Genomic DNA, 72,089 nt, shown 5'->3' on the forward strand with positions numbered 1-72,089 from the left:
GTATATTGCAACAATCATCCAATATAAGTAACTATTCCGTACTTGACACAATTAATCTTCAACGGTCATAATTTTCTACACTTACTTCACGAACTCATTTTAAGATGGGCCAATTGTAAGCCCTTGAAAGTAGTTTTAACGTGAAGGTACTTACTAGTGTTTTGTTAATCAGTTTATCTTTACTATTGTTGTGCATGCTACTTATGTTGACAGATACAAGTAGTATGTAGCACCAATTGGACGTGGTATTTTTGAGAGCAGAAGGTCGAAAAGATTAAAATGAGGAGAAGAAAGAGGAAAACTAAAAGCCATCACACTAACAACAGGAATAAAGGAACGATGAAGTTTGTAAAAGACAACTGATGGAAGATGTACAAATCATGTATTCGATGTAGGATTTTCAACTTTTACTAAACTATTGTGTGATTGTGCATTAAATAATAAACTGGTTTCCCCCCACACACACACACCTGAATTCTTCCTTTATTACACTATTAGTATTTATTTGTGATTACACAAACTGGATATTTAATTCAAACTATTGCGCAATCAGTTTTTAAAATCAGTTTATATTATTCTAATGTTTTTATTTTCAAATTTATAGTGTTATCATTGTCACTTTTTCCAAGTTCGTGATTGTTTATTTTAACGTACGGATGTTAATCAATGAAATCGTGAATTTTTAAATAGCAGCTTGTGCAGGAGTCCAGGAAGCACGTTTTGTCCTATTTTTTGGACACATCGATATGATCTATGTAAATTCTAGTGTTGATGTTTACAGTGAAATCGGAACCGAGCAGTTTTCACTTTAAACGCCAACACATCCACTAAGACAGTAAATTCAGATAAACTAGGGTGGGTACAATGAGTGTGCTACAATTTGTAAAGGTATGTATTCTCTCATTATTGATATTAAAAACTGCAATTAGCTAGTATCTGTTGGCTTATGTGAACCCTCTGAAGTTTACATTGAATTCATTTTTTAATAGAAAGATTTTTTTGTCATATTTAGACTACAGTTATCAGTAGATTCTAGGATGCACATTTTGTATTTACACTCTAACCTGTACACTTTTCAGAATGTATTTACTGAGATCATTACATCTTTCCTATTTACCTACATGTGAACAGTTCTGAATGGAAAATGTCATTTCAATGAACTGATTGCTCAGCTGTGTAATAATAGCGCATTTGTTAGCAATACGTTTTGAGGTGGATTTCTAGAAATTTCCAACGATAAGTTGTCGATCTAATAAAATTCAAACGTGTTAGGAATAAGACAACTATAATTGTCGTCCTCCAGTTGTCGTTTGGTACCTGTCTGCTGGAGTTGATTTTTCGTAAGATGCAAGTTTAAGTTAAGTACAGATATTCTAACTAACTTATATTGTGTATTCTATGCAATCCCTCTTCATATACATAGTTATTAGTGATCCAATACTTGTAGTCATAAGTATTGATTCAAATAAGAACAACACCATTAGCAGTGTAAGATAAGTATGAAAAGTGATATAAATAAGTGCTTCCCTCAGTTTATTTTTATTTCAAAAGTATTTTGTATCGAGTACTAACTTATTTCAAATGAACTGTTGAGATGTCTTAGTCTAAAATCAAAAATTGAGCTAATGTTTCTTGATTGTCAGTTATTTTATATCACTATGAGGATTCGTGGAGATTGCAGTATTTTGACAGTTAAATTCACGAGTCAATCTAAGATAGACTACCATTGGAAGTCTGTAAGTACTAGACGACCTGCTGAGTAGTCTAGAGGTTAAGAGTTTGCATGCAAGACCGAAGATCCTGCGTCCAAGCCCTACATGAGGGTTCGTGGATGCCCATTGCTGGGGAGTCCCATACTAGGACGAGACGGCTGTTCAGTGCTTCCAGGTTTTCAGTGGTAGTCTAGCGTATATTGACCCACGAATTCAACTGTTAAAATAATTTTATAGTTAATATCTGTTTACTTATATGAAAATTATCCTTGACTATTACAAATTCACCGTAGAATTGTTCAGTTGAAACAAATAGGTAACTAATACATGTAATGTGCTCTAGAAATTTCTGTCTAGTTAGCTAATGATGCTAATTAATGTAAACAGTCTCCATATACATATAAAATTTAGTGGTATTTTTTATCATAATAGAATTGGAATTTAAAAATTCAACTATATGAAATACTTGTCCTATTCTAAGTTACAACAGAACTTAACACACTTTCAATATATAGAAATATTGATATAGTTTTATATTGTCATCTTAGAAACTTTTTACATAGTCCTATTCAACCCAGAATACATTACAACACAATAAGTCAATGTTCAGCGTTTCGACAGTTCAAATGAATCCACTTCAAATCATTTTTTAATCATAACAAAACACATAGTGTAGTAGTGTATATGTGTAAGATATTCGAGATAGGACGAATAATGAAAATTCTGTCACAGTCTAAAATTCAATAATATCTTTATGAAAATATTTTTCATTTAAGATAAACAAAAATAATATACAGTGACACAGAAAAGATTTTGTTACCTTGATCAAAGGTGAATAATTACACTGTCTGAACCATTGTAAATAATTAATATGTTGAATACTATCTCTGAGTTAATCTCTTGTTTAAACACGTTGAAGCGCAGATAAAGCGAAAATCCAAATGATGAACTCATGTTAGATAGACCACTTTTGAAAACTAGTAAAAAAATGAATAGTTGCTGCGGTCTACTATGGGACTCCCTAACAATATGAATGGATGATTGAACCTAGAATATTCTGTCTAGCGCGCAAACGTTTTGATCTCTAGACCGATGGACCAACAACACATCGTGAAGTTCGTGATTTACATTATGATAGTTCTGCAATCTTCACAGAACCCCCTATTATGATAAAATTGTTAATAGTTGAATGCACGAGTCGATGTGAGCTAGACCATCATTGAAAGCTTGGAGGTAGTATGGGACTCCTCAACAATCAGCATCCACGATCCTGAACGCGGTCTACATTAGACATTAATACTGTCGAATGCCGGCTTAGTGGTCTAGAGCGTTTACGCGTGAGACAGAAGATCCTGGGTTCGAGTCCCACGTACGGGATCGTGAGTGAATGAATACTGTTAAGGAGTCCTATACTAGGATGAAACCACAATTGATTGATCACTGGGTGGTGATCAATTTCATGCTTGTCTAGTCCTTATTAGTGCACATCGAATGCTATCGATCATGTTGCAATGTGGCCACCAGTCTAGGTGACTCGACACTGCGGGCACTATGTATTGAGATTAGATGGTGGTTGGAGGTAGTCAACAGGAAACCCTGGACCCGGGTTTCGTGCTACTTGGCACTCGTCAGCAAGGTGTACCTATAATCTTGAGGGAACTGGTGCTCCTTGGCGGATTCGATCTCGTGTCACCCAGGACCAGACAAGCATGACATTGATCACCATCCAGTGATCAATCAATTGTGATTACATCTCAGTCCTACAGGAGGTTAGTCACGGCTCGGATAGCTCAGTGGTAACGTCTCTGACTGTGAAGCTGGGTGACACGAGATCGAATCCGCCAGGGAGCACCAGTTCCCTCAAGATTACAGGTACACGTTGCTGACGAGTGCCAAGTAGCACGAAACCCGGGTCCAGGGTTTCCTGTTGACTACCTCCAACCACCATCTAATCTCAATACATAGTGCCCGCAGTGTCGAGTCACCTAGACTGGTGGCCACATTGCAACATGATCGATAGCATTCGATCTGCACTAATAGGGACTAGACAAGCATGAGATTGATCACCACCCAGTGATCAATCAATTGTGATTACATCTCAGTCCTACAGGAGGTTAGTCGCGGCTCGGATAGCTCAGTGATAACGTCTCTGACTGTGAAGCTGGGTGACACGAGATCGAATCCGCCAGGGAGCATCAGTTCCCTCAAGATTACAGGTACACCTTGCTGACGAGTGCCAAGAATCACGAAACCCGGGTCCAGGGTTTCCTGTTGACTACCTCCAACTACCATCTAAAAATAGAATGAAACGGCCGTCCAGTACCTCCAGGCTTTCAATAATGATCTAGCTTACATCGACTCATGAATTCATCTATTAAAATTACTTCAATCTCCACAAACCCCCCATTCTGATGATAAATATGCAAATGTTGTATAATTACTAATTTCAACTCACTAGACAGCATTCTAAATACTAACTCAAATAAACTTTTATTTCATTTACTATAACTGGTGTATACAAATAGAACATAATCTCTAACCCCTTGTACATATATTGTACAGTAGATACATACTAATTAATTTCATATCCGATTTCAATTTCTTACATATGCTGGAATACTAAAGAAAACTTCACCATTTCATGTATATGACCCTAATCGGTAGTTATTTTAAATTGACCAATCAAAATGTTTGGAAATTTTGATTGGTTCAAATTGGACAAATAATATTTTCAAATAAAATATTCTATCGTTTAAATCATATTCATCAATATCCATTGTTGACCTGGTCAACATTTTCAATAGACAACAAACGGAAAAGAATGCAAGAATAAGAAAATATTGAACTTCTGGATTAATAATTTGCTTAAAATAAGATACAATAGTTTTATCTAAACTTATATACTGGATTATTGAACATTCATTAAACAAGTACTACTTTTCAAAATTCTAAAACATAATTATGGAGATGAATGAATATTTACAAATTTCTCGATATCATTTTAATCTTATATCATAAGAATGAATAGATTCTTATATAATATAAGATATTCATTTGAATTAACATTGTTATTAACAAAAGTGTTACTATTACTCATTGTAACTGTACACTGTCAATTACCAAGTGATATTACAACTTCATGGATGGAAGAACGATTATTTGCTCGAGCACGTTGTAAAGCTAAATGTTTAAGATTATTTAATAATCCAGGAGAACAAAAGGCATTTAGTGTAAGTTAATATTTCACTGTTTGTTTTTTAAAATTCAATGAGTTGATATTTGATTTGTAATGATATATATCTGACTGGATAATAATGTGAGAAGTATCACATTTGGTATACAATGATATGATCTAATTGATATTCATAAATATATATTTTTTTGTTATATCCCAATGAGTAGAAAAATTGTATTTCTGATGTTTCGTGAGTTAATGTAAGCCACTTCTTCAGAAAAAAAGATAACTGGTTATTTATTTAACTTGAAAAAGTAGCTCATATTATTAACACTTTACCCAATGTTTAATTTGTATGAAACTATGAAGTCTAAACTTAGTATTGATACTTAAGGATATTAATTTCATCCGTATAAAATTCTGGTAGTAGTTTGATACATATCAAAGCTTTATAAGTTGACATTCAGAATTTACATAATTATAGCTAATATTCATATAATCATCAGTCCTCAAAGCATTGCAAACTGATAAACTGTTGATTGTACCTTATTATACATTTATGTATTATCTATTTCATATTAATACAATGAATCTTCCCAATTACCTTTGTGTTGAGTCGAAGTGTTTCAAGCATTCATAAACAAAATCATTTTGCTTACTTTGAATTGTGTAACGGTGCATTTCTTGAAGCATAATTAAATTCAATTTCAATGGTTGACATCATGAGTTGATTGAAACTAGACCAGCATAGAAAACCTAGGAGTACTGGACGGTCGTTTCATCCTAGTATGAGACTCCTCAGCAGTGCTCATCCAAGACCCTACCTCATGAGATTCGAACCCAGGACCTATCAGTCTCGCTCGCGAGCACTTAACCACTAGTCACTGAGCCAGTCAGCATCCAACGGTGTTAATGTCTAACTTCAACTAATCCACCAAATTGAGCGAAACATCCACCATTGTCATCAGTGAGTTCTTATCTCACAACAGACCTGGTTGAACTCTACTGGTCAACTATTGAAATCACTACAATCTTCATAAAATCCCTTCTAATCCTAAATTCAATTTCATAGTAATGAATTTTCTTTTAAACCATGTCATGTAATTAAGCTGTACAACTGTATTTATAGTCAAGATTGTGTATGATAGTCTAAACTTGAATACAAAGATTAACGTATGAATTATTTTATGCTCAAAGATGTTCACTTTTCTTTGATAACTTATCTATTTTGATCATTGACTACTATATGTGAAAATGACTATAAATGCAGCTGTACAGCTTTTGTAAATTCAGTCTTTGAAAATGGTCTTACACTGAAATGCCTTTATTAAGGCATTTAATGGTCTTTCGATATCTTAAAAATAAATTTTAAATATGTAATGAAAATACATTAATTAATTGATTCAATTTCCGAAATGATCAATGACATATTTGAACCTCCACTCCTGTGCTTATCTACTTTTGTTTAAATAATTGTTTGGTAATATCACTAAACTTCATACACCGTTTAATTGAAGGTTAAATTTACTGGCTACTACTTGACAGATAGGATCCAATATTATGTATTTCGTCTCAATAGTTTAAATTATGGACTACTCTTAGCTAGACAGCCATTGGAAACCAAGAAGCATTGGGTAAATATTTCATATTGGAGTGAAACTCTTCAACAGTGCGCAAGCTCGATAATCACACATAGAAGCTTTAGGAACTGCGGTTAGTACTTAACCTTTCGGTCACTGAGTTAGCGTGCAATGACCTATTTGTTTGACCTCTACCAACCCAAAATATTGTACAACCATCTTTGGATGCTATTGGAAGGTGACTGTCTCATACTGGACACAGTTGAACTACATATCTTACAGCTTCTCAACAATATCCATACATCGTATGAAGTTTGACTATGGATAGTAGAAGTAAAATTAATACTCAGCGATGATGATAAGCTTTAGTTATGAACGACGAGATCTCGTGTACTGCTAAAGGTATGAGGGAAATCGTCGCTTCTCAATCCCACACACTATAGAAGGATAATTCTTGGAGACCTCTAAAGAAAACTGGATTGTTGGGAATCTCAGACACCTGAAAGCATGACCGCACAGGCTAGTGGCAAATTTTTTCAGCCCATCATAAACAACTATGTGTGTGGAAATTTTCTGTGGCAGCTCCGTACCTTGAAAGGCACTACAATCGAGTAGGAAACCGGAGGGGTAAGATAAAATGTGAATTGCCTGGTACTCACCTTTCCTAACCTCTTTCTTCTCTTGTGAGAAGTCAATGTTGCTTTAGATTTTGATTATCTGAGGGGAGACCTTTTATCCTATTCACGCACAGTCAGTAGTAATTACTACTCTTTGAAGCCTTACGTTGTTACTTTCTATCTTACCGTTCTCCATATGACTTGCTTAACGTGGTAGGGTATAAGTTTTCCTGTCCACGTAGCTAGACTGGGTCATTACGATATGCAATCTTGGCGACCACTAAAGGAATAACAGTCAAGGATAGTAGAATATGCACGTATACTGACAACCATCACGTGGTCACTAGTGACTAGCTTCGAGAGGTTCAATCCATGTCGCGTGTAAGACAGTTATTCATTTAAAACGATGGAAGATTGTTGCCCAACAAGGTGGATTAATTAAAGTTAGACATTAACACCGTCGGATGCCGAGTCAGTGATCTAGAATTTAAGTGTCCTCATGTGAGACCGAAAGTCTTGTGTTGGGTCGTTGATACGCACTGCCGAGGAGTCCCATACTAGAACGAAATGACCGCCCAATGAATGTAGGTTTCCAATGGTGGTCTGAAATCGACCGATTCATGATCACAATAATAAAATATAGACGACTAATGAAATCGTACTTATCCCTACAATTCCTTGTTATACTGTATTTTAAATGGCGTTAGACAACTGGAAATTTATCATTAGACTTCAATATGCTCATGAAATGTTGAAATTCCTCTTATTAATGATAACTCAAGCGAACTTAAACTTGGTCCGTCAAGAAGTTGTTTGCGACCAGCATAACTCAATGATAACATCTTATACTGAAGTGGGTGATCTCATAGGCATTACTAATACCATCAAGATTCCAGGTACGTCTTTCTGAAAGGTGTTAACTAGAAAGAAACCTAGATGATGTAGGTTTTTCTACTGTCCACTTCCAATGATTCAACATCTCAAATAAATTTATCCTTGGTCTCATTGAAAATCATAGTCTACTGAATGAACACAAATCAGAAACAACTTAAATGTATATCAGTATATTTACATGTTGATTGGTTTATATCAGAAATCGTTGGCAAAAAGATCACTTTTTTTTCAGGATGACATTGTGCTTGTCACATATCTTGTTTACTCGAAACTCAATTACTTTTATTACAATCAGTATCTACTAATAAAATGAGTTAATTGTATATAATCTTTTGAATTCTTATCTGAACTGATTAGTAGGTGTTTGTTTCAGTTTTAAGACTAACTTTAACTGAGATGCTATTTTAACAATGTATTGTGGAGATTTATCAATTTGAATTTTCCAATTTCATCCATGGTAGTATTGAATACATTCTCAGTACTTCCCAACTGTCAATGGTTGTCTAACTGTACGCAATTTGTGATGGGAAACTTCATATTCAACAACCATCACATGTTATCATGTGCTTATTAGTAACTAAATTCAGGCATTAATGCACATAATTCTAATACTCCATGAGATAAACATTACTAAAGAAAATTGATGATGGTTATTTAATATCGTTAATTGACTGTCTTTAGACATAAACTAGTGGATCCCAAAACACTAGTATGAAGGTTATGTACTAGTAACAATCTCTGAATATCTTTGACTTTATCCTCGGTGGTGTATTTGAGCGCTGTATAAGATCCGTGTATGATACTGCTCGGATGTCCAAACAGAAACAGGTGGTTTTCTTAGGGGACCACACCCGGAGACCTTGACCTAAAAGTCTAATCCACAAGGCAGTGGATCATTGGTCTACTTTTCAAACTTTTGTCGATTCAAGATAATTACACCATTGATGAACATTGTGAAAATTGACACGTTCGACTTCGTTAATTATTTTAACTTAATATCATAATTACTTACTTATCACCCCCTCTAGATTTGACAAGATTAACTTCATAATTGGAGAGAAGAAATCTAAGTAATTATAATCTGTGACCTGTGTGAATTTTCCTTTCTACAGTTTAATTTATTAACTCTAAATGTTAATCCTTCCCCCCTCTTCATCCATTTTGCTGCGTTGAAATCGGATTAGGGTGACGTAACAAACAGACAGGAAATCGGAGTAAAACCATTGGTGTTACGTAATCATGCTGTGTTGATAATTATCATTGGACAATTGGTTCAATTACTGTAGGAATTACGAAAAAAATAATATTTCAAAACCATAGTTTTTGGAGTTTTTTTTTGGAAAATGTAGATTGTGGTTAAAGGTCATGAACTTATTGTTTTTTTTTCAAACCTTTTTCAGAGTAACGATAAATAAATAATCTTCAAACGCTATGATCTGTAGCTTCGCTTCACTGTCTAAATTTAATCGGACAACCACTGAAAACCAGAAAGTTTTAGTCTGGTACTAAACCAGCACCTGAAAGTCTCTCGGCCTGTATTTAACTATTAGAACTACTGTTTTGATAAGGAATAGTGTATAGGTTGAAACAGTTTTCCTCTACTCTCAGGTTTTAGACAAATATCACGTATAAATTATGATAATTCATACATCCTACACAGTCAGTGATCTTGAGTGTTTTTAAAGGTATGAAGGTAGTCGGGAATATTACCTACAAATTACAATAATTCACACATTATTTAAACCATATGATATCTGCGCGAAATCACCCGACCAACTTAAATTCTATATTTTAAAGAAGTATAAATTATAAAATTGTGTTTGGATATCTATTTTAATCTAATTTATAATATGAGTACCCTAATACTTATCCATTGGTTATCTTTCCCAAAACAATCGTTCTGGGTTCGTGTCCTGTGGGTAGGATTGTGGATGCGCACTGTTGAGGAGTTCCATAATGGGACAAAACGGCCGTCCAGTACTTTCAGGTGTCAATGGTTGTTTAGCTTAGATCGACTCATGAATTCAATTATTATAATTAATTATAATGTTCAACTATGTTACAAACACACAGTTAAGAATCGATCACTTTGATCAAAAATTCCGATGGACATTTATTTAATTTAAAGATAGTATTCAACTCATAATGATCACAGGTAAAGCACCCTAATAACCATAACGATCGGGACAGTTGTTGTGTTATAATATAGAACATTTCAACAGTGTGTAACCATAATCCGTTTCTGGGATCATTCGAATGTGTTATTGTTCATACTCAACATGTGAAGACCGAAATTCATTAAATAATTGTTTTCACTTATTTTTTCTTGACATAATCAGCCATCTTAGTATCATCCAAATTATAATTTTGCCCCATTTTCTTTTTTATTCCCTGTACACGTTCGACATTTTAGCTTATTTGTCATAAATATCTATCAATATAAACTATCTTCTAGAAGAAAATTCTTCGCTTCTTTCCCAATGTACATGCATGGATTTCCTTCTTTAAGGTATATATATATATCCAGTCAGTCGGCAACAAAGTAGAACTTCGTACGCACGTAAATCAATTCGAGTTGCCATACCATTTTAGCACAGAGATGCAGTTGTCCATTCAAATCACACAGTGGTAGAGGTAGTAAGAGTATAAGTAGTAATCCGAAAGATTAGTGTTTGAAGATATCATTCATGGAGTATAATCCAGTGAAATAAATTTGGAAAGAGAAAAAACAAAGGGACACGAACAATTCAGAAGATTAGAATTTGGGAGAACACAAAGAGTGGATGCACCTTCACCATTAGCAAACGATTTTGAACTATGTCATTCAAGGTCTCTAACCATCGGTTGTTATCGTCTCGTGGATCCCAACCAGATAGTTTACACCTATGGGCATGTCTCAGTCCACTTGTCAGTGACTTCATGGATTTGTGTCATGTTTTAATCTGTCCGCGCCTAGGTTTCTTTTAACCTACTCCTACACCATAAAACATCTTACGTATATATATATTCAATAGTGATTTTCATTAAATAAAGAACATATGCTGCAAAGCACTCAGTTTAATTATTATCATAATTATAAAATCTCAATTGCTTGACTAAAATATTTAGTAGATTTAAGTGTTTCCAAGTGTTACATTGAGATGTACAAACAAATTGACCTAATCAACATAAAAAAATAGAAATAAAATGTTGCATAATATTACGGTTGAATTTAATTTTTGATTTGTCATAAGAAAAAATTGCTATCAAAAAGTGGGTTTGTGGAGATTCTAGTAATTTTATAGTTGGATTCATGAGTCATTTGAAGTTAGACCACCATGGAAAACCTGGAAGCACTGGATAATCGTTTCGTTCTATTATGGGACTCCTCAGCAATCCGCACTCACGATCCTGCCTCGCGGGATTCGGATCCAGGACTTATCAGTCTCGCACACTGGGCGAGTTTTTTGGTAGTAAGAATAAATTATTACATTTTAAGGTAAGAAAACTTATCACAATATTGGTAATTGCTGAGTTAATCGTTTTAATAAACTGAAAAATAACATTTCATACTGTAAGTCTTTTATTTCATCTTGTATACTAATAGATAGATGTAACTGGTCGAGTAAAAACCAGCTTACATAACCAACTTTGATACATACTCTAGTTTTATAAGTCTTAATGGCGCTACCTGGATATTCGAACTAAACGAGGAGTAAATGGTGAGGGATTTGAACCTATGACTTACCTGTAAAGAGTTAAGTACTTTCAGTATTAAAGCAGCGCTCCAGGAAACCTGCATCGGAGATGTGCATTACGAGTGTAAATTATTAAAAAGTGTGAAACATTTGTTTTGCATTTCACAGTTCCAGTAGTAACGCAGTTAACATCAGGTCATTCTCTCCACGGGTCCTTTTTATACTGATAATGTATTAAACTGTCATTCGTTTATTGTCGTGAATACCAATAAAAACTGATCAGTGAACTTGATTTGTGAGTGAATTATATGTAAGTGTTCAATGCGTGATCCAAAGTTTAGTTATCTATAAAATTAATTAATGAAAGGTGTGATGACCAATGTCATGTTTGTTCAATCCATTAATACTGATCAAATTCTGTAGATCAAGTTTTAATATGGCCACTAATATAAATGACTCATTAGCATGTCCACTATGTTGGGACGTTACGTGGTTTAATGTGGTTAGCAGGGAACTCTCGACCTAGTTTTCGCGTCATTTGGTATCCATCAGCAAGTGAAACCTGTAATCTTAAAGGAACTCACACTCTTTATGGATAAGTTGGAACCTGATCAACAGAATTCGATTAGGATTAAAGAATTGCATAAACACGTCATTAGTTATTATTCGGTGATCAATCATTTATAAAGACCTCTGTCCTACAAGTGACCAGTCATAATCAGAATATTTCAGTGGTGACTTTTAAGGTTGTAAAGCTCACTTAAGTTCGAATTCCACAAGAAAGATTAGTTCTCTCCAGATCGTATTACATTTTGCTAATGAGTATTTACTGAAACGAAACCTAGATAGAGCATCATTCTTTTCAACCATTTTCAACTTCTCAATAGTTTTGTCATGCTTTCAACCATTGAATTATAAGTTTGTAAATTCTTAAAATTTTTCTGTTCATCCATCCATTGAAAGTTGATTTCTAATTTTTTTAAAGTTATCATTTGTTGTTCCTGTGGTGACATTGAAAGGATCTGTAATTTGAGAAAATACACATTCAAGCTGTAAGTATAATTTGTTTGAATAAGAGCAATCGGGCAATATTTCATTTAATATTCAGAGTTGAGGGAGTGTTACGTAAGACGGTGTTTCTATGGCATGTTTTCTAAAAAAAAAATTAATCATTTAAAAATAGTTTAACAACTAGGCCTTTGGGTTGGTGCAATATAATTCATGAAAATTTGTGGTTCAATGATAATTAAATGAAAAGTGACTTAGTTATGTGAATGGCTTAAATATGACACAGCATGTGGTAGTCAAATTAAGTTGTTAAATTGATAGATAAAGGTATAATTTTTTGAAATGTTTCTTAATCTCTTAGCTTATGTCCATCGCATTCCTGTTAATTTCTTTCAATAATGTATATAAAAGATCTTGGAGGAAATGATGCTTCTGATGGGATTTAAAAGAGCTATTCACTGTCACTTACATCAGTGACTATAGTATTTAACTATGGATGGCACTGACATATCACTGTCCACATCAGACCAGTATCATATAGATACTTCTGACGTGCGTGAATATTCATTCAAACTTGAGCTTCATAAATTCATATAAACCCTTGGTTTTCAACACTTTATATCTAGTTTGTCGAACGTGAATTGTGTTTGAATCGAATCGTAGAGACTAACAGTAGTGTGTAGCGTAGTACATCAATCTGTACATAAATAACGAGCAATATATTTAATTTTATACTTCAACTTAATATGTATATTAAGTGGGTAAGGGATCAGAAGCGGTTACATCGAATGATGATTCACTTCATTATATGCCTTATATTTTAACCATCTGAAAATGAACCGAAATCACTGTTCATGATTATTATAGTATCTGTTTATAACAGATTGACGCGATTATACTTAGTCGACGGGCAAACCTCATGTAACATTTTTGAAGACAATTAATTATGAGACCAGATATTGATAGTAATTTTATTGTTCAGTCAGTCAGTCAGTCAGTCAGTCAGTAACAACGTAGAACTTCGTACGTACATACATCAATTCGAGTTGCCATACCACATTTGAGCAGAGATGCAGTTGTCGATTCAAATCCCGTAGTGGTAGAGGTAGTAAGAGTATAAGCAGTAATCGGAAAGGTTAGAGTTTGAAGATAGTATTCAAGGAGTATAATCCACACACATCCAAATTTACTTATCCACCGTAGTTTTTATTTTACACTGAAGAATACATCATTCTGAAGAAATTGTATTTAAGCGATTCATTTGACAAATATCTTGGACAAGATTACAGTTTACTCAAAATTATACTTTATGTAAATATCCCATTTGGGTAGATACCTTGTCCGAGTGTTACGTAATTCACTCCTATTTCTTTTTTACAACAAATTCATCTGTTAATTTTAGATAAAACATTTACAATAGTGCAATTCACAATCAAGTATCCTTAGCTTACTGTTTCTATGATCGACATTTTAACTATTTAAAAGTTTACTCTCACCAATGTTTTTACATGAGAATCTTTAGTAGGTAAACGTTTACTCATATAAATCACAAAAACGTATTCATATCATACTGATTGACAGACCACCCTGAAATTTGTCTACTACCCAAAAGAAAATTTGAACAGTATCACACTTGCCTAAATTCACCCAAATATATCGTCAACTTCGTTTGATTTCTAACAACCGTGAATATCAATGTTAATCATTTCTTGATTTAACAGATTACAAACATGATGATTTACTATTTATATACAGACTTACACATATAACACATACACTCAGATATAAATATACACATTGATGATGCGATATACTTATAGATTTCTATCACTATGCCGTAAACACTTAAATCCAAGGGAAGAAAGAACTTACCGGTATATATGTCAATCATTTGAAGTAGAAGTATTACTACTGGTAGTAACAGAAAGAACATAGTTACTTTTTTATTGACATATAACACATAGTCTAATATTAGTTAACTTGATTGTAGAAGCATCGAATCTGTTGAAAATAAATAATCTTTGATAAACTCCTATCAAAATGAACTCTTCAAGATAAAAAAAGAACTACGTATAGAGTGTGGGAATTTTCGATGACATTGTAGTGAACTAAGAAATCAGGTGGGAAAAGCCAATTTATTGTTTAGTGCATAATTACAGAGCATTTACATACAATATGAACACCATTTGAACACCATCTATCAGTTGGCTCTTACAAAACCTCATTGTTCCTTCATTCCTCTTGCGATTTTGCTAGTTTTCAATTTTCTTCTTTCTTCTATTCATTTCAATCTTACCAATACTCTGCTCTCAGACATTACACTTCCGATTGGTGCTACATAATATTTAGATCTGTCAACATAAGTAATTAACATAGACCACAATCTCATTTGATTGACTAAATAAAAATGGATATATTAGGGATTAATCTTTTATGGTAGTTGTTCACATTCAGACACGGTAACCACCAAGTCATCACTTCAGTTCTGTTAATTAATAAGATCTACTGTATGTTTGATGAAAACGTGAGTAAGCAAATGAAATCAGTAGCTTCGGTAATATTTGTTGATTACATATTTGATGCCAGTTATTAATTTCGAATGTGTTGTTGACCAAAAGAAGCCTGTCTATCAATACGTAAGTTAGCACTGAACTAAAAGAATGAGATCAATGAATCAAGCAATTTTTTGTTTCTATGATATATATATATATATATATATATATATATATATCAATAACTATACACTTCTCATTTGCCATTCCTATGTAACTACCCATAATGTTATGGAGTAAATCATAATACAAAATCAGGAATGATATTACATACATAGCCGTGTTTCTCAACTATGTTGTGAAATAAATTTAGCTAGTAGATTTCAAAATAATTTACTTACCATATAAATATTTATATCATCTTTAAGTTCCACTTTCTGTGAGTGGCTTACCGATGAAGAACTGAGTCAACAAAGATTCATGCCTATTATCACTTTTAATCAATGTATCATAAATTCGTGTCTAAGATTGAGAATAAACATTCACAACAGAACTGACTATGTATTGTTAGACAACTGAAAGACAGTCGACTAAGAGTTTTGAACCTAGATTTCATTCTATTCATTGATAATCATATGGTCAACACTATTTAACCATAATTTTATCAATGTTAACCACATAACATTTCAGCCCTTATTACTATATGATCAATTAGTATGAACAACTGGACATCTTTCACAAACACATTAATGAATTATTACTATGACTGATTTAGTGGAAAGTTTATCGACCGAGCCGATGAGCGATATTTCATGGTGTAGGAGTAGGTTGGAAGAAAGCTAGGCGCGGACAGATTAAAACATGACACAAATCCATGAAGTCACTGACAAGTGGACTGAGACATGCCCATAGGTGTAAACTATCTGGTTGGGATCCACGAGACGATAACAACCGATGGTTAGAGACCTTGAATGACATAGTTCAAAATCGTTTGCTAATGGTGAAGGTGCATCCACTCTTTGTGTTCTCCCAAATTCTAATCTTCTGAATTGTTCGTGTCCCTTTGTTTTTTCTCTTTCCAAATTTATTTCACTGGATTATACTCCATGAATGATATCTTCAAACACTAATCTTTCGGATTACTACTTATACTCTTACTACCTCTACCACTGTGTGATTTGAATGGACAACTGCATCTCTGTGCTAAAATGGTATGGCAACTCGAATTGATTTACGTGCGTACGAAGTTCTACTTTGTTGCTGACTGACTGACTGACTGACTTATCAGAACATAGTTCATCTAAGTTGAATATAATAAACATTTATAAAAAGACTTTTAAGTATTATCAACACAGAAACAAAAATATCTTTGAGAAGTGCATGTTTTTCGAATAAATACATTGAGCATAAAAAACAGATTCACAGTTTTAATCGTGATTTTAATTTGATTTTATTGATGACGTTTTAATAATCACTGAAAGGTTTCATTGTAAATGAAATTCTTAAAAGTTATTGTCATTGAAATAAAAAGTGAGAATTTTCAACTAATCTTTAAGTTTCATCAGTGTTTGCAGTTCTATATTTGTATTCATATAACACACACTTAAGTAGATAATTTCCCTTGCTAGTCGAAACTCCTAACAGTTGATAAAGTCTTCCTGATATACGTCACCGATTGATTTCGATTTGGTTGTCATTGAAAACCAGTAAACACTGAATAACTGTTTCATACAAACAATATGTAATCATAGTACCATCAGGGAACCAAGGACATTCGAATTTCGTGACAAATGTTAAGTTATTAAACCACCAGTTTAACATGCAATTAGATATATTTCCTATCTCAGCCAATTCACATTATATCTTGAAGACCATCTAACCCTGTTGGTAACAAATATTATTACTGTAGACATATTTGAACTATACCAGTTATAACTGTCTATTATAATAGCAGAAACTTATTTCAAGTCACCAGTAAGCTGACTTCTATAGTTTAGACAGATACATTCATTTATATAAGTTTGTTTTTGATAGCAATCAAAATCAATAAGCTTCGTTGCATAAAACTGTTGAATGTTTTTACACTGTACAATATCAAATTAAATCTCAAATATATTTTTAGACAACAATTATCTCTTATCTATTTGATAGGGTTGTGGAGTTTGTTGAATTTAGATTGATATCATGTGCTCACTAGTTACTGGCTTCAAAATGGGTTTCCTAGGGTTCTGGTGAGAAGCCATGACCAATGGAATTCAACCGTGTCTGGTGTGAGACAGTTAATCAATCAAGACAATGGAGGACGGTCGTGTTAGGCAAAAATAGCTTTCGATACTGGCTCAGTGATCTGGAGGTTAAGCGTTTGTGTGCGAGATCTACGATCCTGGGTTCGAGTGTGGAGTGTGGGATCGTGGATGCGTACTGCTGAGGAGTCCTATACTAGGACAAAACGGTTGTCTAGTGATTTCAGGTTTTTAGTGGTGGTCTAAAATTGACCCATTCATGATATCAATCTAATGAATTTTAGTTCAAGTTTGTTTGTTTAACCAACAAATGATGAAATTTTCGTAATAAATTTGAATGTGATGTGATACGTCAAGTGACGATTTTTGCTCTAATTTTCAAAGAAATACCACTATAAATGGTTGAATTATTGACATAGATATAAGTTACTTACTTATGCCTGTTACTCCCAATGAAGCATAGGTCACCGACCAGCATTCTCCAACTCACTCTGTCCTGGGCCTTCCTTTCTAGTTCTATCCAATTTTTGTTCATTCTTCTCAAGTATGTGTTAGAAATTTTCATAATTCTATAATGTTTACAAATCCCCTATGTAAATAATTAGAGTCGATTACTGAAATTCTAACCACAATGAATGGCTGGTAGAGTTCATACATGTCAAAGAGGCGATGAGACTGATATTATTTAGGGGAATGGGTAATGGTCATACATCATTGTTTGTTGACTAAAGGTGAAAATATGTGGTCCAAATTGAACATTATCCATCACAAGAAATGCAAATTTTACGCTTGGTCCTCGATATAGTCGTATTATGTGCACTCTACTGAAGAGGAACGTACTGGAAATGAAACAGTCGTCTACTGTTTCCCAGTTTCTAATGTTTTCTCTGAGTAAAATCAGTCCATAATGTAAATTAACTTTAAGATTTCTAGTTCTCATAAACCTAATATACTAACATAAAAATTGAGTTTATGATTTTTATCGTAAATTAATATTTCTGTTCCTAAATGTCCTAGTGGAACGAATGATGTACAAAGTCAGATATTCCTGTCAAAATTCTTTCATACTGATGTATACTAATATTAAAAAAGTACCGTTCATTATCTTTTCATATCTCTGGCCGGTATGACTGAGGCAATTTTATTGATACTAATGATTAGCCCTACGGAATTTGGAAAACTTATATTCCGAACCTAGTGCTGAATGTTGACACCGCAAATGAATACATTATTCACAGACATTAAACTTGGATTCTTTGTGTTCTAAATCGGATTGATCATAGCCTGGTAAGAGGTATTACGTAACTTCCTTTGATTAATATATACAACTTCAATGCATTTATCCTAATTTATAGATAGTGTTGTTTTTGTTTTATTATTATATTGAAATAGAGAATATGGAATAATGAAAAATTAAACGATTTAGATTGGTTTACATGTTTTACAAATTTACATGAACAATGTAGCTCTGATGTAAGTGATCAATTTTAAATATTCATTTCAATATATGAATGATTTCAATGGTTAAGATCATGAGTCAGTTGAAGCTTTTTGTCGTCGTTGTTGTTGTATGTTATCAAATACATAACAATATTTGTCTTATTCAATGTTATATGTTTCATGACAGTAAAGTAATCTCAGTATTAAAATATCCAGAACTTCAACAATGTGTTTTTGACCAGAAGAAGCCTGTCTATCAATATTTAAGTTAGCACTGAACTAAAAGAATGAGACTAATGATTCAATAAAGTTTTTGTTTCTATTGTGTGTTTTTAAGACAGTACCTGTTCTCAAAGTGTTTCAAAGTAAAAAAACTGAACTAGGATTGCACATTTCTAAATATGAAGGGAGCGGGTAAACACAAAAATTAAACCGGATAGTTGGATGGTGTGTAATTATGTTCATTGTTGTATTGAATATTTGTATATAAGTGTACACAGAAAAATAACTCATATTCACAACTAGTTTTTCTGTCTCCAAGTGATATATATGTCATCAAGTTTACTGAGTTAATAGTTCAGCTAACTTTTTTAATCATCGAATGGTTACTCTGTTATATAAATTCAACAAAAACCGATCGTAGATCGTAAGGAGGAGATGCAGTCACATGGTAGCCGGTGACCAATAATTTGTTCATACGCCATTTGTTCTCTGAGGATACTGGAGTCCATTTGCACCATTGGTTTGGAATCAGGGCTTTTCAACTCCCTTAGGTGGACTCTTTATATTCACCAACCTAGTTAAAGCTCCGGACATTCGCTTTTCTTCCTCTCAGTTTGGTAAACAACACCCCGCCACAAGAAGGCAGTGAGTGGGTCTTCCCTGTCAGAGGCTAGATCCGCGTGGCCATTTGAGAGCACTTCGAGAGGGAGAGCGAACTTTCCCCGCTCTCGGCCGTACCAGGGCATTTAGGGGCACAATCAACTATGCTTTCTAGTTGATACAAATACATTCACATTACTTTCTACAATAAACTTTCTGTTGTAAAGTTAATCAGTTACATTTTTATCATTGACATTTATTTTCATTGTCATTTATTTTTTGGGAATTATTTCTTTTCCAGTGTTTCACAACTTGTGATCTACCTCCAACTGAATGTTTGACACATTGTACAGTAAGTAAAATTGATATACTTTAAAGAGATCTCATTTTATTTGTATAGATTACATAAACATCAAACTTAATCATTTGTGTGTGTGAGTGTTTAGTTAAATATTGATTTGCAAAATATACAACATGTAATCTCAGTCAAGTATCATTACTCATCTGCTTGTCATTAAATACCAACATCGACTTCTTTGCATTTTATCTGATTTATCATTCATTTCTAATCATGTGGATATTTTGTAGTGCAATAGTATTATTATGTTCTCTGAATTTCAATTTGAGTTTACTTTGTGTTATGATATTGAGGTTCCCAACAAACTGACGGTCCCGGTTGCGGAGTCATGGATACCTACTGCTGAGTATGCTCACGTCAAGAAGATACCGTTGTCTGATTCTCTCAGATGTCCACTAATTGTCTAACTTGGTTCAGTTGGTGATCACAATAAAATCCAACAATCTGCACAACTCCATACTGATAATTTTACAAACAAAAGAGTAATAAACGATTTGTGATGAATAAAACAAACAATTAATGTAGTCTACTACTACTAACAGCTCTGTGATGAGAATTTCATCATATCACTCGACTAGTTACAAAAAAATTCTCTCTTTAAGAATGATTTATTAACTTTAAATTACTAGCAAACGCACATCACATTAATTTTAGTTAAGTAACCAGTGAAGGCCATGAAGAACTGAACTACCGTCTTATTGTTATGTGGAAATGTTAATTTGATTGCATTATCTTTGGATAATGAAATTTAGAACCTTCGACAAAAGTTTTATGCTAGTTGATAAATATCAATAGACAGTTGTTTTCTTCAGGATTCGATATTGTTGACGCGGTTTCAAGTGGTGTAATTGTGAATAATTTCCGTTGTGTTTCAAATAAAATCTTATGACAGATACTGAAATCCATACTCCGAGGCTAGGAGTACCATTTTTAAAGTTAATTTTTTAGTAACTTTCCTTGACTCATGAGAAGTCGACTCCATGAAAGGTATTATTTATGTCGGTAAAAACGCACAACTAGCTGCTGGTCATAAGTTTAGTGCTCTCTGACTCGCTGTCATTCATTCTATGTTTTATGTGATAATTCCACAAGGAATCGACATTGCTATACAATTAGTTTAGATTGTCGTCCTAGATAATCTTGATTTCGGCGTCTCGTTAGGAGTTACTGTCATTGTCCCGAAGTGGCCAGAATCGCTTTAAATTCTGTAAGTTTAACAAAACTATTACATCTATTTACTTGGTATTACTTACTTAAATCTTCTCATCGATGATTAAGACAGCAATTATTCCGTCCGTTATTGCCATGTGTGCGGATTGCCTCGATATTGTCTTAATTCACAAACATTCTAAGCAGAGATAGATAGTGATTAGCAATGGAATCCAGGACGCCCATTTGCTTCTATTTGGGACTCATCAGTTAGATGTATTTGCATTCCATAGTTGATGTTCACTCCGGGATTTGCACAGGCAAGTAACTTTCAGGACTCAGTATCTAAGTGGATAACGCGGTGGGGTTTGAAACGAACGGTACTGGGTTCGAAATGTGCGTCCGCTGTTAACTACTGTCAATCCTTGCTTATATTGCATTTATTATCAAACTAACAATCGTAAAATATTCTCAAATAATATTGAAGAATGTTGACAAACTATGAAAGTAAAATGACCCCGTTAGTAATTTCTTATTAAGAATATTTGTTTACATAGACTGGTCATCCGACAAATTACTATTTTCTGCATACATGTATGTATACTACTGTTTTATATTGAGATCCAAATGAAACTGGACTGTTTCATGTCCTATTTTTAATTAAGTGATATGAATGCTATCTGATCTCAAAAAGAGATGAACATACAAACACACATATATACTCTCCCTCTCTCTTAAAAATACTTTGTGACCACCCAATTCTAGTGGTCTTAATCGGATCAGTACATATTAATACATAAATATATAAAACAACTTTTATGGTTGATCGGAAAAAAAATGTGAATTTTATCGCTCGAAAATAACATTACCCCAATAAGCAAACAAAGTTTAATCCAGGTCTATTCACTGACCTTGATAGACATTGTTCTATTGACAGTCTCTTTTTATTTCTTATTGTCTAAGTAGAGGTCAGTTTTACCAATCAACTTTCATTTTAGTAAAAACCTTAATTTTTATTATTCCTAACCACACACAAAAAAACTTTCTTTATTGTTTTATTAAAGTCAATAAAAAAGAAACATTGAACTGTTGTTGACTCGTTTAAACAGAATAATTGTAATTGTGGTGAACAAGAACACCAGTGAGGACAATCCAATGTATTTAACACGAACTTACAGGACTTGTTGGTAAAATCTAACAATCATAAAGTAGATGCTTAATTTGCAAAATGTCCATCGATTGTCTCAAAATGACTCAGACTTCATTGTTCTTGCATTTTCATACAAATTACATTCTGTTTCCATTCATTACTGTTCGATCCTCTTAGCTCTCTGCTGCCAGGCCTTCTATTCACGACTAACATCATATACTACTTATGTCAATATAAGTAACACACACCACATAATTACTTTGTAAAAGAAGGTTTTGTAAAGCGAGAAAAAACTTTATTTTTGTAACAGTTCATTTACATTTGTAACACTATTCTGCCATGAAATATATTACTATTGGCACTAACTAGCAATATCACAGATTGATCGAAATGAAACATGTAAACTATTTGTATATCAGCTCAGTGGTCTAACGGTTTAGCCGTTATGAATTATTTATTTATTTATTTATTTGAACACATAGATATTGGTACAAGGGGGCACCAAATACATATGTCCCACACAAATCTCACTTGGTTTGTGTTAGGGCTGTGATACTGCATGGGTGCCAAAACCGAAGCAGGTAGTTCCCATATGGGGCCACACCCGGAACCTTCGACATACAGGTCTGATACACAAGGTAGTAGAGTATCGTAAAGAGGAGATGCAGTCCTATGGTAGCCGGTGGCCAATAATTGGTTCATACGGATTTGTTCCCTCAGGATCCTGGAGCCCATGTGCACCATCGGTTTGGAATGAGGGTTTTTCAACTCCCTTAGGTGGACCCTCCACGTCCACCAACCCAGTTAAAACGCTGGACATTCGCTTTCCGTCCTCTCAATTTGGTAAACAACAGTAATGCCATGAGAAGGCAGTGAGTAGGTCTTCCTTGACAGAGGCTATATCCGCGTGGCCACTTGAGAGCATTTCGAGAGGGAGAGCGGACTTTCCCCATTCTTGGCCGTACCAGAGCATTTGTGGGCTGAGATGTCATGGGTACGATTCCTATTGGTGTCGTGGATGTACATAAATGTGGATCCCCAAACTAGTAGGAAAAAGCTACTCAGCGCTTCCTATATAGCAATAGATCCTTTTTTCAGACCAGTCCTTGATAAAAATCATGAAATTACCGAATTTTTCATCGCATAGTAGTAAGTATATCTAAATTCTATTGTTGTATTCAAATGTTGAGTACGATGCAAAAAACACACCAATTAAATTCACTACTTGCATTATACTTAGTATTATGGCTTAACAACCATCGTAGTAAACTCAATAATAACACCAAATTATCTTTATAAGGAGTCGATATTGTCAATACAAATCAATCTGCATTGTTAAGCATACCCTGAATAAAGTGTAAGCTTTTTTAACTTGGTTATTTACAGGATGATAAACTGAAATTTTAACCAATATGTTAAGAGGTAAGAATATCAACGGATATCAGGTGTCATCTACTTAATTAGTATCAAACTGAATGAAATACTAAACTGTCTACTGTTGCAAAGGTACGAGATGTTCGGCTTATAAGTATAAGGTGAATACATTTTAACCATGAAGTGTTAAGAGAAGTGAGCTAATAATGAAGTCTCTTTAACCATAATTAGTGATCGTTACCTTTAATGAGTTTCTGATAAAGTCTATTCATCATTTCTCTGTGGCATATTTATGAATGATTCTCACTTATGTAAAATATTCTTCTTTAATTCATGGTATATCTGTATATATCACAGTCTAGTAAATATCATATCATTAGTTGACAATGTCAGTATTATATTGATTCATTCTGAGAAAACAATTAAACAACATGTAATATATGGCCGTTTGAAATACACTATTAAGCATATTTTGTGTTTATTTAAGCTTAAAGTACCACTCAACCATTTTTGCTGAAATTTTTTTCACTGCCAATTCGAAGACTGTATTTGTCAGGAATTTGAATATTTTTTCTCTAGTACTGATGTCTTAACTTCCTAGTTACTGAGGTTATCTACATTTTGACGTATGTAACTAATATCTCATCATTAATCAGTTTACTGCCGAAAATTCCGTATTTAACACAAATACAGGTACTTCCCATCAAAATCTCATTACTTACTTACTTACGCCTGTTTCTCCTCGTGGAGGAGCATGTCATCAATTTAGAACATATACAGTTCCAGTTTATCGTCTATATAAGTACTATTGCATGCATCTAATATCAATCAGTAAGAAGGTCAACTTTTGAAAATATCCATAAATTCTCTTTTTTTGTCATGATATATAAAAATCTTGGATTTACTTAAATTCTTGATTATGTAGGTACAATTTGGATCCATATGATCAATTAATATTTAATCCCTGACAGACCTTACTACATCTTATTCACTTGTATAACTCTCATGGTATGTACATAGTTTTAATGCAGATGTTAATTATGTAATATATATGTTTAATTCTTTGACCACATGATGCAATTCATACCTATAGTAATCTAACATCAATCAATTCATGATCTCAATCAAAAACTTAAAAATCTCCACAACTTCATACTGATCATTCCTAATTATTGAATAAGTAAGGATATGCGAAAATTTTAAACCTCAGTTTAGGGTAATGAAGATTGTTAAGTTTAAACTGTGGAACTCTTCAGCAGTGCTCATCCACGATCCTGCTTGCGGAATTCGAAGTCAGGGCCTTCAGTCTCGCGCGCGAGCGCAAATGATCCACTGGTCACGAAATGGCCATCCAGTGCTTCCAGGTTTTCAATGGTGGTCTAACATCAATCGGTTCAAGATCTCAATCGATGACATTTATTGATTAGATGAGTCAGTTGAAGCTAGACCACCATTGAAAACCTGGAAGCACTGGACGGCCGTTTCGTCCTAGTATGGGACTTCTCAGCAGTGCACATCCACGACCCCGCACCACCCGGGGCTCGAACCCAGGACCTACTGGCTTCGCGCGCGAGCACTTAACCAGTGGTGGTCTATGGTTAAGTGCTCGCGCGCGAAGCCAGTAGGTCCTGGGTTCGAGCCCCGGGTGGTGCGGGGTCGTGGATGTGCACTGCTGAGGAGTCCCATACTAGGACGAAACGGCCGTCCAGTGCTTCCAGGTTTTCAATGGTGGTCTAGCTTCAACTGACTCATGAGTTCAATCTGTGAAAATTTCTAAAAATCTCCACAAAAAACACATTCTGATTTATTGATTAGTTGATGAATATCACATATAATGGTATAAAGGGGAGGTGGAATAGTTAAACAGATCTTATAATGTAAAATATATATTTTATGTTCTAGTGAAGGATTCTCATCCTAAATCAATATAAAGAAGTTTACTTACTTATTTACGCCTGTTACTCCCAATGGAGTATAGACCGCCAACTTACATTCTCCAACCCATTCTTTCCTGAGTCTTCCTCTCTAGTTCTATCCAATTGTTATTCATTCTTCTGATATTTGTCTCCATTTCTCGGCGTAATGTGTTCTTTGGTCTTTCTCTTCTATTTTGGAATTTTATATCATACAAAATATAATACTTAATCAATATGTGATTTTGCAATGTTATCCCATCCTAACAAGTAAAATGATTATTTCATTTAAGATTAATTTAAAATATATACAAATCTGATTTACATTAATTCCTTGTTTGCAAATTTCTTTTCATTTATTTATTTATATCCTTATCTTTCTTTAAAATATACATTCAATGTTAAAAGTATTCCAGGTTTCATTTCAGGAGAGTTTCTGTTTCACAATTACCAGTTGAATGAAAATAGGTCATTGATCTGAATCTATTCATGACTTAAGTATTTTTCCATTTTGTATTGTTTGTTTGAATCTTCTCACTGATGTTTGAGACTGAAATTGACCAATCTCTTACTGGCACATGTACATGCTGTGCAGATTACCTTGATATTGCCTTAAGTTACAAATATTATGAGTAAAGATGGATAGGGGATAGCGGTGGAATCCAGGACGCGTGGTTCGCCCTCTTTGGAACTCATCATTTGGATGTACTTACAGACTAGAGTTAATGTTCACATATACCAATAAGAGACTGATCGATTGCAGTCTTAAACATCAATGGGAAGATTCAAAAATATAATACAAAATGAATTTAAACTTCACCCTATTGCACAAGCTACTGGCTATCATGACTCAGCGATGGCGTTTGAAGCGAACAGTACCGGATCTAAGTCCCAGAGTGAAAACCAACTCTGGCATGTAGGTATATCCAGCTGATGTGTACTGGATAGGACGAAACGCGAGTCCTGGATTCCACTACTCATTCATCTTTGCCTATAATGCCTGTGTAAACTGGTTTTGTTGCAATATTACTTAACTATAACAGATATCTTAGTTATCACATCACCTATGAAGTGAATATCATGCTGACTAGGTAAAATATATACCACTTTTCTACTGATTATAATCATATTAAGTGAAAGAAATTGTTTCTCATCACGACAAAAAATTGACAACATATATATATATATGTATAGTAACCATTCTTAAGCAACTATGAGTTATTTCATGGTGATCTGTCACAAACAGATAATTAATTGACGTAGCTAGATAGTAGATACTGTTGGATGTTCTAACAGATTATTCTTTGGAACAAAACTGATTATTTCAGTCTAAACTACTTTTAGATAAATCGCGATTTTGGTATGAAAAAATTTTGGTTCCAATTATTTTGTAATTGTAATCTGTGATTTCCTCTCAAAACAACAGCCTAATCAAATGATATCTAACCACTTTACGTACAAAATATTGTGAACCGATATTGGTGTTAAACATAGAAGGTCAATTGATATCCCGACTATGTTAATTTCGGGCTAATTCTGATAGACTAGTATAACGTTAAACTATAATGACTTCACAAAGAACACTTACTGGTAATGACGGTTACATAATGAGGTTTAATTAGTTTTAAATGAAATGTTGCTGAAAATAATGGGTTGTTATCGTAGATGACATCAATTCTAGCCAGATATTCATGAAAAAAAGACTGCAATAAATTTCTACTTCGTTCTGATTTTGAACTCCACAATAGTGTAAACAGCAACCTATAAAGGTAGAACTCAAGGACATTCGAGCCACACAGAAAGTTCATTGTGAGTTTACTGATTATTAAAGATGTAATTCTCTTTCCTCTCATTGATTTCTTCTCTAGACTCACTGAGTGTGACTGCTTGTAACTGTACTGAATAGAGTGTTATCTAATGTTAATCTGGTTCTCTATACTGGTTCGCGAATCGTGGATCTGATATAGGTAGCTATGTAGGTATTTAAAGAAGGAATAGCTTACAAGTTTCGTTGTATATGAGATAATAACTTCCCGTGTGACGCCTTGCCAATATGTTGATGATTAACAGTATAGGAATTGTGAAGATTAAGTTTTTAATTGAGGTCATGAATCGACTGATGTTAGACCACCACTGAAAACTAGAGAGCACTGGATGGCTGTTTCGTCCTACTGTGGGACTTCTGAGCAGTGCGCAATCACGATCCCGCTCGCGGAATTTAGACCCAGGGCCTTCAGTCTTGAGTGCGAATGCTTAACCTACTTGACCATTGAACTGGCATCCAAGGTCTAATCTTAACCAATCCACGAAATTTGCGCGACCATCTTCCATTGTACTGAGATAGATACTTGCCTCTATCCGATACGGATTAGCTCCAGTGAAGCTCGCGTTCGCGCGTGACACTGAAGGTCTTGGGTTCGAATCCCGCGAGCGGGGTCGTGGATGTGCACTACTGAGGAGATGCTGATGATTCTTCCGAATCTTCATATTGAATAATATATATATATTTACCTTTAAAAAAACACAACACAGTATTGAATTACTTAAAGACGCATACGAAAGATATTAGGTCAAGTGTATTTGGGTAATCTTTTTTTTTCTTTACTTAACAAAATAAGTTACTGAGAAGTTTAGTTTGTATAGTAAATTGAATTATTACTTATTATATTCATAATACTACTTATACACTATTTCACACGTATAAATTAGCAAACAACAATGATTAGATTGTAGACTAAAGTTATATATTCCTGATTTATTTATTAAAGAAGCGTAACGATACATGAAACATAATAACCTGAGTGGAAATCTGTTCATTGATCCAATTTTTATCATAGATAACTTTATATATATATATCATGCCTTAAGGCTATTTTACTAACGGTTTATTTAACTTTTGTAATGTGTTAATATTACTAAAATTGACCTGATTTTATAATATACTCATCATGAAAGTGTGAAAATATTAGAAATTATAATGATCTGTTTTCTCAAGATATTTCTATCACCTATAGAAGCACTTGAGAAGTGAGTGCCAATAAACAAATTTAATGTTGATAACACAAAGATAATGGTAATAATAATAATGTTTGAAAGACTATGAACTTGACAATTGTTTACCGTTGTAAATCAAATCTAATTTCAAACAAATAAAAAACAGTCAATGATTAACAGAACGTCTAGTTACAGATAAGTACAACTACAACTCTGTCGATAGTGAACATGATGGTAGTCAGTAAAATAGTTCAAAATGAATATTTACCAACAGTTTCTTAGATATAATATGAATGAGATATTAAGGTATTAGCATGAGTTTCCCCATTCTTGCTATTCAGAACTACGTGTGATCAATATCTGTTGGAGATATGTGTACGGTTCTTAGATTGAGACTTATTAATGCTAAGTACATACAACCCCAGAATAAGACGGGACTCGGAGATTCACAGGTCACACAATAAGCACTGTACTATTCAGCTTCTAACTTCGAATCCAGTAACTAACATATCTAACCTTAATCAATTTGTAATCCATTATGTGCTTGTGAGTTGTTGCTGTTGATTACGGGACCTAAACTGTGATGGCTTGACCATCTAGTGATCCTTCACTGTAAATGTTTATACAGATGATGTCATTGCATAGCAGAAACTATTGCTAAAATGTTAAAGTCCTAAAATCATTCCAGTCAACCTATCATGATAATTTGGTGAGGAAAAGCAGACAGATTACGCTGTTTCAAGGATCAGTATTTATTGTACGAGGGTTTCCCATCATTTTGTGGATTACTTATAATGTATCTTTTTCTGAATCAGTTTATTAGTAAATATAATAATGTCTCGGGATCTTCAGTTAAGTTCTTATTTCAACAAGACTATTACCATCAATCTAGTTTTCCCTTCGATTCCTTTATGAAATGAATTTTCCCAAACAGTATAAAAAATTGGAAACTGATAACTGCCTATATTTTTTTGACAATCTTGAAAGTGAATTGTCCACTTCAAGAATAGTTTACTAAATATCAACACTTAAAAGCAAATTTAGTATTTCCGTCCTATTTGGGACTCATTAACTGGATGTACTTGCATCTCATAGTTGATGTTCACTCTGGGACTCGAACCCAGTACCGTTCACTTCAAATACCATCGCGTTTTCCACTTAGCTACTGTGTCCTGATAGCCACTTGCTTGTGCAATGGGCTGAAGTTTAAATTCACTTGGTATTGTTTTACTCGTAACTTATTGTTATTTAGGACTGTAATTGATCAGTCTCATATTAACATATGTGCATCTTGTATAGATTACCTCGATATAGTCTTAAGTCACAAGCTTTTTTAAGCAAAGATGGACAGTGGCTAGCAATGAAATAAATAAATACAATCTTTTTTTAAAAATCTTTTCATACTGTAATGAATCATTGGTTGAGAAAAACAAATCCCCACTTGGTTAAAATAACTGAATATGAAATCCAATACTGTAATGAAGTGCGACCGCACCTCACAACACCAGTAAAAATAAACAATAAAAAGAAATATAAATTGATCATTTACTCATAGATAAAATTCATTTCCCCCCAATAAAAACAGTTTTCAAAATATTCAATCAAAATTTATTTTCAAAATATATTATTGGATAATAAGCAAAGATGGATAGTAGCTAACGGTGGAATCCAGGATGCACGTTTCGTCCTATTAAGACAATACCGTACAGTATGTATATATGTCAATGGGAGAGACTGATCAATTCTAGTCGTAATCATAAATGGGAAGATTTAAGTAAACAACTACCAAATGAATTTATTACATTGAATAATTGAAAAGTTGTCTACATGAAAAGTGGGATAAATGATTATGAAATAGAAAGGAGAAATATCTTTTTGGTTGACAAATTGTTTAGATTATGGTTATATATTATTCGTATATATTTGTATATGATTGATTAACTAATCAAAATGAACATTTCAATGCTACAATAGGTTAGTTAGGATTTGAGAAATGTTAGTAATACCTGAAACTATAAAATTGGTATAGTTTGATTCGATATTTAAATGAAGCTATAATCAACTCAACATTTCAAATAAATCTTGTTTATTAGGGTAAAAAACTAGGGAGAAATTCGAACGAAATATAACTTCTTGTTAAGTTCTTCTTACTGACCTAATATCAAAACTTAATCCATAAGATATTAGAATACTCAAACTTGTAGATAGTATTGATCATGATTTGTGTCAATTCTGGATGACCGATCACTAGGAATTAACATAACAAAACGTTAATACATCCTCATATTAAGCAACTTGTAAGTTTCGTGCAAAATAAAACTGTTGTCGAATGGGACTTCCTCGGATGAAGAAATTATACTTGTTTTTTTTCTTGATGTCTCAGAAATGCGTTATTTTTGTCATACATTATTAAAATTCCGGACAAGATTTTGCAAGTTTCCCATGTTATAGATTGACTTCAACTATGAAACTCTTAACAATATTTTAATCCCAATACAGAGCAATGCATATGTTGTACGGGAACCTAGGTCAATCTTTGATCATCTTTACTTATAAGCAGTAAAATCAGTATGTAAATGAAACCCAATTTTTTGACTATCAACATTCTTTCAATAGTTGAAATCACGAGTCAATTGAAGCTAGACCACCATGAAAAACCTGGAAGCACTGGACAACCATTTCGTCCTATTGTGGAACTCCTCAACAGTGCGCATCCACAATCACGAGAGATCACGACGAGATTCACATCCAGGATCTGTCAGTTTCGCACGCGAGCGCTTAACCATTAAGCCATTGACCCTCATCCAACGGTGTTGATGTATAACATCAAATAATCCACGAAATTGCGCCACCGTACACCATTGTCTTCAATGAGCTGATATCTCACAACAGACCTGGTTGAACTCCACTGGTAACGGCTTCTCACTAGAACTCCAGGAAATGCCTCTTGAAGTCAGTCACTATTGAGCAGATGATTATTATCAGTAAGGGGTTTTGTGGAGATTTTTTTTAGAAATTTCATTGCTTCCTGGTTTTCCATAGTTGTCTAGCTTCAATCGATTCATGATTTCAACTACTGAAATTTCTAAAAGCCCTTTACTGATAATATCAACATTCTTGTTAGTTTGCATAAGTATCATGATGGTGTATTTTATAGTGTTGCTATGATAATCCATATTGTTTTTGATAAGTGGTAATCTAAACGATATACAATTATTTACATATAACCATTTCAATAACTCTTATAAACTATCGAATTCATCTTTGTCAAATACACTTTGTTTGTGATTATTGTATAAATTAAACTTTTATATCACATTTAAATTGTTATCACAGTGAGAATAATGAAATTTCCCGCTGGTTTCTTATATCTTTTATATTTATATATTATTATTAGTTTAATTATATGAGAAAAAATATCTTAGATATACAACTGGAAATGTTGAATGTTGATTTTCAAGATAATGATCATGTTGTTACTGACACTTACAGATTTTTAAATCATTATTTAATTTGAAATATAAAACTAGGGATTAATATAAATAGGAATAAATTCAATTAAAAATCAGCCAAAAAGTTTTAAGATAGACAGTGGCTCAATTTCGTGGATTGATTGGAGTTAGACATTAACATCGTTGGATGCCGATTCAGTGGTCTAGAGGTTAAAGCGTTCGCTTGCGAGATTGATCGGTCCTGGATTCGAATCTCGTGAGACGGGATCATGGATGCACAATGCTGATGAGTCCCATAATAGAACGAAACAGCCGTCCAGTGCTCCTAGGTTTTCCATGGTGGTCTAGCTTCAATTGACTCATGAATTCAATTATAAAAAATTAATAGCTGATTATTTTCTATTTAAGGAAACTTAATATACTATGTCTAAAATAATGGATTGTGCTAAATTAGAGGCATTCAGGTTTTAACAGTTGAATTCAGAACATTTGTTTCGTCTTATCTGGGACTTATCAGATAGATGCATCTGCTAATGTTAATAATAAAACTCAAACTCTGTACCTGTAGTTTCAAATTCCACCTTGTTCTGCACTAAGCTCACCAGTCCAGTCTTGAATATAACAAGTACATGTAAGTTCTTCAATGAGAACTGAATCGTTAGAGTAACTAAGCTCAAAATTGAATTGTTGCTATAGAAAAGACGTTTAAATCACTCATCACTAAGCACTCGTATCCATTATATATACATATTTGGGTTGACAAATCAATTATGTTTCATCATGTCATTATTCAATGGTCCACTAAATATTGTCAATCAATGAAGAAACTTACAAAGTTTTAAATGAATATGGGAAAATATGTAAATGATAAATGAAGACAGGATGATTAATAAAATCAGTTTTGATTGCATAACTTGTCCATAGGATTGTTTTTGAGCTGAGACATGAAACCAGTCAATGGAACTTATTAACTATATATTGTGAATAGTCTAAGATTGTAGTAATGTGATCATTGATGTTTATGTGACAATGAGAATTTATGTATAGTGTTTACAATATTTGATCGGTGAGAGTATTGGCCAATCTAATTTTTTTCATCCTTAGAGAGGATAAAATTCAAATGACCAATTATCATGGTTGCTTGTAGTATAAGTGATTCGATATCTTGAGCAGTACTTACTTGATGTTGGCTGGTTGAAATCAGGTGACAGAAAACTTTGCTTGACGCAGCTTTTGAGCCAGTTATCACCCATTAAACAGGTATACCTATAATTTTGTGGGAACTGGTGTTCCTTATGATCAAAACGTTATGTGATTAGTAGTATCAGTGTGCACGATTCCGATTTATTGAGACAATCAATGTTGGAATATTCATTACGTTAAAACTTGATCATGTTAAACACGTGTTACAACAATATTTCTGACTTCCTTCTGAAACTATGCACAGTTCGTAAAATAATTGAAACTTAGATTATATAAAACAAACCAACCATCAATAAATATTCAAATGTCAGTCAGTCAGTCAGTCAGCTACAACGTAGGATCAGGCACATATATGCATCAGTCCAAGTTGTCACACTTCAGTAGCACAAGATAAGAGGTATCAAATTGATTTTTGACACTAAAGCTTTAATTCGTATCGAATTAACATTGAAGAAAGCCTAAGTTAAATGGTGTTACTATTTCATGACTGATTGAGCAAAAAATAAACATTCATCTCACGCTTTTTTTCTCGCTTAATTTCCACAATATTTCTCTTTCCTTTTTAACTTTAGGATAAAACAATTGGATGTCAAATTGGATGCTTTCTAATTAAACAAACATGCGAAAATCAACCAAATGAATGTAGTAATTCTATGTATTTAATGAATGATCTCAACTATACATCATCAATTAATCAGAATAATCAAACACAATATAATGAACTAAAATATCCAGTGGTTAATGATTGTGTAAATAATTGTCAATTACATAATGATTGTAAAACCTGTTGTAAATCTAAATGTCATCAACTAAATACAGATGTAAGTCATTTGGTTTGTTTTCTGAAAGTAGATTTATGGTTAAAATATAAACTTGTAACTAAGACAATGTTTGTTACTAAATATTGAATTACTCTTTGAAATGCTTCCCTTGTGATTTACCTCGATGAGTAATATTTACTGGTATACAGTTAGGTTGGAAGAAAGCTAGAGGTGTCTGAATCAAAACAGGGAATCAGTCTCCGAAATGCATGATTATTGAACTAAGCTATGTTATTAGGTTCAGCCTACCATCCGTAGAACAACCATGATCAGTGGTTGGAGACGTTGCGTGAGATGCCTAAGAATAAATGTATTCTCATCTTACTTTCAGTGGATCTTGAGTTCTTTACTTTTAATTAATAACTTTTATACACAACAGATTATTATGTCTGTCGACATAAGTAGTATGTAACACCAATAAGAAGTGATATGCCTGACAGCAGAAGATTAAGTAAATCGTATTGGAGAAAACAGAAGGAGAAATAGAAAGGAATTGTGAATTGGAATAATCATGCAGAATGTAAAGGACGAATGGCGGGAGAATTGCACATAAAGCATTTAATGTGTGATTCTCAAATCTTGCCACCATATTCTGTAATTTTGTATGAAGTAATAAATTGGTTATACCCAAAAAAGGCCGGAGGTAAGTCATCTGGACTCAGTGATTTGTAGCGCTTCAAGAGTTGTAGTTCCTTGCGGACTTCCTCCATATTTGGTGGGTCAGTCATCACCGGCCATAGAGGGCAGGACAGTTCTCGGGCAACAACGGTCGGACTGGTTGGAAATAGCGGAGAGGTGGTCAGTGTATGACGTGGTATCGTGGTATGAAAGAAAGCTTCAAAGGGCTAGCTACTGTTGGTCCTTCACGACTCCCTGGCTGGGGTCCTGGAGATGGTGCAACACAGTGGCTAGAGACGTTATCAGATATGGCTCAAAAAACATGCCAATTGTGATCCTGCCGTAACCTTCTTTTACTTTCTTCATAAAAATGGTTGTTTCTTCCTTAACTGAAAGATTTCTTCTGATTGTACCTTTCCGTTTCCTCCATAATTTCTATTATTATTATTATTATTATTATTATTATTATTATTATTATTACGCTGCCTTACACTATTCTGTTCATTATTATTCTTTATTTTACGCTCCTTACCTTTTTTCCCTTCTCTTTAAATTCTCATTGTTTTGTGTGGCGCATATATATTTGATGCCCCATTGTACCACTATTTATGTGCTTAAATAAATAAATATACCCACCACGTCTTCGTTCACTACAGTAAAAGTAGTAGCGGTGACAGTAGTATTCGTAATAAGTCAAATATCTTCACTTTTAATATACTGCTTAACAAATCGATCATATGTTATTAAAAGTAATTCCCATGCTTTATTGGTCCAGTGTGTGTACATATGTATATGCTCTATACTGATGATGGGTAGTCTACTTTAAGGACACAAAAATATATCTATTTTGTATTTGATTGTTCTTAAATTCGCTTAACAGAATTATCTGATTTGTTATGTAATAAACAAATGTTCACAGAAAATCATGTTCAAAATATTTTACTGTTAAATCAATTATCTTCTATTAACTGAACATTCTTGACTTACATGGCATTTAAATGATACTAGAGACCAGAAAGCACAAGATAGGTGTTTCGTCCTAATATGGATGGTATTAGCTGTATGCATACATGATCTCGTCAGGGACGGGACGCAGAACGTTAAGATTTAGAAACCAGCACTTAATCTTAAGTCCAACAAGGTGAGATCCAAAGGTTTAAGTTTATAATTTCAATCATAATCAGTGATTAATATCTCAAACCCGATATAGCTGAATTCTACTGAACATGAAGATTTATTCTGGAAGTTAGTAAATAGTGAGCACAATCTGAGAATTTTTTTCAGTTAAACAACAAAATCAATGTACTTCTGATAAGAAAATTAAATTTCACAAGTTAGTCGTAATACTTAATAATGAGAAAACTACAGATCGTTATAGTGTTCCAGATGAAATGGTATAATTGAGATTATTTTACTAGGTTGGTGGCATACACTGCTTTGTTGCATACTGATTTATTTTTATTTATTCGAACACATAGATATTGGTACAAGGGGGCACCAAATACATATGTGTCACACAAATCTCATCTGATTTATGTGAGAGCTGTGATACTACACGGGTGCCAAAATCGAAGCAGGTGGTTCCCATATGGGGCCACACACGGAGCCTTCGACCCACACTTCTGATATACAAGGCAGTTGAGCATCGTAAGGAGGAGATGCAGTCACATGGTAGCTGGTGAAAAATAACTGGTTCATACGTCATTTGTTCTCTCAGGATCCTGGAGTCCATGTGCACCATTGGTTTTGAACCATGACCCATGACTTCCCTTAGATTATCTTCGACCACATGAAAAATCCAGTAGTCAGCTTAAAATATAATCAAGACGTTAACAAGATGGTGATGATAAAAGATATATATATATAAAACAGGTCTTAGATTTTGGCGCGAAATTCATTCATCCATTTGGTTAACCGTCAACTACAAATCAAAATTAAAATTCCTCACACTGATTTATAACCCTCATTTGGTCCTGTTTATTAGGTGAACACTCTCGAGGTCAGTCTAGCATCGCTCAAAAGTCGTTCATAAATTCGTCTCATCGAAATAACTTCTTAATTAATATCACTTGGGATAATAACTCACAGATACGGATTACAATTTCTACTATCACATATACATTCAACTTGTCGAATTTATACTTAAAATGTAACTTGATTTGTTACGAGTTTTAAATATAACACTATAAAACTAATTAACCACATGATCATAAATTTAGTATATTTCCTATGCCCTCGTTTTTACTTAGTCCATCTACAATGAACTTGTCCCACCTCGACCAATTCATCTGAACTCTACCATATCTTCAACAAATACTAATATTATCAAATTATCTTGGTCTGTACAATATCAAAATATAACTAGCACAATGAATCCAATTGTGTTTATATTACAAATACGAATATGTATTTGTAAGGTGTTTGATGAAAATTATGCATCAACATGGCAAACATTAATTATGGTAAGTATTTAATAACACTACTGTGACATTTATAAATCTTTGCTATCATTCTTTCGAGTTCTTGTCTATAATTTACAAACTCTTAAGTGGATTAATTTGATTTCTAGTTCCTTGAAATAATCCCAATGATTATTGTTTGAAAAATTAATCAACCTATGGTAAGGAATAATATGTTTCTCCAGTTAACACTACATCACAACTTTAGACACTGACCTTCTATCCCAGATGACGTTTCACTAAGACATTCCTTTAGAAGTAATTGTCAATCAACTTGTTGAGCATTTCTAGTCACTAGAGATTAAAACCAAACCATTTTACTTGTATCATTGTACTTGATTGCCCGCTGAATACATATGTCAATACAATACGTTTATTTGTGTTCATCTAGTGTTGTCTGTCTTAAATAGCACTATTTCGGAAATTCTCTGTTACAACATCAATTCGAATACTTCTAATCATCATATTCATTGACATAGAACTATATTTAATCTAACATCAGATCTGATTTTCTCTATGAACTCACTAGCACTAGAGTAAAACTAAAATCATGATACATCAGAATCATCAAATCATAGATATGAGAGTTTTTATATCTGGGAAGGTTCTTATACGTTGGAAATATTATTATTGCAGTTTCTATAGATGAGGGTTTAATTCAACAATAAATGGTTATACGAAAAATCAAACATCTATCCAACTGAATACAATTTGTGGAAAATGTAATCTATTCCAATGATTATTCTTCATGTATATATATAGGTGTGTGTGTATTTTGTATGTATTTTCGATTTGTGCAAATTTTTAGACTCATGAATTTGGAGCAAATCTTGAAGCATTTGAACCTGGACGATTGTATCAATTTCGTATTGCTGCTGTCAGTATTCATGGTACTAAAGGATTTGGTTTAAGCACAGACGCTTATCCTAGAGATCCAATCAGACCATCACCACCAGGATCACCTAGAAATGTAACCGATTCAATGTGGAGATTATATTCATCTGGTAAGATAAGTCTTCTACTAAAATGGCAGCCACCGGTGCGAAGTGATCTACCTTTAACAGAATATTTAGTAAGTTGAAATTTACTTCCTCTGAATGTTCTAATAGTTTATCCATTTATAACTAAAAATTGTTGAATATATATCAACAAGATCTCCTAATCAATCATTTATTTCACCATTTATTTCGAATGATAGATAACTTGGTCTATTGATCATGGCTACTTACATACGGATGGACAAACACTAGAAGCTCTTATTCAGTTCACTCAAACTATCAATGCGGTAAGATAAACTTGTAAAAGTATGTTTTATTAGTGCGCTAATTTATTTTAAACTGAAAGGACATACAACAGTAATATTGTATGCAAGACAGGGTTTCTGATAATACAGTGTATTTGAAAAAACAGTTAGTTATATGATATTTGTTCAGTTTAGCGGTTTGACGAGATAATTCAATTGGAAGGTAGTGTTCATTGAGGTTGATATTAGTTCGTATGGTTTCGAATACAATATTACTCTGGATGTTTGTATCATTACTGTTCAGTTGGCATCCAAGATGTCACATGGAATAAAAATACAAAGTCATAGTTACGATGAAGAATCCCTTGCTTCTATACTACTGAGTCTAAACCTGTTCGTCGACATTTTCCAACTGTAGTCACTTCACGAAATACCCTAACAAATCAATAAGTAGTATCATTCGATAACTTTCTCTCTCTCAACACAGAAGAACTACACTAGTGTCGCAAATTAATGATCATTATACACTGAATAATCGCAAATTACATTGAAACACTAGCCCACTTGTTTTTGGTTTCTATGATCGTCTGACCAAACTAGTAGCAATGAGAAACACGTTAAATAAATTAAGAAAATTGAAAATTTCATTTGTTGATTATTTTAGCTTACGTACCAATGAAAGTAAGAAGTTGTTCAGTCAAGTCATTATTACATCAGGATTCATGTTCAAACTGTTGGTTATTCTTATAAGCAAAGATGGATAGTGGCTAGCAGTGAGATTCAGGACGCGCGTTTCGTCCTATTTGGGACTCGTCAGCTGGGTGGTTATTCTTTATGCGACAATCATTCATAGTCAAATAATTCCCGCTGTTATTGTAAGATTTTGTTGCATACGTAAAAATAACGGATAATTTTCATACAATATTGAAGGCGTTCTAGGAAAAAATAAAATAATTGTTTTCTACTGAAGCTTGACTTTCATGACTATCGAATGAATCAACTTTTTTCATAATTAACTGACAGTTATGCTTCAATATAATAATGATCAATATGAAAACAGGTCTCTGGTTCAATTGTCTAGCCACCTGGATTTTATCCATGTCGTAGCAAGTTAGAACATCAATAGTAATATAGGCCCAGACATTAAAATGAAGTTCAAATGTGAGATCATTAACCAGTATTTAGTAAAAAGTTGAAATTGTTTCCAACATATTGACAGACTCTCTTTGGTTGTCTTATAGATCTTGATTACACTATCAATTAAGAGCAAAATAAAACATACAAATTCAACATAAATGATAATAAATCCATCGTATAATGTTCGTTTGAATCTTCCCATTGATGGTTAGGACTGCAATTGATCAGTCTCTTATTGGTATATATGCATCTTGTACGGATTGCCTCGATATTACCTTAATTCACATGTAGTCCTGAGCATCAATGGGAATATTCAAACAAACAATACTAAATGAATTTAAAACTCACCCCATTGCACAAGCAAGTAGCAGTCAGATCTTAGTAACTTAGTGGATATATGCGATGGCGTTTGAAGCGAACGGTAATGGGTTTAAGTCCCGAGGTAAACAACTCTGGAATGTAGGTACTAACCACCATCCATCTTTGCTTATAGATGATGATAGTTTATTAGAAGTTCAAATAGAGCTTAAGCCTATGATCCCAACATATCTAGACAAATCTGTAGTATATTTGAGCAAATAAACCTTTTTATTTAACTTGCTCCAATTTAAATTTAGGAACGAACAGAGTGTATTTTGGATAATTTAAAACCAGCAACTTCATACAAAATTCAAGTAAGTGATATTATGTTATTTTGAAATCATTCAGTAATGTAGCTTCTCCTAATATTTTAGACAGACAAAGATCATGTAGGTTGTAATATATGAAAATGTTGGTTCATGAGCATTTTGATTGAAAGAATTCTGTATGACTAATTGTGTTCATCGTTGATCTGTTAGGGGGGGGGGAAGGGAAGCGATCAAATAACCGAATTAAGCAGTTCTAAATGTTTATAGGAATTTTAGCTTCATAATAGTTGGGCTCCTAGTTGATGTAAGACATCTCAACGATTGAACCCAAAGTAAATTCAACGTTTCTCTCGAAAATCTGTTCCAGTCTTTTTCAATGACATATAATATAAATAAATATATGGTGATTCAGTTAACTGTATAGTGTATAGCATCATGTTAATAATGTTGAAAATCAGACTAACTGTAGCATGTATGAGACATTCGATGTGAAAAGTGCAAGAAAATGTGTCAAGATAATGGTTTTCGGTATCTGTTAGTTCATTTGATGTGCGAAAAATTTCGCCAAACTAGTGATTTTTGATTAAATTAGATCATGACTTTGAACTGGTCACAGTAGTTCAGACGCATTCACTGTTTCTCTTTTTCTCCATGTTGAGTCCTAGTTTTATTTCATTTAAATCATTTTACAGCGTTTAACTTTGACCACTATCATTATTATTACTATTATTATCTTAACTCAATTATTATTCACTTTGATGATTTCATATCGTTGTACTCATGTAGTATAGCGTCTTGGGTCAACTCAGATTTATTCTAAATAAACATTGATAACTTACAATTAATTGATTGACTGGTTGTTGATTTATTTTGAGTATGAAAATCAACTATCATAAATAATCTTATTCTTTTCATTTGGATTGCGGTGTATTTTACGGTCACTATGTATATGTGAGAGTACTAAATAATAGTAACTTTAAAAAGCGGTAGAATAGGGGTTTCCTATTTTGTTCATCGATAGACAATGCAGTTAGATCAATTTTACTCAGATGTATCAACAATAATAGCAGTTTATCAACTTACGGTTACTGTAGAACCTTCAAAATTCGAAATCGGTAAATTTAAATGTTGTGTCTCGAACAGTATAAACATGCTTTGAGGATTTTAGCACTAATTACTGTCACATAATTTAGTCAATTTTCGGCTACAGATAATATAGTGTCATTCTCTCAAGTTTGTTATTGGTTAATAGACAATAATCACGTACAAATTGTAAATACGAATAGATGGAAAGTACAAAATGTTAAAAATAGTGATGGGTACTAATATTCGTATACATGTGTGATTCTATTTACTATGTCAGGTGAGAGCAATATCTTATTGGCATGGATTTGGTAATTTGGAATCGCAACCAAATACAATATTTCTTTCAACTCAATCCATTCATCCAGCATTCCATCAACAAATCGTTAATCCAATACAAATCTATACTACACCAAATACAAGTATGTCCATATGTAGTATAATATGAAAACATAAAAAGAATATCTTTTACGATAAATATTTGTATTCTCTTCTAATGATGACCGTGTTGAGAGTCCACAAATATCCCTTGATAAAGTCTCTAGAGGTCCTGAAAATAGCTGAAGACGTTTTGTGCAATCAACATTGAATAGAAACTTATTAGAAACATCTATAAAATGAAAGAGTATATATCACGTTTTGATTGGATAACTGCCCATACTGTTACTATATTTAGTATATTTCTGAAAGTTTCTGGGAGATTAAGTGCCTGTGAAACCATATAACTACACTGGATTTCCTGTACATAGACTAACTTTGGAGTAAAGCTGTTACTTATATTTTGGGCCTTTTCTCTATTGTTCAAGTTCGAGTATATTAGCTTGGGGTTATATGCAATTGACGAAGGTCAACTCTAGCAGTTTTTTAAAAGTTTCACCATATTGTGACATTGTGCTACACATCTTAGAGTTTTACATGAGTTGGTGTTTATGTGGAAATAAATCAATACAACATGATGCAATTCTTTGAACAAGGCTGTAAAATCCACTCATGAATTAGGTTGTACAGCAGCTTGAGATACCAAGGTGAAGTATGTACTTATGAACCAGTATCTTACAGTTGAGTGTTTAGGGAGTTGATCATTAGATTCACTGAACTTAAACATTCGCCTGTACTTTAGAGTATTATATATAATCTTTGGATTTACAATTAATTCATTTGTATACTTGTTCAAATGTCTGTTTCGAATTATTTTGTTTTAGTTAAATTACCAACAGAGTTTACGTTTAAATCCAAATCATCAAACTGTGAATGTGGAGATGGTCCACAACCTTTAGTATTGAAGAAGATATTCTATGAAAATCATAACTTAAAGGCTGTGCTGCAAATTAATATGAGTAAGTTCCTTTGTATTCTTTCACTTTGTTGACAGTTTTCTGTGTAAGCATCAGTAGCTATCATCCAGTCACATCAGGAGACGTAAGGGTTTCGTGTAATTGTATGATGTTCTATATGAACACTTAACTAGACATGTGGTTACTGAGATTTTCTCTTACGTTTTAGTTTCATAATATTTGTGTAGCTATCTAGTTTACTTGTCGTTTGTAGAAATAATTACACAATGATGATCGATTTTACATGCGGATGAGAGATGTTTATGAATGTTGTTCAGTTGTAATCGTAGAGTTAAAGACAGTTTATCACTTGGGTAATTTTAGATAATGCAATGAGGTCACAATTATCAGAACTATGTGATGTGTTAACCCAAAACATTTCGAAAAACGTGGCCACACATTTGTTTGTAAAGCCATTTACATATAACTAATAAAAGAATAAGACGAATTGGAAGGTTAGAATTTAACAAAGATAATAACGAAGCCAATGTGAAACATATCACTGGATAATCAATCAATAAGTCATAGAGCTTATCACTGACTGATTAAGTGCAATAATGTAACGTCAATTATGTGAGTTCAAGTTATCATACAGATATAACCATAGAGAATGAACAATATCCATGACGACTGCTAGATTCTATTGAGCAAGATTTGAGTAAAATGTAAACTCATCATACTGCCATAAAACCAATTGTTTTACAGAATAAAGGGTTGTGGCTACTGTTAGTAATAAGGTTGATCATGGGTAAAACATTTAATGATATACTTTGCTAACAAATTGTTATCTTTTTGTCTATCGTTTCTTTCTTATTTGACATAGCTATAAAGACGGAAAATACAACAATAATCCAGTGGTATCCACAAGTATGTATTGATTCGAATAATCTTATATTGGATACATTACCTTCAACAATCTTATTAAAATCTAAAGTATGTTCAATTCAAGTGTTAATTCATTGTTAGTGTTAATGTTCTAGAGTGTTTTTTTTTACATGTACTGTATCTGAATGAAAGGGAAAATATGTTGAAGATATTGACAAGTCGTAGTTAATTCCTATTTCTAAAGATGAAATTCAAAATGGGAGTGGCTAGCGATGTCTTGAATGGTAGATGAGCGAGGGGAGATCACAGGTTATCCTTCGCAGCTAATTATGCATTGACATATTCTGGTTGACAACGGATATCTGCTCAGACATAGAATAAGTTAACTAAGTTAGCCTCTTGGATGCCTATCAAAAAATTTAGCTGTATCTCTGGGGGTTGTTCAATTGAGCGTGCGACTAGGAAACTTAACCAGCAAATGGCTAAACATCTCCTAATGTAGTTCGGAAAGGGAAAAGTTAAGTTTATACTCAACTCTATCTTGACACATCTGGTTGACAGTGGCCATATGGTAGATAAAAATAAATCATTTCGAGTGATTTATCGTACCTCTTCGTCCTTTCCCATTGCCGCTTGATCTCGTCTCTTACACATATCAGCAGCAAGTAGAATCCGAATTTATAACCCTAGTTTATGTATTCAGAAGAAGCTCGTGACATCTTTGTCTTTACCTTGACCAGGTTTGATTTAATTAGGGATTGTATCAATTTTTTCACATCTCGTACCTAGTTGTCGCTCTCCCCCTCCTACCGTTTGCACTCATCATTATCTTATTTTTACACACTTGTCACTGTATAGTGTCTATTTCTTTGAAATTGTTTATACAACTCTGACCTACTTTCTATGTTGAATTATTGATCAGAGCTTATATTAATTTACTACTCTTATCACCACCACTATACCTGTCTTCTTATTATCGTTTTATCCATTTTACCTATTTTGTGCATTATAACCATTGACTCGTAAATTGTCATGATTGGTTTAATATTCTCATATCAATATTCATTTATATTAGAATAAAGACTGACAATGATCAAACTGAAAGCAGTGTTGCTCGTTTATATATTTCGTTCGAACTTTCACAATAGGAATTCTTAGTTAAGTAAACGAAAATACGGGATTAAATTTTTGAAAACTTATACAATGCGCAACGCCAAGGCGTCTCAATGAAACAAACGATGCACCCGTACAAATTATAAATAATAAGGAATAACTAATAAATAATGTTTGAGTCTTCTGATTGAGGTTAAGGACTGTAGACGGTCACTCCCTTTTAATTTATATGCATTCTATGAGGATTGCCATTAATTCACAGGCATTTTTTTGAAGAGTAGGGTAGTGGCTAGTTGTGCGCGTTTCGTCCTGTTTTAAAATAGTCAGCTGAATGTACTTTCACTCAATAACTAAGTAGTTAATGCTACGGCATTTGAAGTGAGCGATACTGCTTCGGAAATCATGGCGAACGTCGAATCTAAGACGAAGGTGCATCCAAAAAGCGAGTCTTTCTCTAGTTGTAGCTAATTATGAGCATCCTTTATTAGCACAGCAATCGCTCTCCGATACATTATTCATTCATTCCACTCATCCTACTAAGGAAATTTTACATTGGATCAAATTATTGATTGAGATCATGAACTGATTGATGTTAGACCACCACGGAAAACCTGGAAGCACTGGACGACCGTTTCGTCCTAGTGTGGGATTCCTCAGCAGTGCGCATACACGACCCATCCCGTAGGATACGAACCTAGGGCCTTCAGTCTCGCGTGAGAACACTCAACCTACTGAAGCAATGAGCCGGCATCCAACGGTGTTAATGTCTAATCTCAATCAAATCGTCAGGCGAAATGTTGGATTTACTTCAAATCCATTCGTCGAAATTTTACAAATGCATTCTTCCCCCTTAATGTTATTCAATGCCATTAAAGTGAATAACGTTGTTAAAAGTCGGAAATTCATGTCTACTTTTTTCACCAAATACATTGAAGTTCTTTATTTCTCAACATTCTACTATAACTGAATGAACTATGTGTTATGGATTTGTATATTCTTTCCACTGAACTTAAAACGCAAAAGTATACACTTACATAGTCACATAGTGGGTTAATGTAGAAAATATATTCCAAAAATTACTGCCCGCAAATGTCCTGATACGGCTGAGAGTAGGAGGAGTTCGCTCTCCCTCTCGAAATACTCTCACATGGCCACATGTACACAACCACTGTGAGGGAAGTCCTACTCACTGCCTTCTCCTACAAGGGGTGTTGTTTACGAAATTGAGAGGACGAAAAGCGAACGTCCGACTCTTTAACCGGGTTGGTTAATATGGAGAGTCTACCTAGGGGAGTTGGAAAACCCTCATTCCAAATCAATGGTGCACATGACCTGGCTCCAGTATCCTGAGAGAACAAATGACGTATGAACCAATTATTGGTCACCGACTACTATGTGACTGCATCTCCTCCTTACGATGCTCTACTGCCTTGTGTATCAGACTTGTAGGTCGAAGGTTCCGGGTGTGGACTGATATGGGAACCACCTGCTTCGGTTTTGGAATCCGTGCAGTATCACAGCCCTAACATAAATCTCATTTGTTTTGCGTGGCGCATATGTATCTGGTGCCTCCTTGTACCAATATCTATGTGTTCAAATAATAATAAATTACTAGACCTGGAGATAAACTTACATTCAAAAATATTAAATATTTATTTCGCTTTCATAGACAAATCATTTTAACATACCTTCTCCACATTTTTTTGCTAGGATAAAAGAGTTATATTAGAAAACCTTCATTTTAACTGTCGCTATGATGTACGAGTTCGTGTATATCCAGCAAATTTAGATGCAAAATATATAACCATGGTAGAATCAGTTGTTCATGTACAAAATCAACAGTTCGATGTGATCGTTTATGTAGGATGTTTTTGCACACCATCTTGTTCAAATGTCTTAAAAAAAGAAGGTCGATTGCCCGATAATTGTATTTTACCAGGTGAGTTAATTTCAAGAGTATTTTAGAATGAACAAAGTAGCTAGTCACATGTATATCATCAGTCTTAAATGAATCAAGAGTTATGCCGCATGTCATTAACTGACCTAGGCCGAGATACCATCGAAAACTAGGAAGCTTTAGACAACGGTTTCATGTTAGTGTATGATCGTCCATCAATACGTACCCATAAATCAGCCCGAGATTGAACACAACTCCACCAAGTATCTGCGTGAGATAAATTCTAAGAATTGGAAAGTGACGACTAGTGAGATCGAGCTATGATGAGTGATTACCAGTCATACCAGATAATCAACCTACTACCTCATAATGTGATCGGAGTTGAAGACATGGCCCTTTAGTCTAAAATTACATGCTCAAAGTAGACTCGTATTTCGTGAGGAATGCACTGATTAGTAGTCCCGTGATAAGATGCACCAGAAGTTCGATGTTCTCCGGTTACTGATAGTATCCCGGATGATGTCAACTCTTCACATGAAAACTAAACGTATCAATACAAAATCCTTCCCAACAACTTGACATGGTATAGTAATGCCCTATGTAAAGTATAATTTAGCCAGAAATGTTGAATGAAATATTTTACAAATCTTGGCAATGAAACAAAGCAATATTTAGGACTATGAATTAGGATCTAGCTAGGTGACCGGGCCATGTTTGCTGAATAGGATAAAATATAAGTTATATAGGGTAGTCGAAGATGCCAGTTCAAAAAGTTACTGGTTATTGGCTAATATTAATCATCAAAAGTAATTTAGGCCTATTGACTGAAGTCTTCTAAAATCTCAGTATCAGTAAATATAGATCATCATTAACATGGCTAAAGTAGTTAGTTTTCGGGATCAAAGATGAAATGTCGGTTAACTTATCGTAAACCCTGCAGAAAATATCTATATGAATATCCCAGTTTCATTTTGAATTGGTTCGCTAATGAGGCCGATATTATTTGGGTTTGTGAGAAGTTCTTATTATTGATGAGTTCGAGCTTATCAAAGCTGTTATTTAGACATAAACTGTGTGCTAAGTATCAAACAGGTGAGATATTAAAGCTTGAAATTATCTTTATCAAAGTATTTGAAATCCATGCAAAGTGATAATAAACTAACTGTTGGGAAGTAAATCACAAAGTGTGTTATTTAATCTTTGTTGAAGTCGATGAATTAAGTGACTGTTAATTTTGAGTACTAGTTTTTCGTTTATACTTTTATAATTCACTTAAAAATGACCGTATACGCACACATTATTTTAGCTCTAGGACCACCATCTCCACCAACAAAAGTCCAAGTAATTCACATCAGCGATCTTAATTATCGAATATCGTGGATACAACCAATGACAACTTCAGACAGAAATGTGAACGAACACTCAAGTTTTTCTTCATCTGTCAACAAATTAAACAAAAATTCAACCAAATATCGAATAATGTGGGCACCAAGAATTAAGGAACCAGTGGATGAATCAATGTATAATGATAAAATCGGTTTCAGTCCAATAATGGATTTACAACAGATTGATGTCAGAGTAATAGATAAAGTAATTGATGCACCTTTTTTCACTAATGTTTATCCTGTTACTATCAATGAATTTTGTACAATAAACTATTCGATCTCAGTTGAGCTACAACATTGGAATCAGTAGATTAGAATAAATTATGCTTGGTTAAGAAATAAGTTGAAATGGTACATTATTGCGAACCTGACTTCGAACGAATAGCCAACAACGGTCTAATCGTAAAAATACGTGTAGTTTAGCTGATTATTGTAATGTGGAACTGATAGCTTTTAATTTCTAAATAGCTTTTCTAGAATAATATCTGACTGAGTAGTAACATAGTGACGAAAATTACAACTCAAATATCTACTGGAAGTGAGTTACAATAAATAGTACAAATGCTATGGACCACTTAATATTTCTGTGAGAGAAACATTCCAAAATATTTCGAGACGACTCATCTCAAATTTTTCCCGATTCAACTACAAAAATGGTCTACATAGGACATGTGTATATTTACATAAGTATCAATTTCATATCACTTGGTGAGATCAGCTGAAAAAGGAACGTGTTGTCTTAGTTTAAATCTATTGCTTAGTAAACACTCATCACTTATCATATAATCAAACCAAAATCTTTCACTTGTAGCTATCACAGCAGGACCTCCATGTTGTTGACAATTTATCTAGTGATTCATATTATCTAATATCAGTTCATTCTAAATTACTACTCACCTGTTGTACACAGACTTTTAACCCTAATACTAACGACCAATTGGAACTTAGTCAATATAATTAAAAGTCGTCTGAACTCATTATTTCCATGATATTTATTCTTTAGAACTAGGGACAATTATTTTTACTTGTTGTACAAGGGAATTTCTAGAATGTTAATTTCATTTTTCCACTTAGGATCAAACATGGATTATATTAAACCAACTGAAACCCAACACACTTTATATTGTACATGTACAAACTTTGCTTGTTTCACATAACGGTATGGAAAGGCAAAGTGATCCGGTCTCGGTTTATTTCACAACAATTTGTGATAAACAAATGAAAAGTTCTTATTCAGGTAAGTTCTATTTACTATTTACGTGGATGATAAGAAACGTCATGGGTTAGTTTTGTTTGATGATACTTTCGCGTACAGAAACAGGGGAGTACTAGTTTCATTATTTGCATTTGATTATTCAACAATATAAACCGATTACTATTAATCCATTTAGTAAAGTTAATTTATCATTAAACCAATGGACACTAACGATTTATTTTTAGATGGATAATATGGAATCCTAGTAGAAATTTATCGATAATGAAGTCAGATAAATAAAATGTCGAGTAGATGATTACCAATCAGGGTATGAATTTGAAGATGTGAACCACTGCATTTCGATTTAGTGGTTTTAAAATGTTTTAGGCGTCCTGAATGCTGGAAAAGCGTAGACTTAGATAAAACAACTGTCTCCAACTTACATCGACTATTTCCAAAGGAAACTCAACTTGAGAATGTTTCCGAAATTCTCTCGATTTGATAAATAAGCTTCACGTATATATTACCTAGAAAGCATTTCTTTATCACTCATTTAGCTTTATACATACATATGATTAACTGTTCTCATCGTATTTAAACAACAGTTTGACACTTAAATAAATTCAAAGTCGCTCATCACTCACAATACGGTATTCAATCACTTAGTAAGAGAGAATTTCATCCAGAACGCCTTGACATATTGATGTTTCTTGCTCAGACACATTAGATAGGAATCCCTTCATGATGTAAATTTTATTCTGAGTTGGGATTGATCAACAGCAAAAAATCACAAATTCACACTATCAAGACTCAAATTCCTTAGATCTCACAACGAGAACAGCACAGCCAAGTTAATGGGTCGCAATCAAAGGGTCCTTAGTGTCGAATATAGTCAATTTACAATATATCCCGGTTATCATTCGATTCCATCTGTGTTACCTATTTAATATCTGATATGTCATTTTTTAAAATTTCTATGTGATGAATAACAACTCCATTAACTCTTTCACAGTATGCGTCCAGTGAGTTGACAGTCAGGTGGAATTCCTATAGGTATACCTTCCACAAATCTCAATCAAAGCACTAGAAGACGAGATGAATTATCAAATGTATCCTTTATTCGTGATTGTATGTGTAAAATCCAAGATTTCAATACAGCACTACTAATAAATATCAATAAGTACTTATTTAGATCACGCTAAGTAAGAATTTGTGTTACTGACTGATAGTTAATTGACTGTGATTTCTGCTAGGTAAAAAAACATTTCAACACGGAATATATAGAGAGATAGGTCATTATTAAGTCTGAATAAATCTGTAAGAAAACAACGGATTAAGAGACAATCCTCTAAAACATACAAATCACATTACCATAAGTTTCAAACTTCTGTTTTCGTACCGCATTCTACTCAATGTAAATATTGATATCCGTTCACTGTAATTTGTTTTCATGACGAACATTTCAAAATCATGCCAGTAATGATTACCATTACAAATTTGACTGTTAGATTGTTGTTTTTTAAAGATGTGGGTATTTCATTTATTACGTTTACTTCCTTTTTGAATTGTTTGTAGGTAAATATAGATCTCGGAATCTCGCGCCTCCGTGTCCGGCAGCAGTATTCACTTATGCTCAATTCTTCATTATATTCTCACTTCTTGGCATTTATTTCTTGTAAATAAGGATAATTCATTACTGCAATTATCATCATAGTGAGACTAGTAATGTAGACTATTATTCAATGGATAGTTTTTTGTCTATTTTCAACACCATCCTTATAGTGATTATTGAACATGTATAATTTGTAAATATCGACAGTTAAAGCTTAAGATTAGACTGACGAAGAATAAAATACTATTTGATTTTGCATTTGTAATTCATTTATTGTTAACTAATTGTACAGATCTAGAATGTACACAAAGTATTTTCGAGTTATTCGTGGTTTTATTGAAGAAGTGTAGTATCCTGGATCATTTTTGTTGAGAACGTGTATAGTGACTATTTAGTATTCAGACTTATCGTTTTCAGTCTTCTTATTATAGAATTTCTCCGACACAATAAGTCCAGAGGGGCTTACATCGGTCAAAGAAGAAGTGAACACCATCAGACAATATCCCATATTTAGTTCTCTAACACAACTTAGACGTTTTCTAAGTCTAATTAACTTTTGTCGAAGACTCATATCAGATTGTGCATAATTAGTGCAACCTTTGACAGATTCACTTAAAGGAAAACAAAAAGAATTCGAACTGACTTCTGAGGCTGTTGAAGCTATTAAACAACTAAAAAATAAACTGGCTTAAGGATCTACGTTGATGTATCCGAACTCCCTTTCCCCATTTAAAGTATTTTCAAGTTATTCGTGGTTTTATTTGAAGAAATGTAGTATCCTGAATCATTTTTGTTGAGAATGTGTATAGTGACTGTTTAGTATTCGGACTAATTAAAATAAACATTAAATAGTATGATAGTTTTTATCGAATGGCTTAATGTATCATATGATAAGACAAAATATTACACTAAGAAGCTAATCAATATCAAGATGCCGAGTATGACAGTGTTTATGCGAAATCCCCAAAGAGTATTACTAATAGCTAGCATCCGAATCATGACAAGCCTATGAATAGATATTTTCATATGGAATTTTAGTTCACTGGACTTTCTAAACGGAATGTTCATTGTAATTATTCGGGAAAACTGGAGTGTTGTGGCAACGAAATTGTACGGAACGCTTACTGTTACTGGTGTAGATTATATCTGAGACTGAGATGGCTTGTCAAGATAGTAATGATGCCGTTGGTGTTCCCGTAGAATAAAATGCTATTTGCGAATGGATCAGCACGCCAATGCTGATAGTGCTCTAGACATAAATATTACACCCACACCACTATAAACAGATTTTGGAATGCAATATCTGACAGAGCATGTGAGTGTCAAATGCACTAATTTAATTCTATCTATCTATCTATCTATCTATCTATCTATCTATCTATCTATCTATCTATCTATCTATCTATCTATCTATCTATCTATCTATCTATCTATCTATCTATCTATCTATCTATCTATCTATCTATCTATCTATCTATCTATCTATCTATCTATCTATCTATCTATCTATCTATCTATCTATCTATCTATCTATCTATCTATCTATCTATCTATCTATCTATCTATCTATCTATCTATCTATCTATCTATCTATCTATCTATCTATCTATCTATCTATCTATCTATCTATCTATCTATCTATCTATCTATCTATCTATCTATCCACACATCTATCGTATTGTCAACGTTCGTGTTCTGTTATCTTGAAAGGTATTTATTGCCACTTATGGAAGTAAAAGAAGGTCAAACATTTTTAGCCTGTTCAATTTGAAGATTTGTTTATCTACCATGTGGAGATAAAATGTAATAAACAGTGGTTTTGAAATATACGTCCATTATCTGTCTATTTTCTTGATAAAATGCAAACAGTTAAAGCTACTAAATTAGAGGTTTACTGATAGTGCGTTTCTCATCACATTTTCATCCATTCGGTTTCATCAATGTGTTATTAAATACTTACCATAATTAATGTTTGCCATGTTGATGCATAATTTTCATCAAACACCTTACAAATACATATTCGTATTTGTAATATAAACACAATTGGATTCATTGTGCTAGTTATATTTTGATATTGTACAGACCAAGATAATTTGATAATATTAGTATTTGTTGAAGATATGGTAGAGTTCAGATGAACTGGACGAGATGGGACAATTTCTTTGTTGTATTGAATTTGTTTTTCTGTGAATTTGTCTTTTTTTTTTAGAATTCATTCATGTTCTGGGTTCAGTTTCGCATAAGTTTTAAGTACATGAAAAACGATATGTTTACACAGTTTATAGTCAGGGATATCATGACGAGGAAGTTACCTCGTTGTTATATATTGAGAACAGTTTCAAACTCAATCCTACTCAGTTAATGTGACATGATATAGATCTAGAAAAAAATATTAAACAATTTAAGGTTGTCCGGATGGAAGGAAATAAGAAGAAACTCAAAGTGTAGATTGCATTCATCATGATATATCTGCAATCTTGTGGAAACTAATATTTTTTAAGGCCAAGTGTACTGGTATCACCCATCATCAAAATATATCATCATAGAGATCCTGAGGAAAATATGTTTCATATCATCCAGTATGTCTATGCATAGGCCATAAGAATTAGAGAATAATTTGATCTGTCTTTCATGTGTATGTATAGTGTATAGTTGCACTACAATAAATGCTGTTAATAAGAACAAATGTATGCCTATGTGTGTTTGGTGAGGGATTTAGCACTAGAAGTAGCAAACAAAAGGAAGCGAATGGAAATCACCTTACCCTCCTTAAGTGGCTTTTGTGCGCTGTGAAATTAGTAAGTCAATTTGATTTAAGTATTTCAGAGGTGCTTGGAGGGTTTGCCTATCACAAAAAGTGCCCCCTTTTGTCTCAATCGAGTCGGTCAGTAAGAGTCTTGCAGCAAATCCTTACAGTTATTCCTAAGGGTTTGGTGACCAGTTCCCCAATAAAAACATATATTTTGACCCAGGTATGTGTATTGACAAGATTATGTGAACTTATCCAGATAAGCCAATCATGTTTCCGAGAAAAATTTACGAATAATCAATAGATGGAACGGGGCACTATTGAAACAATACGATTGAAATTTACTTCCCTCCAAAACCAGGATATTTGTATTAATTAACAATTTCATAGTGAACAATATCATATCATCCCATTAAGTTTGGTTCATCATTGGTAATTATGTCTGATAGCGTATTCCAGTTATTTTAATAAACGAAGCTATTTTCAATTTGACTTACAAGTAAAATATCTAATCATTAAATATTATTCAGTCAGTAATATAAACCATTTAGAAACCAAAAGTCAGTGTTAATGAAGTCGAAATCAGTCAGCGAAGTAGAATATGTGATCTGTATGTACAAAATCACTAATCTACATGAATAATACCATAGGTATAAAGAATATGGAATCGTAAGGAAATATATAATACAATTGAATGAAGCATTGAGACAACCACTACATCATTAGTATGATGGACTTGCTGATATTCATCCGTCTGACGAGTATTATATACGATGAAAACTGGGAAAAATACTTACTGACTTAACTGGAAATGGTAATGTGATACTTCAGTTGATAAATCACATTAATAAGTAACTGAGATACACCCGAGATAAAATGTGACCGTGATGAAGGCAATAATTTTCCTGAATAACATTGATCTAATATCAGTCATAATTTAAATCCATTAAATGTTTATTTAACTGGAATGATTTACAAACCATTTGGATCAAAGAAACACAATTCAATCTGAACAGAAAATGTAAGATCTGTGATTATGATGATGAAAAGTTAATTCCATGATACCTGAGGTAAATCATTTTGATTTCTCTTCAAATCACTCTCACTCTACAACTACATTTATACCATCTACAAATTTCATTGTTTGCAACATCTCTGAAAGTCATTGGATATTGATGTTTTTAACTGTTTCATCTTGTCAGACAGATTTCATGTACTTAGTGGATTTCACCAAATTATATTTGTCACCATTCCAGTCCAATAGTTGGCTATCCATCAGGAAGCAGATACGATCAGACAAATTCGATGTTTGTATCAATACTACTCGATACTGTTTTAGCTACATTGGTTGGAACACTTGATCTGAATAAATGCAGTTGTTTTGTTCAATACATCACCTTCATAAATAGTTCATTAACTTTCATGAATTCCTTCATAGTTTTTGTTGAATTCCACCAAAATCCACAGTGGATAAGTTCATTTATTCATTAAATGCAATCTTAATGTCGGTTATACGAACACATTTCATTTTTCCAATATAATAAGTTATCAGCTCACTTTTCTCATGTTCTTCTCTCTTCCCAATTCTCATAGATATTATTTTATTCACACTTCACACACACTCACACTCACACTCACACTCACAAACAGACACACTGCTTAGTAACATTACACTTTCTAGTTAACAATACACAAACCAGATAAACAGTTAACTAAGTATTACACATATCATTACTAATGATGAGAGAAGTAAAAGTTCCTCATAATTAATACTATAAACTGATGACTATTATTTTATCAACAAATTGTTTATTTAAAATGAATAATATATAACAATGGAAACACACAACCATAAATCACCGACACACACACACACACACACGAATCATCTATGGTCAAATGTCGGTGTAATTAAAATGCTGGTCTCTAAACAGGTGTTATATACTTTAACAATTTAGTAACATAATAACTTGATTTCCAACTGTGATGTGTTAAAAAGGAACTATTTTATAAAATGCTGTCAATGCAATGCGGTTACACATTTCAAAGTCTCTTTATACAATCTTTATACAATAATTTGCATTGAATAAATGTGAAATGATTGTTTTCATTCAACCCATCAACAGTTTATACTTTTTATTCTGTTTCCTTATGATATGAATAAACAAGAAATGAGTACACGATAAAAGGGTCATAGGTAAGATGTGTGAAAAAAACGAAAGAAAAGAAAGAAAGAAAGAAAACCAATGATTAGTTACTGTTTATGTATAGTAAATAATCCAAACAATATGGTTTCGCACAATCAACTTACGACTGTTAGATAATCATAAATCACTGGTCCTAGTTTACAACCTTTACGCACTGACCATTCACAAAATCATAGGAGACAGGATCTGGTGTCTTCGCGCATCAAAATGAGCATTTAATCTTCACACTACTAATTTGTCATCCAATCGTTTACATTTCTAACTTCAGATAATTCGTAATACTGAGCGACAATCATAATTGTTTGATGCATGATATAGTTGAGCTCCACTGGTCACAGCTTCTCAGTATAGACCTTTATGATCCTTATTCTAAACAGTCTAAATTATGCTTTTTACAAAGAAATAGTTGTTTCTCAGAGAGGACCATTCTACCAAATAACTGAGTTAAAATTTCATAGTTTGTACTTCTTATGTTATTTGAATCACGATCTGGTTTATTGGTTACTTAATGATAGATTGTGTTAGTACGTGATGATATTTGGGGATAGGATAGTCATTGTGAATCTTTCATTCTAATAATAATAATAATAATAATAATAATAATAATAATAGTCACAGAGTACTAATTAGATATTAATTTTGAAATGAAGTTCTAATAGAAATCAGCCAAGTTACCACATACATGATATCATTCAATAACCATCTTATAGTATTTTAAATTGAATTTAATTAAAAATGGTAAACTATTCAATCGTCACTGAGTGGTATACGGGCACCAAAATCATTGTGAGATTGGAAGTTGTTAGGTCCACTTGTATCGATAGTGGATGGGCACTCCTGAAGAATTTTCAATTTTCACTCAGTTGATTTTAGTTTGTGATTAAAAAACAAGCTCGAAGATGACATGTGTTACACTTAGACTCTCAAACACCGACTTCTAAACCGCTTCCTAGTCTCAACAAATCTCCTACTATTGAACTCAGAAAGTATGAAAGAAAGCTTTACTTCGAGGACTAGTTAACAAACAGAAAACAAGCGATATTGATCAGCTTCCAAATCTTGGATGATTTATTAACTTGTTCACCATATCAGGTACTTAACAGAAGTAACTCTTAACTTTAGTTCATCTATGTAACAATGAGATTTTCGAGTCAAAAAGAGAGTGTGTGTGTGTGTTAGTATCTGAGTAAACTATCGTTTCCTTTGGGTTCCATGCACACAACACAGTAAATTAACATTAGATGTGAGAAAACGGTCTATCCTGAATTTCTTGATGTTTGTCTTCACTACACTACACTAATTTTATGTTTTAAAAATAAACTGAATTCATTATGAATTAAAATCAACCGGATGATTATTGACAAATCATGAAGTAGTGGAACGCTGTAAAGACCGTAATATCAAATGAAACAGCTGTCCAGTGCCTCATGTTCTTCAATGTTTAGTTAACTTATTATCAATTTGAAAGGGAAAACTACTGCGAAGAGCATGTGAGAAATACTCAGGGAAATCTTCAGAAGTTAGGAATGCTTTGTTCAACTGACGTTCAGAAGAAACCTCTCAAAGAATTAGAGGAAAGGGATGGATCGTATGTTATATCCCAGTTGAATAATTGCCGATTTAGCTAATGATGTTAGTATATTTCGTGAAGGTATTAAAATATAATGTTCACTCACAAACCTATAAGTAGACTTATATTCTGTACGTGAAATAACCACTATAGTAAAACATTTTCTTTTCATACTTCACTACCCTTTGACTTCAAGTGTAAAGGATTGTTGGGGGTTGGGAAGAGTTTAGAAAGGTTTTATCAAGCGTCCATATAGCAGAATTATAAATAACAGTCAAATTTTTAGGTGTGAATGAATAATAAAATCAATTTAAACAATTATAGAAGAGTCATTAACTTTCTCCTATTCAGACTTAAGCTAACTGTCATCTGATAAAATCCATGTAGAAACGACGGCATTTTCAAACTTGATAGCTTATGGTGTTCATTATTTTAAAAAGTATCATGTTGTAAACAAGAGAAGAAACTTCTGAAGAAAAAATTTTGTCACAATTGATTGATCACTGGGTGGTGATCAATCAATTGTGATTACATCTCAGTCCTACAGGAGGTTAGTCACGGCTCGGATAGCTCAGTGGTAACGTCTCTGACTGTGAAGCTGGGTGACACGAGATCGAATCCGCCAGGGAGCACCAGTTCCCACAAGATTACACGTACACCTTGCTGACGAGTGCCAAGTAGCACTACCTCCAACCACCATCTAAATCTCGAAAAAATTTTGTATTTACATGTTACATGAGGATGATGATTAGACATATCAACTAGTTGTTAGTTTCAATACGCTTGAATTACGTGAGGGTTTTTCAATAGTTAAGACTTGTTCATTGACAGATGATAAGTGAAATGTATGCAAGTGTTAACAAAAGATTAGATTACCTCCAGTTCACAAAAAATTCAATATCCTGCTTCCTCAATGATAGATAAGTAATGATATGTTATACATTCTCCTTAATTTTTAATTCCAATCAACATGTCTATTAGTGGCATCAATATTATTTGGCTAGAACACTACAAACGCAATAAGCTCTCATCGATTTCTCTTCATATGTGTCATCGTTACGCCAGTAATAATGGATGTCTTCATATGAAACTATAGCACAGGTTCTACTCATGTATATGATAGTTTTCATAAGTGTATAAATTATTCGTCAGTAATAATAATAATTATTATTATTACTATTACTATTATCAATAATTGTACGACAACCACCACCATCCCAGAGTGTATGCACCATCTAACAATAATGAACTCAAGAATTTACCAACTCTCTTTCCCATTCCCACAACATCTACATCACAAATCCGATTAACATTTTACAACATCGTCACACAAACAACGATTTTTCAACCTAAACAAACTTATACGAATTATTTTGATAAGTGAAGCGTACAAAGTGGTGTCTACTTATTGCTGACAAGTCAACTATTGACTATTACAAAAGTAGCTTGTAACAAACAAAGGCTAAAACTCATTTGAAAACATGTGTGTAACCTAATTAAATTCAGTCTTGTTTTCTTACATCATCATCATAATAATAATAATAATATCAAACATTTATTGCATATCAATGTATATCTATTCGTCTTTTACATATGGTTCAATGAGTCTCGTCCATTAACACTAGTAATAGTAATAATAATCAAGTCAGAATAGAATTCCATTTATAAACACTATGGGTTCAATCAATATTCATCGTTCTATTTACAATATAATCTAATTACACAAGATATTGATAAAAGATGAAAGAGAACATAAACGACACTTGATTAATATCACAAACATCAAATCGAGTCATTTCAGATTCATTGTTACCATACTACTTTGATTTCTTACATCATTAACGAATTAAATTTATTCCATTTCAATGATTTAATCAAACTGTGTTATAAAGTCAAGTGTTTATTTCTCTGATGATATTGATCAATCGAGTTGATTATCAGATGGAAGAGTATAAGATGAGAAGAGAAAAATACACAGATGAGTTATCAGATTCTTATATTTCATTTGAATTGGTAGGATTCGTTATGAATAAGCTAATGACTTTGCAGTAGAAATGTGCTATAGTAACCAGTTAGTTAAGATCAAGATAGAGATTTTCAGGTTTGTTTGTGTGAAACGTTCTAGTTACAATGCACGTTATGATGAACTTTGCAGAAGATATGTGATGAATCTTCAATGCTTTGAAATGCCCATCCTGAATTCCACTACTGTTTGTAATCTATATATTCTATAAAACTAATGACGAATTGTCCATACCGAGGTTTCGTTTACAAGGTGTCAGAATCAAATGTCATCATATAATTAATCTCAAAAATGATACTAAAATGATTGAACTTTCAGATCCCATTTTATTTGATTGGATGGAAAATTCGCATTCAGATCGCACGATCAATATTTCAAAGCATGATTTTCGAAATTTTCCTCGCTCAAATTGAATGTATGATGTCCATTTTATCGCTCTACAAGGCCTTCCACTACCTGTTGGAACTGTGTCGCATGTCATTCTTTCCATTTCTTCCCATTCAGTAAATGGGAAATATGTAGAATAACTGGCCATATGAAAACACTCATCCTATTATCAAATGTCAAAGAGGATCAATTGTGTTTATGTATTGTCAGATTCTGACCTCAAATGCTTATGCAAATATTTATCCATCAATGTTAATGATCATATTATCACTTTGCAGTTGGACACTATATCTAATGTCACTTTGATTTCTCGCAAGATATGACATGAACTTATTCGGTCAAACAATCATCCTATTAATGATTTTATAAAGAATGCATCGGGCATCTAAATCAAAATTTCTGAAATTATCAAATGTGCTGCCAAATTCAGTGATCTGTTAATCAAATTTAATTGCTGTGTTACTGACGAATCCTTCAATCTTTTAGGTCATGATTGGATCACAGAATTAGAAATGTTTGATTTTTCGTTTAATCTTATTTGTAATCCAGATTCAGAAATGCTCGATCAATCATCTAATCTTATTCGCAACCAAGTATCTTCCTATTCTCATGTGATGCACAAATGGCGACAAAAAGTTTCGCGTAGGCCTTCAGCTATTAGTCCTTGTTTGTATGAAATGAAACCTATTTGCAGAATTCTTGTGTTACTAAAATCAGTTATATATCCCGACCCTATTGAGTCTAGTGCTATCGCTTACTTATTTTCAAGTTTTTCAGATCGTTCGAAGATTCAGGAATGTGCTTCAAGCTAATTTTGCATTCCTTCACCCTCACATCCAGTTGTCGTGATGTCTTACCTACATAGATAGCATTAGAATCACCACATTTTATCTCACATACACGATCTTGTTGTTCCTTCTCTCATATTAAGCGTTTGATTCTCACTAGTTTGTAGTTTAGAGTATTATCTGTTTGAAAGAATGCCCTCCTGTTGTGATGATTTAGGATCCTTCTGATCTCTTTCAAAGTTCCTTTACGACATGGTATGACCACCTTGTTAACTCATTCTTCCTATTTGTCTTTTCTCTTATCTTTTAAATCTTGTTTCCTAATTATTCTTTTTATACAGTCTCAAGAATAAATATTCATTTCAGTTTTTTGTCATTTGCTTCAGTGACTAGTTTTGGTACTCTGTTTTTCAAATTATTGGCAACTGTCACTTTGGTGGAAAAGGCATGTTCTGACTCTCAAACTAAAAATTTCCCAGAATATCTTGACTTTCGGAATATATTAATTTTTAAACAACCAATACATTTTATTTCAACGAAACAGTCAAGAAAATGTCATTTTTGTCCAGCGGATTCCATCACTTTAGTGAATTTGGTGTCAGATAAACTGTTGACGTTTTTAAACAGTTCGTCTAATCCATCTCGTTTTATAATGACAAAAGTGTCATCTACGTACTCCAACCAGATTTTTGGTGGAAGGGAACATCTAGAGATTGCACTTGTTTCCATTGAATGCATAAATAAGTTGGCGAAAATCAAAGAAACCGATGACGTCATAGCAACACCTTTCGTTTATCAGTATAAATCGCCTCTAAAACCGAAAAATATGGGATCCAGAGCATTAGTAATGTCCGAGGGACCTAATCAGCATCCTTGCTTTAGTTCAGTATCAAAGTCTAACTGATTATAAAATATTATCTAAAGCCTTCCCAATAAGGACAATATTAGACAACGAGCAAACATCCAAACTTGCCATTAATTCATCTTTCATGTGGATAATAGTGATGATGTATTTGAATTTACTACAATTATTCGCTTTCATATGGTTGAGAAATCCTGGATGTGTATTTAGAAATATTGTTCGATAATGAATGTGTGTAATCAACCACTGGTCTTAGCGGGACATCTGTTTTATTGATTTCTGATGGCCCATAGAATCTACAAGGGTTGCAGCTTTTTGAATATTGAGAAAACCATAGAAAATGTAGTTTAGGTTTTGGAGTCTGTATCATTATTCTGTTTGAGCTTTCAACCCATTTCAAAGTGGCTCTACATTTGTTTTTCTTGGTTTTTTCATAAGGTCTGTTGTGAAGATGTTCGTTGACTTTTCGCTCATGATCAGATCTACTCATAACAACAGTGATGTTATACTTGTGTGCTCTCTTAGTAAACATTTTTCTTTCATTACGCAGCTGTTTTAGAGAATACATTCCCTCTTTAGATAAACTAAGAGCGTCAGGCTTTAGAATTGACAATGTAGCCAAGATTTCAATCATCACTACATTCTATTGTTCATCCGGAACATTGCTTAAAACAGACTCAATCAATGAGAAAAATTTAGAAACCAGAAGTTGTGATCTGTTCATTTTGAAAGTGAAACCCTTTTTAAGTACTGATTGTTCATGTTGATTCCAATGTCTGTCATATAGATTCACTGCTATTTTGTTTATATCTAGATTCTTAGAGTTGTTTCTAATCTCGTTATTATCAGGTTATTTATTTATTTATTATTTATTTGAACACATAGATATTGGTACAAGGGGGCATCAAATATATATGTGCCACACAAATCTCACTTGATTTGTGTGAGAGCTATGATACTGCACGGGTCCAAAACCGAAGCAGGTGGTTCCCATATCAGTCCACACCCGGAACCTTCGACCTACAAGTCTGATACACAAGGCAGTAGAGCATCGTAAGGAGGAGATGCAGTCACATAGTAGCCGGTGACCAATAATTGGTTCATACGTCATTTGTTCTCTCAGGATAATGGAGCCAGGTCATGTGCACCATTGATTTGGAATGAGGGTTTTCCAACTCCCCTAGGTAGACTCTCCATCTCCACCAACCCGGTTAAAGCGCTGGACATTCGCTTTTCGTCCTCTCAATTTCGTAAACAACACCCCTTGTAGGAGAAGGCAGTGAGTAGGACTTCCCTCACAGTGGTTGTGTACATGTGGCCATGTGAGAGTATTTCGAGAGGGATAGCGGACTTTCCCCACTCTTGGCCGTACCAGGAAATTTAGGGGAATTATCAGGAAACGATAGATGTAGAAAAATTTGTTCGAAATTTCTTGTTCGGCGTTTTCTTGTGTTTTGATTATAAAAGTTTTATTTACGTTTGAGAATTTCCTTAGCAGTTATTTTTTATTATGTTGAGATAATTAAAGGTAAAGTATGATCAATGTTTGTTATACATGGATGCAGAGATTCCAAGTACTTAGTGGATTTATGTATGCGTTTTCTGAGAAAGTATCTAACATATATATCTGTTCTCATCACATTTTCTTCTCTATAATGTTAAAGAGTAGTTTAAGCATTTCAGTACTGCATAAATTTGTGCAAGGTTAATTTTTAGTGTCGTTCACATAATAAACATATAAATTTTTAGTAGTTGAATTCGTGAGACGATGTGAGCTAGACCACGAATAAAACCTGGAAGCACTAGACAGCCCTTTCGTCCTAGTATGGGACTCCTCAACAGTGCACATCCACGGTCCCGCATCGATCGAAGTTAGATATTAACACCACTGGATGCCGTCTCCATGGTCTAGAGTTTAGGCGTTTACGCGCGAGACCGAAGGTCCTGTGTTTGGATCCCGAGTATTAGGGCTCATACTAGAAATAAAAGGCCGTCCAGTGCTCTCAGATCTTCACTGGCGGTCTAGCTTAATTTGACTCATGAATTCGACTATTAAAATTACTACAATCTCTATAAACCCCATTCTGATCAGAATAATTTTTCTTAAAAAATAAACAGACAGATGAATAGCAGAATACTGTGTGAAATTGTTTGCCATACATATGAATGTGTACGTCGTGTTGACATAAAAGGTAAAGAACAAGTGAACTCTCTTTATTAGTGATACAAATTTCTAATAGACCCACAATCTACTCATGCGTAAATCATTATTGCTATTATTATTACTATTGTTTATGAAAATATGTGAGAATCTCTTCCGATTTTATTGTAACAAAAGAAAAGAGAGTATTTCAAAACTATCCATAGCGATCATTTGTCATTCTCCCATTACAATATATATATATATTATTTAGGATGAAAGGTATATAGAAAGCATTCAGGTTGATGACATTTCTAAACCATGACGAATTGTATTAAAACCAGGGCGAGCGGGACACACTTATCGCCTTCTCATAAATAGAAGTGGACGCGGTGATGAGGTCACTCCACCATGACGAATCAATCGAGTTACAATGGTTGAAACACTTACTGCCTAATGTTCTACCAAGCTATGCAGGTTAGATAGATAGTTGGGGTACTAAATAATTAATTTAGATGTCCGAAGGCGAAGTCATACTGCCAATCTTCCTGGGGAGTAAAAACAGTGAGATATTGGCAACGGATAAGCAGTATTTCCAAGATTAATGACTCTGCACAATAGAAGGGTAGATTACAAAGGCAGACCCGGAGGATAATACGCTTCACCTTACTCCATAAATTTTCAGTCCAGGCGGTAATATCCATATCTTCGGAACTACTGAAAGAAACTCAGTGTGCTACCGGTCTCAAGCAACTTCCCCTTGGCGCTTGTGGTTAGATTCCTATGTGAACAAGATCATTTCCAACCTCCTTTCGTTTTTAACGCCCTTAAGGAAAAAAATATTCATTCATGAAGTGGTCAACCAGGAAGTGTAAATCGCTCTAAAAGCGCGTAAACACTTATGACTGAGTGTTGCAAGAGGTTAAGTCATTTAGCTCATATAAAATAATAGTTGTCTCCAATGAATTATTAAACTATGTAGTTTGTTGTTAAAATTACCTGTTTATGTTAAAACATTCTTAAAAGTATGCGCATTTCCTATTCATAAGTGTCATTATTTTACAGAACAATGAACACTTATGCAACTGGATAGTAAGAAAACATCATTCACACCCAACCAGTATTAGTTAATCGGAAGTTATTTCAAACAAAACAATTCATTCTAGTTTCTATGCTTGCCCTCTGATCTAACGGAGAGTATGAAGTAACAGAAAAAGATTATAAACGTTTACGCCTCACTATACATAAATGCTTTGACAATCAAAGGTCACAGTTACCGAACGATAAAATGCATTCAATACACTGACATAGATGTTTGCACAAAGATTTTTTAAGAAGATTTCTGATATAAATTAGACTGTTGCTTACCATTTAATTAAAATAAGGGAAAATAATACCAATAAACAAGGTTAGCTTATTGGACAATAAGTATTTATAGTACTGACATTATTGTTATGTTCTGGTCAACATTGAAAGTTTTTGATCAATATTCCATTATTTTTTATGCATAAATATGTTCAACCATGGTGAATAGTATCAGAAGGGGTTTTGTTGAGATTGTAGTAATTTCAGTAGTTGAGAGCATGAGTCAATTGAAGCTAGACCACCATGGAAAACCTGGAAGCACTAGACAGCCGTTTCGTTCTATTGTGGAACTCCTCAGCAGTGAACATCCACGACCCCGCCGCGCGAGATTCGGACCCATGATCTATCAGTCTCGCGCACGAGCGCTTAACCACTAGACCACTGAGCCGGCCGGCATCCAACAGTGTTAATGTCTAACTTCAACTAATCCACCAAATTGGGCGACACATCCACCATGATGAATGGCTTTTATAGCGTCACAGCTACGAGTGGTCCACCTAAACAAATGTTGTTCGTTCGAGATTAATCTGTTGGTAACCGATTAATCGATTTAACATCCAACATAGTGTACATGTAACCAAATCATTTCGGTTATTTGCCATATTATAATATGTTTGATAGAATTCGATCAGTACTAAAATCCAGACAAACACAAGATTGGTCACTATTTAATGCTCGATCAGTCGTAACAAGTTATATATATGGTATGGCATATATCATTACTCAACACAGTTTGCGAGAATCAAAAAGGGATTGTTCCTTAACGGAATCTCAATAAATAAATAATAATTTCAATGATTGAGACCATGAGTCAATTGAAGCTAGACCGCCATGGAAAACCTGGAAGCACTGGACGGCCGTTTCGTGGCAGTAAATGTGTAACGTATTAAAAACCTGAGGTCATGAGCTTTTAATTTCGAATATCAGATTGTTTTAATATCACGTTTTTGTCATTACTATTAGTTAACGGCTTCTTTCATTACTAAATTTAAGAGTATTCTACGTGCTTACTGAGTCGTTGTCTCACTTTCGCTCTTGTTCTTTTCTCTTTCACGATGTATCACATAATGTTCCTCATACCCCCAAGACACAAAAGAGATTCAGGCTAAACATCAGTCTACCAAATGTATGTCTACAAATGTACGCTTGAAAAATCGATGACCAAGAAGTTTGACAAAGTCACTTACCAAAAACTAGATCAAAAAAGACCATTCATTGAACACACAACCGACCACATGAACAAACAGTATTAGTAAAATAGACTGAAAGAGTTAGTCATAAAAGATGATAAGCTCAAGTACATTATCTGGGAGTCATGAAGGGATGCATGCCAAGTATTAACCAGAAAAGGGAAACGACAATTATCATATATGCTTACAAATAATCGATGTAACTGATTGGGTGTGAGCAATATATTCAACAAGTATCAACACATTTATATTTTCTTCATGATTATGATGACGATGATTGTACCAAAAACTAGAAGAACTTACCAAACCGATTAGTTTGGCAGTTAACGAAATTTTAGTCTTTAATATTTTCATTTCATCTAAAGAAATTTTATGGCATATACGAAATCAAATTATTGTTTATCTAATCAATTTAACTACATTATCCATAAAATTGGATACATAGAGTAAGGCATAGATTGATGAGCATCATAAATCATGGGCAACATCTGTAAACAACATTCTACCTAAGAATTAGTAGGGAATCTTTTAATTTATGAAACTTTTCTTTATCTGAGCCTAGCTTTAAGTCAACAATGAAATTACTTTAATTTACAAGTTATTCAACATAATGCCCTGGTACGACCAAGAGTGGGGAAAGTCCGCTATCCCTCTCGAAATACTCTCACATGGCCACATGTACACAACCACTGTGAGGGAAGTCCTACTCACTGCCTTCTCCTACAAGGGGTGTTGTTTACGAAATTGAGAGGACGAAAAGCGAATGTCCAGCGCTTTAACCGGGTTGGTGGAGATGGAGAGTCTACCTAGGGGAGTTGGAAAACCCTCATTCCAAATCAATGGTGCACATGACCTGGCTCCATTATCCTGAGAGAACAAATGACGTATGAACCAATTATTGGTCACCGGCTACTATGTGACTGCATCTCCTCCTTACGATGCTCTACTGCCTTGTGTATCAGACTTGTAGGTCGAAGGTTCCGGGTGTGGACTGATATGGGAACCACCTGCTTCGGTTTTGGACCCGTGCAGTATCATAGCTCTCACACAAATCAAGTGAGATTTGTGTGGCACATATATATTTGATGCCCCCTTGTACCAATATCTATGTGTTCAAATAAAATAATTAAATAAACTATCTCTAACCTATTCTTCACAACTATGATCATATTCATCTGTTTAAAGTAACACTAACAGTACTAAATCATTCATTTCACTAGTTATTTTCCAATTTATTCTATAAAGCTATGAAGAAAAAAAATTACTGAAAATGAATGGTCGCTAAGGGTGGAAAAAAAAATCACACATTAAATTTCATTAAGCTAATCCATTATTTATGATAAATAATAGTTCACACCTAATAAATAATAATAATGATAATTAATGATTTATGGGGTTGTATTTCATATTATATTTACCTTGATCAGTGTAACGTTAGTCAATACATCTTTATATGGTTTTCCATAGTCTGTTTGTTGGCTTATATCGACATCTACTTCAACAATATCCATATATATATATATATATATATATATATATATATATATATATATATATATCTGTGTATCACAACAGATGTGCACAATTTTTTTTCTAATGTTTTATCACCACCCTTTGAAATTCAGTTTCCATTGTACATGTTCTTAATTATTTATTGAAATGAAAATAATCAATAAATAAACATCACAAATTAATAAGATATTTTATGGAAAACAATAAAGTAGAAAATTAATTTTAGAAAAAATATCAAATGAAAAAAAACTGTTGATATGGTAACAAAAGTTTTAATCAAGTTATATATGGTATGAGTTATTTGTGTGTGTGTGTGTGTGTGTGTGGTTTTTTTATAGCTTGAGATAGGTGAAGAACGGTCATTTCAATTTAGGGATGAAGTTGTTTCTAAATCACTTTTTTCATTAATAAATTAACATGAATTGAAGAAATGTTAGAAACAATTGAATTGATGTTTTTGTCATAGTACTGAACATATTAGAACAGTGTGTAGTGACCTACTTTTATCAAGAGAACGCGATTGGTTTAATGGAAACCATTATTATTATAGCCAATTGTACCAGTGATTGTTTTACTGTACTTGTTTGTTTAACTGTACTAAAAGCATCTATTATTCTTCCATTATCCTTCCGTTGATTGTGACCTTGTACGCTCTTACGTTCACTCACTGATTCCACTTGTATTTCTTTGGCACGATCTCGGTATTCTTTTGATACCACGAGATCGCCAACAAATATATCTCGTTACAACCTGCAACTACCTTCTGATTTCTGGTACGCACCCTCCTTGTAGTGGTGTTCATAGTCAAACGCGACTCGACACCACACTACAAGTGCATACGAATGAATTTATATTCAACATCTCTTTATTTTAGTAACGTTATTGAAAAGTAAGTAGCTTTTTTAAAAAGAAAAAAACTTTAGAAACTGGAAATAAAATCATAACTAATGGAATTTGACTATATCGATAATGAGAGTGTATTTGGAAACATAAATTTCTGAATTTCTATCACTTAATCGAAATAGATATAAATGGACTACTCTAGTATAGCAGAAGGTTGTTAGTTCGAATAGCTCAATGGCGACGTCTCAATTTGCCAAACTAGATTATATTGATTCTACGTATCTGTAGAACATCAATTCCCTCAAGATTAAAAGTAAGTCTTACTGACCAGTGACAACTAACACGAAACCTAGTTCCAGCTGACTACCTCAAAATATTTGAAGTTATCAATCGAAGTTTATAGTGATAGTTGATTATCATCAGTTCATGATTGTGTTTTGGGGTCGTAGATGCGAATATCCTGAAGAGTCTCAAACTGAGACGGAACATCTGTACAATCCTTTTCAACCTGAATTAATACATTAAACGATATCAGTTCATGATGAATAAGTAACTGAGATAATCAGGAAATCGAACACGATGAATATAAAAGTGCTTGATATTGTTCCGATGATTCGTGGTAAACAATTTGGAATGTATTTTAATGACGATAATATTGCTACCACCGAAATGGCATAATGTCTAAATGCCCCATTCTAATTGATTTAATCCTACAAGCTATGGCTTCTCTCAAATTGTTGTGGTTTATCATCAAATAACTGCAGTAAGAAATGAGAGTAGTTATATTTAAATATGCAGTTCTCACTACTCGATCTGTTAATCCAAAAATTGATTTCAAATGGGGTAGTTGATACAAACTTTTGAGTAGTGGTATTTGTAGTGACTGTTATTATACTAGTAACTGTACAACATTTTCTCGACATATTTACATCTCAACAGTTGAAATCATGAGTCAATTGAAGCCAAACCACAATGGAAAACCTGGAAGCAATGGACGGCCATTTCGTCCTAGTATGAGGCTCCTCAGCAGTGAGCATTCACGATCCTGTCTCACGAGATTCGAACCCAGGATCTATCAGTCTCGCACGCGAGCACTTAACCATTAGACCACTGAGCCGGCCGGCATCCAACAGTGTTAATGTCTATTTTCAACCAATCCACGAAATTGCGGCACCATCACCATTGTCTTCAATGAGCTGATATCTCACAACAGACCTGGTTGAACTCCACTGGTAACGGCTTCTCATTAGGACTCCAGGAGTGTCTCTTGAAGTCAGTCACTAGTGAGCACATGATTATTATCAGTAAGCGGTTTTGTGGAGATTTTAGTAATTTTGAATCAACAAAAGCAAATTATCCCCATGTTGTCGTTTAGTATCTAGTATCTACTGAAAATATCTGTTCACTTATATGTGCTTACGTGTGCGGATTCATGTTTGTGTGTTTGTGTTTTTGAGAACAATTCATAATTGGTTCAAAATGTAACCACTGAAACTGTACAATCTATCTCATTGACAGTATATCATGATAAATGTTCACACTTATTCACTTGCCGTTACTTTTACGACAACTGATTGAATTTGTTCTGCATGATTAAATCAGTTGATAAATCAATATATGCTGACTTATTTGTATGCTGAATGTAATGTATTCGAAATTCGACCGTAAAAATCTCTGGTTTCGATTATCAGACTGCCTTGATCTCAAGTCCAAGTGATTGTTAATTGTTGTCGTTTGATATCAAATTTAACTGGAGCCCTTCTAAGGCCATGGTAGGGTGTAGGGCTAGCAGTCTCACCTTGTAAAAAAAACCCACTTCAGGGACTATAGTCACAGAAACTGCATTCTATGTGCATACTGCGTCATAGGTTTACATTTTCTTTATTTTCCTGTTCTAAGTTCTCCCAAACACTCTGCTCCCTCACTCCCCACATTACCCAACATACCTTCAGGTTGGATGCAAATCTACTAAGAGTCAAAGGTTACACTAGCTTGCTTATATATTCAGCTATGTTAAATGACTTGACAGTACTTTACCTTTCACCAACATATTCTCTTTTGTAATGATCTAAAATACCTGTAACTTAGGTGAGTATGTGGTTCAAAGAGCATGTCTAGTCATTATATTCTTATATCTAATATCTTTCTATTCCATTTAAATAAAAATGAGCACAAAATCTTAATTGTTCCCTCCAAAACATGATTTTAATTAATTAAAAACATTGTCTAAGAGCACATGAACACTACTGTATAAATGATCCAAATCATTTAAAAACTTTCCTTTCGATATAGTTCTATACAAATGGTTATAAATTATTAGGGTTATCATATAAATTCTGAAGAATGTTAAGGATTAAATAATCTCTCAGAATAAATAGTTTTATTTTTTTAAACATGTGATATTCATTTAGATAGTTTAAACAGTTAAACATTATCACCATATTCTGGTATAGCTCAATTGAGATGTTTCTTCCCTCTTAGTTATATAATTTTAAAGCCTAATTTACTTCTGTGTATGCCTACATTTATGAATACTATTCATCACTTCCCAAACATTATTCCTTTTAAGCTATATAACTTATTCCTTACAGTTGTTAAGATGTTTTTTATTTGTATAATAATGAAAGAATTTGTATTACACTTAAACACATTTTAATAATCTAATATAAGGTGGGGAGAAATTAACTATTAGGGGACATTTAAATCATGGTTTCGTGTTATTAAGTACTCATTATCATAAATGGTCTACAAAGTAATGATGATGTTTATGGGATTCGAACTCATGCTCTTCCCTGTGTTACAACTAAAATGGTTATAATCAAATTTGAATGACCTATTGTCGCATCATGATATTTGCACTTATTGTTCAGTGAGTAATAATTCGTGTCATATTTGTCTACACTTTAATGCTTTTCTTTACTATAAATTGATTCAGTGATAAAAAGAATCGATTTCATATTAACGTTGTCTACTATTATAACACAAAGACGAATAGTTAAATCCGAATGAATCACGGTAAATTTGAACAAACGGTATATGCATATGTGCATACACATTCATATACAAGTTTACTAGTAATAAATATTTTAATGGACGGTATAATTAATGTGAATACACACTTATAGTTGACATTTGATTATAAGCTGAGATGATTAGTTTCACCTAGTCATTTATTCAATTCTCTGAAAATGTAATTTTTCTCATACATTGTCTATCAATTATGTAATTATTTAATGATTATGTTGATTAGTTATTGAATAGTTTCCATTTGTAATGAATACTATCAAGTAATGATATAGATGATAGATGCGCTTCAATTCAATTCAATCAGCCAATCAATCATCCATCGAACAAATGAATACTTGAATGAATTACACTTTACTTTTAGGTGAAATAGAACCGTCATCACAAAGGTAGTATTAATTATTGTCAAGTTGTAAACGACTGTTCAGTGAATTTTAGTGTAAATGAGTGAGTGTGTACGGAATTGTATGTATATGTTCACTAAACACACACACACACATATGGATGAGCCAAGATTGTGCTGAACATACAAATGAAGACGATTAATAGTTTTCATGCAGAATATCAAAGCACATTTTTGCAATTGAAATTGTGCACCACACACACACAAACGGAGTGCAAAAGTGACTGAAACACTGCAAGATAATACAAAGTAATTTGCAAACTAAATTGTATTTACACATTGGAATCGTGTTTACACGATGTAACACTATCTAGTACAATGATAAATGCATATATGCACACATGTTGTGTATATTACATTCGATTAACACAAGCAGATAATGGATACTTCCTACTGTTTCAAATGAATTTTTTCAGGAAATT

At 33.5% G+C, this 72,089-nt stretch overlaps 1 protein-coding gene across 1 annotated transcript; it reads left to right on the forward strand.

The window, feature by feature from the left end:
• Nucleotides 1-4,629: 4,629 nt before the first annotated feature.
• On the forward strand, nucleotides 4,630-51,041 carry KAL1_2 (Kallmann syndrome 1 sequence). Its single transcript, XM_051215219.1, has 15 exons — nucleotides 4,630-4,942; nucleotides 18,791-18,871; nucleotides 19,962-20,012; nucleotides 33,826-34,074; nucleotides 36,942-37,154; nucleotides 37,960-38,223; nucleotides 38,350-38,436; nucleotides 40,149-40,205; nucleotides 41,524-41,665; nucleotides 42,446-42,580; nucleotides 43,401-43,510; nucleotides 46,226-46,454; nucleotides 47,719-48,002; nucleotides 48,872-49,034; nucleotides 50,568-51,041. Exons 1-15 carry the CDS (start codon nucleotides 4,733-4,735, stop codon nucleotides 50,669-50,671), a joined length of 2,379 nt encoding a protein of 792 aa, XP_051068411.1. The 5' UTR covers nucleotides 4,630-4,732; the 3' UTR covers nucleotides 50,672-51,041.
• The last annotated feature ends 21,048 nt before the right edge of the window (nucleotides 51,042-72,089 follow it).

The sequence above is a fragment of the Schistosoma haematobium genome, chromosome 2 (assembly GCF_000699445.3).
Source record: "Schistosoma haematobium chromosome 2, whole genome shotgun sequence".
Classification (NCBI taxonomy): Eukaryota; Metazoa; Platyhelminthes; class Trematoda; order Strigeidida; family Schistosomatidae; genus Schistosoma; species Schistosoma haematobium.

Bases quoted from the DNA above. Each gene is read 5' to 3' on its own strand.
- KAL1_2 (XM_051215219.1), top strand. From the start codon at position 4,733: ATGAATAGATTCTTATATAATATAAGATATTCATTTGAATTAACATTG. The intron at 20,013-33,825 runs GTAAGTAAAATT...TTTTAACTTTAG, and splicing joins AATGTTTGACACATTGTACA to GATAAAACAATTGGATGTCA. The intron at 38,437-40,148 runs GTAAGATAAACT...ATTTAAATTTAG, and splicing joins TCACTCAAACTATCAATGCG to GAACGAACAGAGTGTATTTT.